Source organism: Tachypleus tridentatus, chromosome 13 (assembly GCF_004210375.1).
Source record: "Tachypleus tridentatus isolate NWPU-2018 chromosome 13, ASM421037v1, whole genome shotgun sequence".
NCBI classification, from domain to species: Eukaryota; Metazoa; Arthropoda; class Merostomata; order Xiphosura; family Limulidae; genus Tachypleus; species Tachypleus tridentatus.
Window position 1 is genome coordinate 18,541,290 of NC_134837.1, and position 63,296 is coordinate 18,604,585.

The following is a 63,296-nucleotide window of genomic DNA, read 5'->3' on the forward strand; positions in this document are numbered from 1 at the left end:
ATAATCATTCAGTGTTGTTTAGTTTCTTAATGTCTAATGTTTAAGCTTAGATCATTACCTAAATTTTAATTTTACAAACATACTGTATAATCATTCAGTGTTGTTTAGTTTCTTAATGTCTAATGTTTAAGCTTAAATCATTACCTAAATTTTAATTTTACAAACATACTGTATAATCATTCAGTGTTGTTTAGTTTCTTAATGTCTAATGTTTAAGCTTAGATCATTACCTAAATTTTAATTTTACAAACATACTGTATAATCATTCAGTGTTGTTTAGTTTCTTAATGTCTAATGTTTAAGCTTAGATCATTACCTAAATTTTAATTTTACAAACATACTGTATAATCATTCAGTGTTGTTTAGTTTCTTAATGTCTAATGTTTAAGCTTAGATCATTACCTAAATTTTAATTTTACAAACATACTGTATAATCATTCAGTGTTGTTTAGTTTCTTAATGTCTAATGTTTAAGCTTAGATCATTACCTAAATTTTAATTTTACAAACATACTGTATAATCATTCAGTGTTGTTTAGTTTCTTAATGTCTAATGTTTAAGCTTAGATCATTACCTAAATTTTAATTTTACAAACATACTGTATAATCATTCAGTGTTGTTTAGTTTCTTAATGTCTAATGTTTAAGCTTAGATCATTACCTAAATTTTAATTTTACAAACATACTGTATAATCATTCAGTGTTGTTTAGTTTCTTAATGTCTAATGTTTAAGTTTAGATCATTACCTAAATTTTAATTTTACAAACATACTGTATAATCATTCAGTGTTGTTTAGTTTCTTAATGTCTAATGTTTAAGCTTAGATCATTACCTAAATTTTAATTTTACAAACATACTGTATAATCATTCAGTGTTGTTTAGTTTCTTAATGCCTAATGTTTAAGCTTAGATCATTACCTAAATTTTAATTTTACAAACATACTGTATAATCATTCAGTGTTGTTTAGTTTCTTAATGTCTAATGTTTAATCTTAGATCATTACCTAAATTTTAATTTTACAAACATACTGTATAATCATTCAGTGTTGTTTATTTTCTTAATGTTTAATGTTTAAGTTTAGATCATTACCTAAATTTTAATTTTACAAACATACTGTATAATCATTCAGTGTTGCTTAGTTTCTTAATGTCTAATGTTTAAGCTTAGATCATTACCTAAATTTTAATTTTACAAACATGCTGTATAATCATTCAGTGTTGTTTAGTTTCTTAATGCCTAATGTTTAAGTTTAGATCATTACCTAAATTTTAATTTTACAAACATACTGTATAATCCTTGAGTGTTGTTTAGTTTCTTAATGTCTAATGTTTAAGCTTAGATCATTACCTAAATTTTAATTTTACAAACATACTGTATAATCATTCAGTGTTGTTTAGTTTCTTAATGTCTAATGTTTAAGCTTAGATCATTACCTAAATTTTAATTTTACAAACATACTGTATAATCATTCAGTGTTGTTTAGTTTCTTAATGTCTAATGTTTAAGCTTAGATCATTACCTAAATTTTAATTTTACAAACATACTGTATAATCATTCAGTGTTGTTTAGTTTCTTAATGTCTAATGTTTAAGCTTAGATCATTACCTAAATTTTAATTTTACAAACATACTGTATAATCATTCAGTGTTGTTTAGTTTCTTAATGTCTAATGTTTAAGCTTAGATCATTACCTAAATTTTAATTTTACAAACATACTGTATAATCATTCAGTGTTGTTTAGTTTCTTAATGTCTAATGTTTAAGTTTAGATCATTACCTAAATTTTAATTTTACAAACATACTGTATAATCATTCAGTGTTGTTTAGTTTCTTAATGTCTAATGTTTAAGCTTAGATCATTACCTAAATTTTAATTTTACAAACATACTGTATAATCATTCAGTGTTGTTTAGTTTCTTAATGTCTAATGTTTAAGCTTAGATCATTACCTAAATTTTAATTTTACAAACATACTGTATAATCATTCAGTGTTGTTTAGTTTCTTAATGTCTAATGTTTAAGCTTAGATCATTACCTAAATTTTAATTTTACAAACATACTGTATAATCATTCAGTGTTGTTTAGTTTCTTAATGTCTAATGTTTAAGCTTAGATCATTACCTAAATTTTAATTTTACAAACATACTGTATAATCATTCAGTGTTGTTTAGTTTCTTAATGTCTAATGTTTAAGCTTAGATCATTACCTAAATTTTAATTTTACAAACATACTGTATAATCATTCAGTGTTGTTTAGTTTCTTAATGTCTAATGTTTAAGCTTAGATCATTACCTAAATTTTAATTTTACAAACATACTGTATAATCATTCAGTGTTGTTTAGTTTCTTAATGTCTAATGTTTAAGTTTAGATCATTACCTAAATTTTAATTTTACAAACATACTGTATAATCATTCAGTGTTGTTTAGTTTCTTAATGTCTAATGTTTAAGCTTAGATCATTACCTAAATTTTAATTTTACAAACATACTGTATAATCATTCAGTGTTGTTTAGTTTCTTAATGTCTAATGTTTAAGCTTAGATCATTACCTAAATTTTAATTTTACAAACATACTGTATAATCATTCAGTGTTGTTTAGTTTCTTAATGTTTAATGTTTAAGCTTAGATCATTACCTTATTTTAATTTTACAAACATACTGTATAATCATTCAGTGTTATTTAGTTTCTTAATGTCTAATGTTTAAGCTTAGATCATTACCTAAATTTTAATTTTACAAACATACTGTATAATCATTCAGTGTTGTTTAGTTTCTTAATGTCTAATGTTTAAGTTTAGATCATTACCTAAATTTTAATTTTACAAACATACTGTATAATCATTCAGTGTTGTTTAGTTTCTTAATGTCTAATGTTTAAGTTTAGATCATTACCTAAATTTTAATTTTACAAACATACTTGTGCTGGAATGTTTGTTTGCTCTATTTCATTTATTCTTGCATCGTCTGTCGTTCATTTTATTATAAGTTCGCATTCATCTCATCAAAACTGTTTTTTTTTCGAAATTCTCGTAAATAATTTATACTTTATTTAAAACTGGCACTGTGTAAATGATTAGAATATTCCCGATTTTAAACAATAAGCACTGACTAAAGTTATTTGACATAAACTTAGGTTTTGTGATGTACAAATGTCAATGGAGAAAATTAATGTATCAATTTCATATATGTTTTAACAGTAAAAACCAACGATGCATTTCTTATTAAACATAAAACATGTCTCAAAAGTGAAAATCACAACGGCATATCTTATAAAACATAAAATATATCTTAAGAGTGAAAACCATAAGTGCGTCTTTTGCAAAACATAAAACACTTTAAAGATGAAATCAACACTTTTATATCTTGTACAACATAAAAAATATTTCAAAAATGAAAAGAACACTTTACTTCTAATAAAACATAAAAACTTTAAAATAAAAATAACACTTTTATCTCTTGTAAAGCATAAAACATCCTTTAAAACTGAAAACACTTGTGTCCCTATTAAAACATAAAACATACTTTAAAATAAAGACAACACTTCTATCTCTTGCATAACATAAGACATACTTTAAAAATGAAACCAACACCTGTATTCTTTGTAAAACATAAAATATACTTTAGAAATGAAAAACACTTTTGTATCTCTTGGAAAACATAAAACATTCTATAAAATTTAAACAACAATTCTATCTCTTGTGAAACATAAGACATACTTTAAAAATAAGAACCACTCTTATATCTATTGTAAAACATAAAACATACTTTGAAAATCAGAACAGCTGTATCCCTTTTTAAACATAAATCATTCTTTAAAAATGAAAAAAAACACTTTTATCTCTTGTAAGATATAAAATATATTTCAAAAATGAAACGAAACCTTGTATTTCTTGCAAAACGTAAAACATACATTAAAAATGAAATAAAACCTTGAATTTTTTATAAAACGTAAAACATACTTTAAAAATGAAAAAATTGTCTATTTTGTAAAACATAAAACATACTTTAAAAATAAAACCAACATTTGTATCTGTTCCAAAACGTAAAACATACATTGAAAATGAAAACGGCAGTTGTATCCCTATCAAAATATAAAATTTACTTTAAAATTAAAAACAGCAATCGTATCTCTTTAAAACATAATTTCATACTTTAAAAATGAAAACAACACTTGAATCTCTTGTAAAACAAAAAATATACTAAAAATGAAAACAAAACCTGTATCCTTTCTAAAACATAAGTCATTCTCTAGCAATGAAAAAAACACTAATATCACTTGTAAAACATAAAACATACTTTAAAAATAAAACCAACCCTTGTATCTCTTGAAAATCGTGAAAATACATAAAATAAAAATAACACGTGTATTTCTTGTAAAACATAAAACATACATTAAAATAACATAACACATATTATCTCTTGTAAAACATAAGATATACTTTTAAAATGAAAACAACCCTTGTATCTCTTGTAAAACATAAAACATACTTTACAAATGAAACAACATTTCTATCTCTTGTAAAACATAAGACATACTTTAAAAATAAAAATAAAACATTTATATCTCTTTAAAACACAAAACATTCCTTAAAACTTTAATACAACACTTGTATCTCTTGGAAAACATAAAACATACATTAAAAATGAAAATAAACCTTGTATCTCTTGTGATACTTTAAAAATGAAAAGAAAACTTGTCACTTATGTAAAACATAAAACATACTTTAAAAATGAAACCAACACTTAAATATCTTGCCAAACGTAAATCATACTATAAAAATTAAAACAACACCTGTATCCTTGGTTAAACATAAAATATATTTAATAAAGAAAACAAATCTTCTATCTCGTGGATGAATTTAAACATTCTTTAAAAATGAAAACAACACTTTTATTTCTTGTAACACATAAAACATACCTAAAAAAATAAAAACAACTCTTTTTATCCCAATCAAAATACAAAACTTACTTTAACAATGAAACCAATACTTGTATCTCTTGTAAAATATAAATCATACTTTGGAATTGAAAACAACACTTCTATCTTTTGTAAAACATAAGAGCATTTACAAAATAAAAGCAACACTTCTATCTCTTGTAAAAAGTAAAACATAGTTGAAAATGTATCTCATGTAAGACGTCAAAATACTTTAAAAATGAAAACAAACTTGTATCACTTGTAAAATATAAATCATACTTTAAAATGAAAACAACACTTATATCTCTTAGAAAATATAAAACATACTTTAAAGAAAAACCAACCCTTCTATCTCTTGAAAAAGGTAAAACATAGATTAGAAATGAAAACAAACTTTGTATCTCTTGTAAAACGTAAAGCACACTTTAACAATGAAAAGAAAATTTGACTCTTTTGTAAAACATAAAAGATTCTTTAAAAATGAAACCAACACTTGAATATCTTGAAAATCATGAAACATACTTTAAAAATGAAAACGACAATTTTATCTCTTGTAAAACATAAAACATACTTTGGAGTTGAAAACAAAATTTTACCTCTTCCAAAACATAAAACACACTTTACAAATGAAGAGAACACCTGTATCAGTTGTATCGCATAAAACATACTTGAAAATAAAAACAACACATATCTCTTGTAAATCGTAAAACATAATTGAAAAATTAAAACAACACAAGTATCTCTTGGAAGACATAAAAATACCTTAAAAATGAAAACAACATTTTTTTCTTATAAAACATAAAACCTACTTTAAAAATGAAAACAACACTTGTATCCCTATCAAAATATAAAACTTACTTTAAAAATGAAAACAGCACTTGCATCTCTTGGAACACATAAAACATTTTTTAAAAATTAAAACAATCTTTTAACTTCTTGTAAAACATTAAACATTCTTTAAAATGAAAACAACACTTCTAAATCTTGCATAACAGAAGACACACTCTACAAATGAAAACAACACCTGTATCACTTGTGAAACAAAAACCATACTTTAGAAATGAAAAAAAAACAGCTTCTATCTCTTGGAAAACATAAAACATACTTCATAAATTAAATCAACCATAGTACCTTTGGGAAAACGTAAAATATTCTTTAAAAATGAAAACAGTCCTTGTATTTCTTGTAAAACATAAAACATACTTTAGAAAAGAAAAAAACACACTAATAACTATAGGAAAATATAAAACATACTTTAAAAATTAAACCAACCATTGTGTATTTTGGAAACGTAAAATATTCTTTGAAAATGAAAACAACACATCTCTCTCTAGTGAAACATAAGATATACTTTAAAAATGAGAACAACACTTGTATCTCTTCCACAACATAAAACATACTTTGAAATAGAAAACAACACTTATATCTCTTGTAAAACATAAAATATACTTTAAAAATCAAAACAACTTTTCTATCTATTGTAAAACATGAAACAGGCCCGGCATGGCCTAGCGTGTTAAGGCGTGCGACTCGTAATATGTGGGTCGCGAGTTCGCATCCCCGTTGCGCCAAACATGCTCGCCTTTCCAGCCGTGGGGGCGTTATAATGTGACGGTCAATCCCACTATTCGTTGGTAAAAGAGTAGCCCAAGAGTTGGCGGTGGGTGGTGATGACTAGCTGCCTTCCCTCTAGTCTTACACTGCTAAATTAGGGACGGCTAGCACAGATAGCCCTCGAGTAGCTTTGTGCGAAATTCAAAACAAAACAAAAACATGAAACATAATTTAGAAATTAAAATAACACTTGTATCTGTTGAAAAACATAAACAACTAAAAATTAAACCATCCCTTGTATTTCTTGCAAAGCGTAAAACATACTTTAAAAATGAAAACAGCACCTCTGTCCCTTGTAAAACATAAAATAAACATTAAAAATGAAAACATTTGTACCTCTTGTAAAACGTAAAACATACTTTAAAAGTCAAAATAACACCTGTATATCTTGCAAAACATAAAACATACTTGAATAAAGAAAAAAAAATCTTCTATCTCTTGTACAAATTTAAACATTCTTAAAAAATGAAAACGACACTTTTATTTCTTATACATCATAAAACGTACTTTGAAAATGGAAACAATTCTTGTATCCCTATCAAAATATAAAAGTTACTATAAAAATGAAAACAGCACTTGTACTTTACAAATGAAAACAACATTTCGATCTCTTGTAAAATATAAGACATCCTTAAAAAATGAAAACAACACTTATATCTCTTGTAAAACATAAAACATACTTTAAAACTTAAAAAAACACTTCTATCTTTTCCAGAACATATCACATACTTTAAAAAGAAAACAACTCTTCTATTTCTTCTAGAACATAAAACTTACTTTTAAAATGAAAACAATACTTGAATCTCTTGTAAAACATACCTTGAAAATGAAAATAATACTTGTATCTCTTTTAAAACATAAAACACACTTTAAAACTGAAAAGAGCACTAGTATCTCTTGTAATACATTAATAATGCTTTAAAATGAAAACAACTACTCTATCCTTTGTAAAACATACTTTTGAAGTGAAAACATTTGTGTCCCTTGTAAAACATACTTAAAAAATGAAAACAACATTTGTATATCTTGTAAAATATTAAAAATACTTTAAAAAACAAAACACTTGTATTTATAGTAAAACTTAAAACATACGTTAAAAATGAAAACAACACTTGTATCTCTTGTAAAGTTTAAAACATACTTTAAAACTGAAGACACTTGTGTTCCTATTAAAGCATAAAACATACTTTAAATATAAAAACAATGCTATATCTCTTATAAAATATAAAACATACTTTATAAATGAAAGCAACATTTGTATCCTTTGTAATATATAAAACATACTTTAAAAATGGAAAAAAATTGTATCTCTTTTAAAACGTAAAACATACTTTAAAAATGAAAACAACCCTTGTACCCTTTGTATTACAGCATGTATTTCGTTGACAACCGCTCCGGAATCAAACACCTTAAACTGCATTCTGCAATATATGTTTGGCTAACCACTTACATAATTTGGCACCCTGGCCTCTATTCTATAACATATATTTTGCTGACCACTTACATAACCTTGCACCCTGACCTATGTTCAGCACTGTGTTTTTGACTTTTGACTTACAGATTTTAATACCCTGAACTGTGTTTCATAATGTGTTTTTACTGACAACGCACATATTTAGACACTATGATCTCTATGTTACATGTTTTTCACTGACCAATTACAAAATCAGAATCCCTGACTTATGTTTTCTTGCACTGATTGTTTTTGTGTTGTTTTTTTTTGCTGGCCACCGTTAAAAAATTTCAAAAATCCTGATCTCCGTTCTGCAGTGCCTTTAGCTGGCCATTGTTACAAGTAATAATATATTGAAACTTAGCTGTTAAAGTCGTGTCACATTTCGACATTTTCATTCTCCTGACTTAGTCGCTAAGAAAAGCAGCAGAACAATTTCTATATTTTATTTGCTGTTCATATAACTAGGTCAGTATCAAAATCACTACATTGCCGAATTCCGGTCTTCTGTAGAAGGTATAGTCACGTGGAAGAAAACGTATGCACTTCAACCTTTCATATAGACAACCGAGTTGACTGAATCAATACTGTTATCGTATAACGACTTACACTTATTTAATATGCACCTTCTTATTGTAAATGGAAAGCCACACAGGTTCGCTCACTCTACTTTCAAATTCTGCATAATAACTCATATTTAAATATATATTCTGTTAACAGACGTGTCATTAGTATGAAAAACAAACATTGAAGTGTTCACAACTTCATTCGTATGGTTTTAAAGCCTGCTTTTCGAGGGATCGGAACTTTCAACCATATAAATGAAATATCTCATTTAAGCTGTATTATTTCACCTTATAAAATTTCTGTAGCTTTGAAGCAAAAAAGTAAGGGTTAAGAATATAACCTTCACTTGAAGGATGTTACATGCATCACATCACCACAAACAAGGGAACATAACATCTTCTTTTAAAAGACATAACTAATTGTTGCAAACAATCGTTTATCGTAACTGACGATCCTCAGGTTAAGCCTAATGTTAGGCTTATCATAGAGAGTTGAAATATTTTTGTTTTATTCTAGTGAAACCACCTACGACACGATTAGAAATTTCACTATTTCTATTTTCGTTTTTTAACATGCACTAATTTAAATCTCTAGACAGGTACACTTTTCAGTGAGCTAAGTTTTCAAACACTACTTTTATGATATTCTCTTGAATAATATGTAAGTAGAGCTACACTTTCCGCTGCGTTAAAGTTCCAAAAGTTAGAGTTTTTATTTGGTATTAAATTAAACAGTGAAAACTTACGCATAATATTTGTATAGATTTAAATCTCCAGAAAGTTACAGATTTTATCGTATATTAAACGAAATGGGCCAGAAAAAAGACTAAACCTGATACTTTACAGAGATTTATATCTATAGAAAGCTATGCCTGTTATCATATGCTGAATTACATCTCTAGAAAACTACGCCTGTTATCTTATGCTGAATTAAATCTCCAGAAAGCTGAGCCTGTTATCTTATGTTGAATTAAATCTCCAGAACAGCTATGCCTGTTATTTTATTCTGAATTAAATCTCCAGAAAGCTATGCCTGTTATCTTATGTTGAATTAAATCTCCAGGAAGCTACGTCTTTTATTTTATGTTGAATTAAATAACCAGAAAGCTATCTATGCCTGTTACGTTGTATTCAACTCAGTTTCCAGAAATTACACCTATTACCTTGCAAAGAACTAAATCTACACATAGGGTTGGCTGTTACCTCATAGTTAAATAGACCTGAAGAAAGTCATGCCTATTACGAACTAAATCTCTAATAAGTTACTCTAATATTGAACTAAATCTTATCACCAAGTCCAGTAAATATCCCGAAATGTCGTATGGTGGAATTATTGTTGCAGTGAGCCAACGAGTAACACAAATAAAAAGAAAACGTTATAAACCTCTTACGGCTTTCAAAGTTACGAGCAAGATTCTATGAATAGGAAGTAGCTAACAGTAATGAACGTAGAGATTACACGTCACGAATTAGAAGTAACTCAACCTGTAAGTTTCATTGTTGCTAATAACAAGTTACAAAGTATTTCAATAATGGTATTTAACGGTTTGAATAGCATGTTATAAATAGCAAGTAACTATTTAGTGTTATAAATAACGCATTAAAAACTAAGAACTACGTCGTCGTACGACAAACAGATCATAAACTATGAAGTAATTCGTGATGATAAAGTCATTACTTTGAAGTAAGTTTCTCTAGTCCTTCAATGTTCCAAATATTACGTTGTAAACAACAAAACTAAGAAGTATCGGTAGCTACGAAGTGTCTTCCGTGTGGTCTTCAATGTTGTAAATAATGCATTAGAAACTCTGAAATAGTTCTTCTCGTATAATTCAATGCTAAAAATAACGTGTTAAAACCTACAAAGTCTATCTGAACTAAATTGGTTTTTATTGGCCAGTCTCTAGCGTGTAGTAAACAAATACATATGATATTTAATTTGTACTTTCAATCTCTGAATGAAGAACCTCGCCTAGCATCCTCGAATTTAACAAATAGACCAACAAATGTATCTCAGGACGGCTGGTGTGGGTATTAACACTTTTACCAGACTGAAGTAGAGAACAACGTTTCGACCTCCTAACGTCATTTTCGGGTTAACAAAGGTGACCTCTGGTTGTTCTCTGCTTTATTTTGGTAAAAGTGTTAATACCCATACAAGCCGTCCTGAAATACATTTTCACTTCAAATGGGCTGCTCGTCATCACATAATAGGCCTATATACAACCTCAAACAGAAAAACAGGCCTATAGTCAGTCAAGAAACTGACCATAAGTCTGATTATTTCGAGAATGACTCTCACCCTGTTTACTTTGAGTGCATCTATAATTCTTTTAATTTATTTTGAAAATAAATAAAGTCTTAACTTTCCAGTTTCACAAGCTACAAAAGCGTATTGTTCTTCATCAGGCAGTCAGTATATTAGTATACTATATAAGGATGGTTCAGATTGTTCAGCAAAATATTATTTTAAATATCTCATCGACAATTCATCAGAACCTTACAATACTGTATATTGTTTCCTTTTATAACAATATCCATGTAATGACTGAGTCACAAGTTCTGATAATGTCTGTAAATATCATAGCAAAAGTTTGGATTTCTGGATTTTTTTTCCAGTTCTTTCTTTATCACATGATAACTTAAAACCAAAAACAAACAACTGTGTCAACCAATTTCACTGAGGTGACATAGTTTCAAACGGAGGATCCGCTTTTATATGTATTATTAATAAATAGTAGTAATTTTTAAAAAACTCACAATTCTAGTTTAAACTATGCTATCATTACCCCTTGAAGTTAGCTTTTTCACAAACATCTGTTGTCCCTTTAGATAGTTTAAGGACAGGTGAAACAGGAATTAGTAGCCAATAATAGATAAGCAATAAATATTACGTTGCAACCTCATTGTATTTAGAACTTTGTTATAAATACAACCTTTCTATGTTTAATGAAACACTGCATTAAAACAACAAACAAACAAGTAAAGAAAACCTTTTGTAAAAAAGGAAGTAAATATATGGATGGCAGATTTCGGTTCTTTAAAAAGAGCGCAAAGGAGACAATAAAGATGGCAATTGAATTATCCCTACATAATAGCATAAGCAAGAAATAACATATAACAATATAATGTAATTATTTAATTGCTATTGAGTTTAATTTATCGTATTTTTAGCTTTTAACATACTACTAAACTGTGTGCTTGTTATGTGTGGATGATACAAACGTCTTCCCTACTATCTTGTTTAGATTGTTTTTTGAAGGATTGATGTTAGCCATCCATTCAATTACTTGATTTTTGAAAAGTGTTCTTCACGTGTTGTATAATACAACACCACCTACTGGATAGCTTTGCATATACGTCGGTGGTTTGAGTGGCATTACGTCACAGTGAGTTTGAAATAAACCTGCCCTTGCTGATTCTATGCAAGTTTCTAATGAGAAGAATGGTTTATGGTCGATATGCTGTTCCATTGTTATTACAAAGTGGAATATTTTTATGTGTGTGTATGTTTTCTTATAGCAAAGACATATTAGGCTCTCTGTTGAGTCTACCGAGGGGAATTGAACCCCTTATTTTAGCATTATAAATCTGTAGCCTTACCGCTACACCAGTGGTGGACAAGTGTAAGAATAGGTTCACCAAAAAGTAAGGAAACAAGGTAAGAATGAGTAAAATATGATAAAACTTTATTTGTAGAACCTCACAAGAGGGTGTTTATAACATCCGGTCCATGCCTACTTCGTTTATTATTTTATATCCTGTATATAATAAACGAGATGAACTGAACTTATAGAACTTCGTTTGTTTGTTTATTTATAATTAAGCACAATGCTACACAATAGGCTATCTCTGCTCTGTTCAACCTGTGGTGTGAGTCCGCAGACATACCGCTGTGTCACTGGTGGGCAGAGCTTAGTTATGCTTACTATACAATGACTGTAGTTTCTGTGTATCGAATTATTGGATATAATACATGTACTATAAAGTGTGTTTATACGACACCAAAAGAATCAGTTATTCATGTATACCCATAATTTGTATGTATATAAGAATCGGGTATTCATGTATACCCATAATTTGTATGTATATAAGAATCAGGTATTCATGTGTACCCATAATTTGTATGTATATAAGAATCAGGTATTCATGTGTACCCATAATTTGTATGTATATAAGAATCGGGTATTCATGTGTACCCATAATTTGTATGTATATAAGAATCAGGTATTCATGTGTACCCATAATTTGTATGTGTATAAGAATCAGGTATTCATGTGTACCCATAATTTGTATGTGTATAAGAATCAGGTATTCATGTGTACCCATAATTTTTATGTATATAAGAATCATGTATTCATGTGTACCCATAATTTGTATGTATATAAGAATCGGGTATTCATGTGTACCCATAATTTGTATGTATATAAGAATCAGGTATTCATGTGTACCCATAATTTGTATGTATATAAGAATCGGGTATTCATGTGTACCCATAATTTGTATGTATATAAGAATCAGGTATTCATGTGTACCCATAATTTGTATGTATATAAAAATCGGGTATTCATGTGTACCCATAATTTGTATGTATATAAAAATCGGGTATTCATGTGTACCCATAATTTGTATGTATATAAGAATCGGGTATTCATGTGTACCCATAATTTGTATGTATATAAGAATCAGGTATTCATGTGTACCCATAATTTGTATATATATAAGAATCGGGTATTCATGTGTACCCATAATTTGTATGTATATAAGAATCAGGTATTCATGTGTACCCATAATTTGTGTGTATATAAGAATCGGGTATTCATGTGTACCCATAATTTGTATGTATATAAGAATCAGGTATTCATGTGTACCCATAATTTGTATATATATAAGAATCGGGTATTCATGTGTACCCATAATTTGTATGTATATAAGAATCAGGTATTCATGTGTACCCATAATTTGTATGTATATAAGAATCGGGTATTCATGTGTACCCATAATTTGTATGTATATAAGAATCGGGTATTCATGTGTACCCATAATTTGTATGTATATATAAGAATCGGGTATTCATGCGTACCCATAATTTGTATGTATATATAAGAATCGGGTATTCATGTGTACCCATAATTTGTATGTATATAAGAATCGGGTATTCACGTGTACCCATAATTTGTATGTATATATAAGAATCGGGTATTCATGCGTACCCATAATTTGTATGTATATATAAGAATCGGGTATTCATGTGTACCCATAATTTGTATGTATTATCATTGTTCACAACTTGTCCTTCTTGTTTTTGTAGTTGCATAACAAGACGACAGGGTGTCGAACTTTAGAGATATAGGTGGATTAAAATAGATAAAAAACTCCTAAGAGATTTCTATGTACTGACGTCATGGATTTGTTACTGTCTAATCAAAATGGGGAAAATAGTAGGCATACTTTTGTATGTGCTCATAAAGTGTATGATGTCACAAACAGAGAAAAACTATACAAGCACTGAAGGATGTTGGATACGACCCCTTTTGAGGTTGTACAGAGACATTTTTATTACACTATGTCTATTCTTACCTTGTTTTCTCACTTTCTGTTGCACCTATTACTATACTTGCAACTTTATTAATATTTTTCCCACTTGTATATGCATTTTTTCATACAAGGTGTCGTGATCTCTTGCATCGGTCATTCACCCCTGCTGATATCTTCCATGTATATTATCAGTGTGGGAGTGCACCATAATGTCACTCTACGCATTAAGTGATTCATTAATACAAACCTTATTTAATGTACAATACGTCTTATAAATCCTTACAAAAAAATATAGCTTGTCTTCTAACCCAGATAGTGAAGTTTCTCTCTAGCCTCACCCTACGTTGGTGTGCCCCACACAACTCACAATTTCCAAATCTTGTCACACTACAACGCAGACCTAGAACACCACACCCCCTCCATCATTTTAACTTGACCACACCTACTCAGTACACGGAATAAGCAAATGAACGTATGAATTTTAAAATTGCGTCATTAATCAAGCTGACGTATGTCAAATAGCTTTTCTTTCTGGCAAACATTAAATAAACAAATATGAACTTGTCTGTGAGTTTTCTGTGTCGCGAGTAGCTTTTGAAATGTCGAAGAAAATCTTTACAAACTACACTAGAGCTGAAATTAACCAATATTTAACTATATATTGAAGAGTTAAGTGTTAATAATGCCTCCTTCATGCTAAGGCCCCGGCATGGCCAGGTGGTTAAGGCACTCGAATCATAACCTAAGGGTCGCGGGTTCGAATCCTCGTCACACCAAACATACTCACCCTTTCAGCCGTTGGGGAGTTACGATGTGACGGTCAATCCCATTTTTCGTTGGTAAAAGAGTAGTCCAAGAGTTGGCGGTGGGTGCTGTTGACTTAATGCCCTCTCTCTAGTCTTACACTGCTAAATTAGGGACGGCTAGCACAGATAGCCCTCGTGTAGCTTTGCGTGAAATTCAAAACAAAACAAACACAAACCTTCATGCTGGACATTGTGGCTAACGTGTCTCGATGGTTCCTAGCTCGACTGCTGTTACCAAAAAGTTGCTTCCGCAGTTTATAGGGTGATGGTGGTTGTATCATAAGATTATTATATTATAATTTCAGAATGTTGACTAAAGTCAGACACATTAGTCGGGCTTATGTCATGGTTTCGAGGGGGCTGTAGGTGACCCATAAATTGAAATGAAGAGTACAATAAGGTACCAAAAATGCGGGAAAATTGTATATGAAAATTTTGAGAAAAGCGTTATCATGGCTTGGTGATGAATTGTGAGAAGTTAACCAAATTAGATAAACATCATCCAACAAAATAAATGAAGTGTGAATGTGTAGTAACATGAAAATGTGTAAAAGAACTCCTTTTTTGCAAACGATGTGTGATCTACGTAAACTTGGAGAGTCTGATTAAATAACAGATATCAGGTGATAACAACTGTTATTAGAACTGACTTTCTTTCTCACTGTACAGAATTTCCGAACTGGAGTACTGTTCAGTAGCTTTTTCATGAGCTTCTGGAAGTTCAATATTGCCATACGAGTCATTTTCAACCTTTTATAAACACTCACATCAGGAAATTGCGCTAGAACCACGACCGTGAAGTGTCTTAGGGCGAAGCGGCATGTGTTATCGTTTCGCGAAAAATTGTCAGTATAATTAGTACACAGCTTCAGTGCTGACAGTTTAGTTACTTGAAAATCATTTATAGAGTTGCTAACGAAAAATACCATTAATGGAAAAAAAAAACCAACAAAAATAAAGATAAATATCTAGTTGTAAAGTTTGATATTACTTCTAAAACTACTAATTGTAACCTTGAGGAGTATTATATTAAAGTTTCTGAAGAAAAACTTTTACATATCATATACCTGACAGCAAGTAAGACGTTAAAGCTAAAATTGACAACAGCGACTATTAATAGAGCCTTCAGTGGCACAGCGGTATATCTGCGGACTCACACCACTAGAAACCGGGTTTCGATACGCGTGGTGGACAGAGCGCAGATCGCTCATTGTGTTTCTTTTTGCTCAATTCCAAACAAATAAAGAAAATATTAACGGAATCCACCTCGAAGAAAAGTCTAGTTATTAGCGGAATCCACTTCGAAGAAAAGTCTAGTTATTAGCGGTTTGTCTGGGTTGTAGTAGTCTCAGATCACTTAGTTATTAGCGGTTTGCCTAGGTTGTAGTAGTCTCAGATCACTTAGTTATTAGCGGTTTGTCTGGGTTGTAGTAGTCTCAGATCACTTAGTTATTAGCGGTTTGTCTGGGTTGTAGTAGTCTCAAAAAAACAAGATTTCAGTTTTCAAATACAGCGTCATAATTTATAAACATATATATCGATATAGAACGTAATGATTAGCAGTCAGTTATAGATTTCAATGCATTATAGATACGATTATTATTATTCATAACTTAGAGACTCTAATGTTATTATAGCACTAATCACTATATAACTAATCACAACATAGAAATTATAATGTCAGTACAGAAAATTAAGATTAAACTTAACCTGGAAACTCCAATGTTAATACAGAACATGAATATTAGTCTTAAAATAGAAACTCCAATGTTAATACAGGACGTGAAGATTAGTCTTAACACAGAAACTCTAATGTTAATACAGAACATGAAGATTAGTCTTAACACAGAAACTCCAACATTAATACAGGACGTGAAGATTAGTCTTAACATAGAAACTTCAATGTTAATATACAGAACGTGAAGATTAGTCTTAACATAGAAACTCTAATGTTAATACAGGACGTGAAGATTAGTCTTAACATAGAAACTCCAATGTTAATATACAGAACGTGAAGATTAGTCTTAACATAGAAACTCTAATGTTAATACAGAACATGAAGATTAGTCTTAACATAGAAACTCCAATGTTAATATACAGAACGTGAAGATTAGTCTTAACATAGAAACTCCAATGTTAATATACAGAACGTGAAGATTAGTCTTAACATAGAAACTCCAATGTTAATATACAGAACGTGAAGATTAGTCTTAACATAGAAACTCCAATGTTAATATACAGAACGTGAAGATTAGTTTTAACATAGAAACTCCAATGTTAATATACAGAACGTGAAGATTAGTCTTAACATAGAAACTCCAATGTTAATATACAGAACGTGAAGATTAGTCTTAACATAGAAACTCCAATGTTAATATACAGAACGTGAAGATTAGTTTTAACATAGAAACTCCAATGTTAATATACAGAACGTGAAGATTAGTCTTAACATAGAAACTCCAATGTTAATATACAGAACGTGAAGATTAGTCTTAACATAGAAACTCTAATGTTAATACAGAACATGAAGATTAGTCTTAACATAGAAACTCCAATGTTAATATACAGAACGTGAAGATTAGTCTTAACATAGAAACTCCAATGTTAATACAGGACGTGAAGATTAGTCTTAACATAGAAACTCCAATGTTAATACAGAACATGAAGATTAGTCTTAACATAGAAACTCCAATGTTAATATACAGAACGTGAAGATTAGTCTTAACATAGAAACTCCAATGTTAATACAGGACGTGAAGATTAGTCTTAACATAGAAACTCCAATGTTAATACAGAACATGAAGATTAGTCTTAACATAGAAACTCTAATGTTAATATACAGAACGTGAAGATTAGTCTTAACATAGAAACTCCAATGTTAATATACAGAACGTGAAGATTAGTCTTAACATAGAAACTCCAATGTTAATATACAGAACGTGAAGATTAGTCTTAACATAGAAACTCCAATGTTAATATACAGAACGTGAAGATTAGTTTTAACATAGAAACTCCAATGTTAATATACAGAACGTGAAGATTAGTTTTAACATAGAAACTCCAATGTTAATATACAGAACGTGAAGATTAGTCTTAACATAGAAACTCCAATGTTAATATACAGAACGTGAAGATTAGTTTTAACATAGAAACTCTAATGTTAATATACAGAACGTGAAGATTAGTCTTAACATAGAAACTCCAATGTTAATATACAGAACGTGAAGATTAGTCTTAACATAGAAACTCCAATGTTAATACAGGACGTGAAGATTAGTCTTAACATAGAAACTCCAATGTTAATACAGAACATGAAGATTAGTCTTAACATAGAAACTCCAATGTTAATATACAGAACGTGAAGATTAGTCTTAACATAGAAACTCCAATGTTAATACAGGACGTGAAGATTAGTCTTAACATAGAAACTCCAATGTTAATACAGAACATGAAGATTAGTCTTAACATAGAAACTCCAATGTTAATATACAGAACGTGAAGATTAGTCTTAACATAGAAACTCCAATGTTAATATACAGAACGTGAAGATTAGTCTTAACATAGAAACTCCAATGTTAGTATAGAACGAGCATATTCCTTATAATTTATAGAAACTCCAATGTTAATATACAGAACGTGAAGATTAGTCTTAACATAGAAACTCCAATGTTAGTATAGAACGAGCATATTCCTTATAATTTATAGAACCTATTGTTAATTTACAACAAAGGTAGTAGTCATAACCTGGAGATATTAATGTTAATATAAAAATGTACATATTATTTATAACTAATAGTTTCTAATTTTAGAAAAGAACGCAATTATTAATAATAGCCTAGAAAATCTAATTTTAATAGAGAACATACAGATCATTCATAGCCTAACAACTGCAATTAATTAAGAGAATAACGATTAGCCATAACCTAAAGATGTCGCTGCTAATATAGGGATTATTATGAGTCATATATTTGTCACCACTAAAATATTGGAAAGTTGAAGATGTAGAACAGAACACACTGTGAAACGAAATAGAATAAACTACTTTAGTCAATAGTTTTGACCAACTCAATTTTTGTTTAGTAAACAGCACATTTTTCCATTGAAAGTGTGAAGTGTTCTTATTGTTACATTCTGATATTATTCGAAACAAACCTTTTGAAAAGTTTACAACACGCAGAGTACAGTGAGCGTAAACAGGCTTTAATGAAATCAAACGAGGTGGGCCCGGCATGGCCAGGTGGTTAAGGCACTCGACTCGTAATCCAAAGGTTGCGGGTTCGAATCCCCGTCACACGAAACATACTTGGCTCGTCCTTTCAGCGGCGTGGGCGTTATAATGTGACAGTTAATCCCAATATTCGTTGGTAAAAGAGTAGCCCAAGAGTTGGCGGTGGGTAGTGATGACTAGCTGCCTTACTTCTAGTCTTACACTGCTAAATTAGGGACGGCTAGCGCAAATAGCCCTCGAGTAGCTTTGCGCGAAATTTAAGAACAAAACAAACAATCAGACGAGTTGTAATGAGAACAAACAACGGAAGTACAGACTGTAGTAAACCAAGCAAACTTTGATGAGAACAAATTGTCCATGGTGAAAGTAAACAAACTGTAGCGAGAACAAGCGGATTTTAAAGTCGTTGGATAAACTGCAGTGAGAAATGCAGGACACAAGAAAAACAAGTATACTTTTGTTAAAACAAAGAGTTTTTACTTGAAGTACATTGACTGTAATGAAAACAATTAAGCAGTGGTGAGTTGAAGCAGAATATAGTGACAGTAGACACACTGTAGTAAAAATAGCAGAGTGCAAAGTAAACATACACATTTTACTGAGAACAAATTGTCTTTAGTGAAAACAGATTGACTGTAATGAAAACAAACAATTTGTAATTAGTACAACTAACTTTAGTAACGATTAACACTTTGTAATGGAAACAGTAGAAAAACAGATGTTAATGAACGCAAAAATACTGTAGTGAAAAAAGCAGATTTTAGCGACATTAGACAAACAGTAGCCAAAACGTAAACAGATGTTGGTAAACGTAAAAAGACAAGTGAAAACAAGCAGACCGGTGAGAACAAAAGGACTTTAGGGGGGTATTGACAGGTTGCAATGAGGACTGGCATATAATACTAATAAGAAGTACAAGAGAAAGAATACGTTATTGAGAACAAGCAGAATGTAATGGACGTTGAATTTCGCGCAAAGCTGCACGAGATCTGTGCTAGCCGTCCCTAATTTAGCAATGTAAGACTAGAGGAAAGGCAGCTAGTCATCACCACCCACTGCCAAATCTTAGGCTACTCTTCTACCAACGAAGATTGACCGTCACATTATAACGCTCCCACCGCTGAAAGGGCAACCATGTTTGGTTTGACGAGGATTCGATCCTGCAACCTACGGATTACGAGTCGAGTGTTTTAACCATCTGGCCATGCCGAGCCAGACACATTGAACTACAAACAACCAATGTGTGATGATTGTAATAAATACAAAGAGAAAAACAAATTTTAAAACATGTATATAAGAAAGCCATGTTGGGCTATCTGCTGAGTTCACCGGCGAGAATCGAACTTTTTATTTAAGCGTTGTAAGTCTGTAAACTTACCGCTCTCACACCGGAGGGGGAGGCAACCTTAGAAAAATTAGATAGATGAGTCAAGTAGAGACTCATAGACCCGAAAATGGCCAGGTGGTTAAGACGCTCAACTCGTAATCTAAGGGTCGCGGCTTCGAATCTCCGTCACACCGAACATGCTTGCTCTTTTAGCTGTTGTGGCGTTATAATGTTACGGTCAATCCCACTATTCGTTGGTAAAAGAGTAACCCAAGAGTTGGCGGTGGGTGGAGATGACTAGCTGCCTACCCTCTAGTCTTACCCTGCTAAATTTGGGACGGCTAGCGCAGATAGCCCTCGTGCAGCTTTGCGCAAAATTCAAAACAAACAAACATTGTTTTTTTTTTAATTCTTGAGATGAAATTAAATTGAGCATGTACATTATTTCCAGTTAGGAGACGCAGTACCTTAGCTGTCATGATGTCTACAATATTATATACATTATAAATGCCATCACATATTTTTTTTAGCCAGTTCGTAACTTGATCGCGACAGTGAGCGCTAAAATTAAGACTGGGAAAGCCAGCGCTTAGTCTGATCGTGATATTAATTGCTCTGGATATAAAAGACTAGACTGTCAGTAAGTAAGTGGTCAAGAATTTGTGTGCATCAGATAATTTTAGTCTGGGATCATTTTCTAACATCTTACATCGAAGAATTGCGTTCAATCTAACGATCATTTTCTAACATCTTACATCGAAGAATTGCGTTCAATCTAACGATCATTTTCTAACATCTTACATCGAAGAATTGCGTTCAATCTAACAGAATCTTTCATGTGTGTGTTGTTGTTTTTTGTTTTTTTTTGCTCTTTTTCAGCCAAAGATGTTCTAGGGTTTCGAGCTACTCAGATGAATAAAACTGACCAAGCGATCGCGTGTTTCAACTTCACTGTTGGAAATCCAGAGAGAATGGAGTTTTATTCACCTCGTTTTCCTAAGAGATATCCAAATAACACAGAATGCATCAAGCAAATAGAAGGTGAGCTTCGAGTCAAAGAATATTTACCAAAACAGTATAAACACATATGAGCCAGTTTATACAGAAATACCTGTCTATTTGTACTAAACACGAAGACCAAAGGTAACTATGTTAGGGGTCAATATTGATCAGAGAGGTTGAAAATAAATACATCAGTTATTGATCGGGAAAGTCAAACATAAATATAGCGACAGTTAGTAGCGACTAATAAATTATTTTATAAAAATTTTGATAACTATCACTAACCAGAAAGAGCATGGATCTATAATGACAACCATCATTGAAGAGGAAGGGGTAAAGTTAATATACCAACGACACATTTTGGACAAGAAAGTCTAAAGTAAATACATCAGCGACAAATTCTGAACAGTAAGGTCTATATTAAATGTACTAGCGGCCAATATTGGACAGAAAGTTTTTACATAAATCCACTGACAACGATTGAGCTTGACCTTTGTTCTCTCATATAGAGGGCGCAGAACCTTAATTATCATGATATTCTGCAATATTAAGTGAATGATAAATGTAACCCCGTGATTTTTTAGCCAGTTCTTGACTTCGCCATGACAGCAACCATTCAAAGTATAATTTAATTATGCACTTTGTAACTTGATCATAACAACAATTGTCAAGGGTATGATCAGGGAAGTCTGTTCTTGATTTGATCGTGACAGTAATTATTCCCTTATAATCATCATATCATAAATTGTCAAGAATGTCATGGGGACAATATAGTACGACATTCACTTTTGATTTTTATTAAACATTAGTCAAAGGGTTGACGGTGCTTGCCAGCCTTCCTTCATGTATATCACTTCCAAATTAGGAATGGCTACTGCAGGTAGCCTTCGAGTAGGTTTGTGCAAAAATCAAAAACGCAAACAAAAAAGGAATTTAAATATCCAACAGGTAGTGAATACTACGAAAAGAAATGTGAGTAATGGCTGGACTCATACTATGTTTACAGGTAAATCTAACTTAATTTATTGTTTCACAAGTGCTGACCAAAAACACTTCAACGTGTTCAAATTTAAATCTAAATGAATAGTTAAAATTATCCGTGGAAAATTAAATTTTTTAAACTGTAGCATGCTACTATACCAAACGTTTTCTTTTATTACCTTTGAACAGTTTTAGTCATGAAGTTTGGAGTGTTGAAAAATTGGTAAAGTTTTCTGAATATGTTCTTAACATTACTTCAATACAACACCTAACACCTTCGTAGCTCCTCTACTTTGTACCAAACTTCTATCTAGCAGGTGTCAAAATGGAGACACAATGATGGTTGTAAAATTACTTATATTAAAATATTAGGTTAGCACCGGTTCTGTATTAGATTTCTTTTAGTTATTAGTGTGGAAATCTAAAACTCACCTCTCCGTCATTGCTTACCTATCAGACCTAGGCTCTATTTTATATTGGAGTAGATGTGTCTGGATTCTATAATAGCTGCGTAACACCCCAATGACAACCTTATATGGTGCAAGTAAATTTAGAACAAGCACGAGATCTGAAGATGCCTATGCTAACCAGGCCGTTCTCACGTGGTAGAAATTCTCTTATACAGGCAGGATACACGTGGGTAGACGTGCGAATATACACCTGTCGCTTGACCATTGTGGTCATCTTGACACCTTTAGGACAGAGAATCTTTATTACCATTTTCTTAAAAAGTTAATTCACACTTTTGATTCCATTTTCTGACCATTTGCAGTTTATTTGACCCTGTATTTACTGATCTTGACTTTGAGCACATAACATTAAACCTTTAGCCTTTCTGGTTATACTGTTTTCAACCAGCTGGTTGTGGATCATTCTTTTAAAGTTGCAAATTAAACCTTAATCGCTGCAACAAGTCATAGAGAGAGATTAAAAATTCAGAAACTCCAGACAACAAAATGATCCTCTTTTTGTGATTTATCAAACTTTTCAACTTGTATATTATGGGCAGATGGTAACAACCAAGATAGCTTGACAAAGTTAATTGTTCCAGAAAACAGAGTTACAGATTGTAAGATGATTGAATCATCAAACTATAGTCAGATTGAAGTACTTTCGCTGTGCAAGTGGTAAAAGAATAGACTACAACGTATGCCTTAATATTTTCATGGAACTTATTGCTGAAACAGTATATATATATATATGGGTAAGACATTAGACAGATCGTGAATTTATACCATTACCACTCGTACGTGGCAACAATTCCACAGTTTAGCTTAGTTTTTATTCCTTGAAAATCGTACAACAATACACAAAACCCCACATAATCCAAAGTAACAGTATTCGAGTGATTTCCATTTTTACTTTGATTAATATTTCTGCTAAAAATGTTTTTGTTTTTGTTTTGTGTTGCAGCTGAGCTCTGGTGTATATATGTATATTCATAATAAAGAACTCTATAGTTTTGTATATACTGTTTTAAGCTATTTATTTTAGTAAGATTTTAAGGTCTTTATTTTGTATATTCATTTCATGTCATAAGGTAGGTTTTTTTCTATTTTTATTTAAAAGGTTTCTTATTACTCTGATTTCTTGATTAATAATTCCCTTCTAAAGGGGACATTTATTTTTTATATCATTAGTAAGCTTTTCTTTATCTAAAGACACTTTTTCATAGTTTTCTGGAAATATACTAAAAGGTTCGTTTTTGTATTTGTTGTATTTTGTGGTTAAAGAGTGTTTTGCATTACATAAAACTATTATTAACTATCCCTCATAAAAATGGTATATCAGCCATGTTAGTTGTACTTTTATTTCTGTTGTGTTTTCAATTTCGTTTGTGCTTCTACAATGTTAATTGCATTGTTAACATTGCTATTACATTTTGACAAGAGCTTTTGTCCGATGAGTAAGTTTTTAAAGACTTTTAAACTTCAAACTAGAATCGACATAAATTTTAAAGAGAGATTGAAAATCTAGCCTTATTTGATTTTTCTTTAACTTATATCATTGTCACGCTATTAATTGTTCACGGAGGTGGATTAGCCATCAAAGACATCAAACGTCACCCATCGGAAAATATTACTGTGGTATGATATACGTTCTTCCCTGAGATAAGTTTTAAACACAGAAAAGTCATGAAAAGCGTTATTCATGACTGCACCTGTTTATAAAGTTATTTAAACGACGTTTCGAGTTGCGACAACAGATCTTGATCGGAGCTTGGTGCAAGAAGCTCAAAACTTTATCCAAAAAGTTTGTTGAATGGACACAGTACATTCAGAACGCCGCTCAAGAACGAACTATTTTACATATAACAACACTGGTCATTTCTCGTTGTAAATACGACGGTGCCTTGTTAGCCTTGCCTCCCGTAATAACTGATTAACTAACGGCCCTTAGTCACGTGAGTACGGCGAGAACTTAGAGAAAAAGAGTTGTTTCTGTTACTGTGCTTTCAACAGCTTTTATTTTGAGAAGCACAATCGCTGGGAAGCACTTGCATTATACGCGAAGAAATAATTAATTAATTAATAATTAATTTCTAGACAGATCTTCACTATTTCAGGTTTTATTATTTTCGAGTGTCGTCTTCTGGTGTTCAAAGATGGTCTTTGAATTTCACCCTTTTTATTTAAAGTGTTTTTATTTTCGCTTCCTAGTTTCAGCTTAACTTCATATTTGAATTGTTGAAAGCTCTCTGAAAGTATCAGAACAGTTCTTTGTTCTGCAATAAATCAATGCTTGGTTTTTACACCGTTTCGTTTTAGATAGTTAGCGGAAGTTTGGTTTACACCGTTTCGTTTTACATAGTTAGCGGAAGTTTGGTTTTACACCGTTTCGTTTTAGACAGTCGGCAGAAGTTTGGTTTTACACCGTTTCGTTTTAGACAATTAGCGGAAGTTTGGTTTACACCGTTTCGTTTTAGACAGTTAGCGGAGGTTTGGGTTTCACACCGTTTCGTTTTAGACAGTTAGCGGAAGTTTTGTTTTACACAGTTATCGGAAGTTTGGTTTTACACCGTTTCGTTTTAGGCAGTCAGCGGAAGTTATAGATACAGAGTCGTTATCCTGACATAGAGGTTTAAAGTGTTTAATTTAAAGTACATTTTGTTCCGTCTAAAGTTTAACTTCGAATACGATTGTTATGTTTAACGTTTTTATTTGTCGTTCACTTATACTTCGTAGTTTCGTTTTCGTTTGTTTTGAATTTCGCGCAAAGCTACTCGAGGGCTATTTTCGCTAGCGGTCCCTAATGTAGCAGTGTAAGGCTAGTGAGAAGGCAGCTAGTCATCACCACCCATCGCCAACTCTTAAGCTACTCTTTTACCAACGAATAGTGGGATTGACCGTCACATTATAACGCCCCGCGACTGAAAAGGTTAACATATTTGGTGTGACAGGGATTCGAACCCGCGACCTTCGGATTAGATACGAGTGCCTTAAACTCCTGACCATGTTAGGTCATACGGACAGAAATAAATCAACCATCTTTCTGTAATAAAGTGTTCTTTATTTTTGCAGACTCTAACCAGTTTCTCCCTGGAAAATAATGCAACTAATGATACCATATTTCTAAAGATTACCCAGTGGTTTAAGTTTATGCCTTGGTTTCAATCTGTTTTTGTTCAATATTTTTCATTTTTTAGCACATTGATTCCTTTCAAATTCTGCCGTAAGGAAAATAAAACACAAATTTATATATTTCTAACAAAATTGCCTTTATTAATTAATTGCATTTTACACATTTAAGAGAAAATGTGAAAACATAAGAATGAAAAACATTAAAAATTGGCTGACATTCTTATGTTTTTTCTCTCTCTTCATGATTTATTCTTGAAAATTGTCCCAAGGTGGCACAACGGTAAGTCTGCCGACTTACAACGCTAGAAACCAGGTTTTCTTACTCGCAGTTAGCAGAGTACAGATAGCTCATTGTGCAGCCTAGTACTTGATAGCAATATAACAATATTAAATATTAATTTTGGCCCGGCATGGCCAGGTGGTTAAGGCACTCGACTCGTAATGTAAGAGTCCCGGGTTCTAATCCCAATCACACCAAACATGCTCGCCCTTTTAGCTGTGGGGGTGTTATAATATGATAGTTAATCCCATTATTATTTGGTAAAAGAGTAGTCCAAGAGTTGGCGATGGGTGGTGATGACTAATTGCCTTCCCTCTATCTTACCCTGTTAAATTTGAGATGGCTAACGCAGATAGCCCTCGTGCAGCATTGTGCAAAATTCAATCCAAACCAAACATTAATTTCAGTCAAACTCTCACGACGTAGAGGGATTTTTTATGTTTCATTTACTATTTCGTTACTGGCAAAGCAGTTTAGATCAATGTAATGTTTTAATGGATCAGTACCCCAAAAGTTGTGAAGGATTTCAGTGATAATATAAATTTATGTAGCTTGAAGTTTAGACACTAACAACGAACTTATTAATTATGGAGCCATTTTTTTAACTCACAGAAATCTTTCTTTTGCTTTTAGCCTAAAGCTGAAACACATTTTACATCCAGTTGTATGTGGTATGACATAATTACTTAAAATGATACTTCATAATAATGCCAAACTCAATAATTCGTTAAACTTTGTCCTTTCTTCCTTCGGGAATAAATCTTTACCCATACAAAGATGACCAATCATCCAAAAATCCAAAACTTTTCAAGTTTCTGAATTCCGGACTAATGGCTTTTTTTCCCCCCCCTTTTCCACTTTATGTGATTTCCAAGACATTTTATAAGAAGAAATATTAATTTATGATTTTATTTTATATTTCATAACTAGCTCCTTATGGATATTACATAGAACTTGACTTTAGAGACAGCTTCCATCTCGAAGAGGCCAGCAACTGTGACTATGACTATTTAATAATCCGAGACGGTCCCTATGGATATTCTGATCTGCTTGGACGCTACTGCGGCGCCGCCTTTCCACCACTCACTCGATCTTCTGATAGCCATCTTTGGTTGAAGTTCTCATCTGATGATAGTATAGAATACAGCGGTTTTAGAGCTGTATATCAATTTATCTCGATAGAAAGTAAGTCATGGTGCTAGTGTTAGGCTTAGCTAGTTTAACCACGAAGAATGTCGTTTGATTGAAATTGTTTTTCTAAAATATTCCTCCGCTCTATGGATATAGACGGGAGAAAATCTCTTGAGAACAGTGAGCTTGTTTCCTGTAGTTTGGCTTAATGTTGTTGTTTTTTTATCTTTACAAAACAACCAGTAAGCTATGACATACTTCATTTTATTGGTCATTTCGGAAATTAACTTCAAATCTAATTCCCCGTGCGTTGAATAACACTCGGTTTGTACTTATGTCGCCATGCCTTTGAGACATCCTTATAACATCAACCTGAATGTTTGTAACGTATTGCAAAATACTGATCTACTGGGTGAACCAAAACATTTGATTTTACCAGATTATATAGTGATTACTATCGTTCAAAATTTGCATTTCGCCAGATTTGACATTTCATATGAGATCAGTGATTTTCAGTCTAAGAAATACTTTAAATGATTTAATATACGTTTTTATTTTCTTTCTGGAAACACGGAATGGAATTGCTAAGAATTCAGTGTCTCAATTCTACAATTAATAGCCATCCGAAATAATTACCTTTGCAGCGCTGTGATGGATTAGAATTAGTGGAGGAAAAATGTTATTATTAGTAAATAATTTAAAGAGGAATGTGGTTCGTTGTAATATCGTAGTTTTGAGTGACCTAAAGATATTTTACCATTTCAATAACTTTCCAAATGACTTTCTTTTACAGATTTTCACCGACCACCTGTAGAAGGTAAGTTACGCTTCGGAAATGAGTTTAGTTTCTTAACAAGATTGTTGCAAGATTAATATGTCTGTTTATGATATTCCATATAATCTTACTAAATGCTCTTATAGATGTAGTATTGTTTTATATCCACTGATACATTACAATAACAATGTTTTATCTGGTGTTTTCTACCAACTAAAATATATCTCGACATTTCCCCATACAAAAGAATAAGAGAAAAATAACTTACTTAAAGTTTGAAAATATTAATACAGATAATATCATACTAAACAAAAGAAACAAAAAGAGATTTAATTTATCTTTAAGGCCCAGCATGGCCAAGTGGTAAGAAAGCTCGACTCATAATCTCGGGGTCTCGAGTTTAAATCTCCGTCACACAAAACATGTTTGCCCTTTCAGCCATGGGGGCGTTATAATGTGTCGGTCAATCCCACTATTCATGGTAAAAGAGTAGCCCAAGAGTTGGCGATGGATGGTGATGACTAGTTGCCTTCCCTCTAGTGTTACACTGCTAAATTAGAGAGGGCTAGCGCAGATAGCTCTCGTGTAAGTTTACGTAAAATTCAGAAGCAAACAAACAAAAATTATCTTTATAGTCTCGGTAGTAGCGAGTTAGTATGTTTTCACATATTATAGAGGATCCAAACTTATTTTTCTAGTTTATAAAGATTCACACAACCAAATAATGTACCTGGTTTCTAATGGTTCACACAGTCACGTGTTTTGTCTAATTTGTAATGTTTAACACAGCGATCTGTTGATCTCAGTTGTAATGCTTCACATAGTCAAGTGTCCTAGCTGGTTTGTAATGCTTCACATAGTCGAGTGTCCTAGCTGGTTTGTAATGCTTCACATAGTTGAGTGTCCTAGCTGGTTTGTAATGCTTCACAAAGTCAAGTGTCCTAGCTGGTTTGTAATGCTTCACATAGTCGAGTGTCCTAGCTGGTTTGTAATGCTTCACATAGTCAAGTGTCATAGCTGGTTTGTAATGTTTCACATAGTCGAGTGTCCTAGCTGGTTTGTAATGCTTCACATAGTCGAGTGTCCTAGCTGGTTTGTAATACTTCACATAGTCGAGTGTCCTAGCTGATTTGTAATGCTTCACATAGTCGAGTGTCCTAGTTGGTTTGTAATGCTTCACACAGTCGAGTGTCCTAGCTGGTTTGTAATGCTTCACATAGTCAAGTGTCCTAGCTGGTTTGTAATGCTTCACACAGTCATGTACTGTATATGGTTTGTAACGTTTCACATAATTAAGTGTTGTACCTGTTTTCAATGCTTCACCCATTCAAGTGTTATACCTGTCTGGTGAAACGTCACAAAGTGAAGTGTTGCATCTAACTTATAAAAACTCACACAGTCAAGCGTTATAAGCATTTTAAGAACTGATACAATAAAATAACGTCTTAACGAAACGTGTTTACCTCATGCATTTAAGAATTTGTATGAAAAATATGCAACAGAAGTTTTACTCTAGTGAGAGCTTTAATCACAATCACATTAGAAGAGCTAGAGCTAAGCCTAACATCTAATCTAACACATGTTCTCAGTAAATAAAGTATATCACGATTTTGTGAAATGCATCAAGGAAATTCTGCTGAAGAGATTCTCTAAAATTCAGAGCGAGAACATTCGAAGGAACATTGTTTAATTCTCTTACACTGGTCATGTACCAAACTGAAATTATACAGTTAGTTTTCTCTTGTTTTGTTTTTTTCTCAGCTTCTGTTATCTATCTCTTACCTTGCCATTTAGCGGAAAATATAAGATTTCAATTATATTTCTATGGATTGACTTTGCTGTATTTAAGTGACAACTTCAAATTCGTCCTTCTATCTTCGTAACATATAGGTATTTATTTTCATAAGTAAATACAAATAAAAAACGTAGATGTATTCATTAATTACTTAACTCATTCTAAGGTGAGTGGTGACTTTTTTTGTTGTTGTTGTTGGACAAGTTTGTAATATTAAATCTTGTATTTCTCTTGACGTCAGGTGATATTTCTTTGTAAGTATGTCGTACAATTTGTTCAAAAAAGCCTCAATCGATCCTATTTATAAATCTTCGACTTGAAAGAAAATGTGTTTGGAATGCACCGGAATCCTAAGAAATTTATCAAAGTAAAATATATCAAATGATAAGAAATGATGCATGGATTGTTTTCCAACAAACTTTAGTAAAAAAAAATTAATATATTTAGTTTATAGGAATGTTATTACAGGAAAGAAAATAATAAAAAAAAGCAACTAGTTCGAATATGGAGACGAAAACAATGTATAGTTATAAAAATGTTTTGGAATAATTTAGATGAATTGGATGTAGAAAGATCCTGAAATAAAATATATGTTTTCAAAATTGTCTTGGGCGTTTTATTAAATTATATATTTTTTAATCTCACAGAGTGCATTTTCTACAAGAATGGATCAGATGGGTTCATCAGTAATCAAGACATAACTCCAAAAATGTTCAACTATTCTTTAAATTGGAATGTTTCTTTGGACTGTACGTGGATTATTGAAGTGTATCCAAAATGGAAGGTAAGTGTTTCTCTAAATTGTACCTAAGTCACTTACATGGTTCTAAGCTAGAAGCTAAAATTTTCTTTAGATTGAATTTTAGTCATTGAGATGTATCTAAACTGAGTAGTAAACGTTACTTTACATTCTATCTGATGTATTTACATCTATCTGAACTCGATGCTAAACGTTTGTTTACATTCCATCTGAGTGATTAAGGTGTATCTAAGTTGGAATCTTCATCACAAAGTATCCAAACAGGAATGTAAACGTCTCTTTACATTATACCTCGGTCGTTGAAATCTACTTCAACGGATTTAGTCTTATACATTTATTTTAATACCTATGTTTATTTCAATTTAATGCATGTGACGTATATTGCTGAACAAGTCACGCCTGTTCTCTAAATTTGTAAAGGATTATCGAGAGCAAGAATCAACAATATGTGGTCTACGAAAACACTAACGTGTCTTCGAACATTGTTGAACGTTCGAGAATCTCGCGTGAGTGGTATAAAAGCTAGCTGAGAGACAGTAATAGAATATTTTTTGGCTAGCTTCAGTCAGTACACTATATATATTAGCCTCAGTTAACACCTGTTAATTAAAACTGCAGAATTTTGAACATTAAAAGCATTCAACTTCAGTGAATTAACTTCGGACGTTGGTATTTTACAAGGACATTAAATATCTTCGCTAGTGAAAAGTAAGCCTTTAAGCGGTATGAGACCAGCCAAGAAAAGACAATGCAAACTTAAGCGAAATGTAACAATATCAACTCAGAACTAATTTGAACCTGGATCGTCGATAAAATATCCAGCTCTAGACCAGAAGACTTAGTATAGTTTGTAAGTTTGTAAAACTCTTATAAATACATTAATATTTATAATAAGTATTTGTAACAACCGTTGGTATAGATTGTATAGTTGATTGTACGTCAAAATACATTTGTGTTAAGAAAGAAAATTTCATATCAATCGTGTTGGCAAATATCATAAATATGACATATATTAACATTTAATTAACTTCTAAATTAAAATTTCCGGCTGTTTGAAATCGTAATACGGAACGCACGTAACATAATAAATCGATACTTGCCTGAGATTAATTACAATACGTAACAATATCCATACTTGATTAATATAAAGGATTCTCATCATTTGTACATCCGATATATTCAGTTGTACATGCATGTTAGGTAATTAAATATTGAAAGCAGCAAATGCTTATTTTAAAATTTATTAGATTACTAATACATAGGTAAGCACCATCACATTCAATGTCGTGATCAGTGTTAGTGATACATATAAAAACATTTGACGTATGTTGTTTTGATCAGTGATAATAGAATAGGTAAACACTTAAGGCATGTTGTTATGGCTACTGATGATAATAATTAAACACTTGGCCTACAATGATGTCATTATTTTTAATGGTAACTGAGCAATCTAATGTACGTCGTTTGAATCAGTCTTAATTGTATGAGTAAACAGTTTAATTAGCTAAACACGTGTCGTAACTGTTGATTTCATTTCCGATTAGTTTGATTGTTTTTTCTAAATATATATCATTATAATGATAGAGATTCTACAGATATATTTTCTCTTTTGAATTTATACAAAACACAACTCGTATTTCAGAACATTGATACACTAAAACCACAGTTTAAAAAACTGTTTCTTACTAGTTCAAGAAGAAATATTTAATTAAATAAGTAATGTATATAGCTGTTTTCTTATTGGTTCAGACAAGTTTGTTAAAGTGAATAATGTATAAGGCTAATTCCTTATTGGCTCAAATATAAGTTGATTTAACTGGGTAATATAACAAGACGTTTTTCTTTATTGGTTCAAAGATTTATTGAGTTAGGTGATATATAGCGCTGATTTTGTATTAATTTTTAAAAGTTTACTAAACGATGTGAAATAAAGAACAATATTCTTATTGGCTTAAGAAGGATTCATTAAACCAGATAATCTAAAGAATGTCTTTATTATTGATTCAAAGGAAATTTGTCACACTTTATTGGATTGGTCAACTTATCCATATAACTATTGATTTCTTGACAGTAAATTAGTAATATTAAAGTTTAATAATGTTATACCTGTTGGTTATAATATAAAAAAGCTGCTTCAATACTTTCTGTACTACGGTATTGTTTAGTCCAACCTTCTACAGTGTAGATCCATAATCCCAATGTCATGATATAATTTGCTGCAGTCTGCCTCATTCTAACTCTTATCCTATTGGATAGTTCAATCCAATTTGCCTCAGTTTATACCTACGTCCTCAACGACTGACATGTTGCGATATGTCCTCAGACTTGTCTATTGTGTAGTCAACCTGACGAATTGTAGATTTATAACCACAATCATTACCGTTGTATGAAAGTGTTTTCTTCAGCTTGCCGTATCTTAAATAAATATCTCCAATTATTTCTGTATTACTATAACATTTGATCCAGCCTACAGTAATTTTAAACGAATATCTATAGCCGATGTGCATTATTGTTTATTCCTACCAGCTGCAGGTTTGACGAATATTTCCCAAATCCTTACCGTATTAAGGTATTATTCAATTCTTGGAACCCAAAAGAAAGGTGAAACTACACTTCGTGAACGAGAATTATTTCTAAGTTTTTTTAAAATCTGTTATAGTAATATAACTGGAGGTTTGAGTGTCGGTGAGTTTGCTAGTCACGTGCTCCTTGAAATCATAATTGCCTTAATGCGAGTCTTCTTTGAAAGATGGCCCGGCATGGCCAGGTGGTTAAGGCACTCGACTCGTAATCCGAGGGTCGAGGGTTTGAATCTCCGTTTCACCAAACATGCTCGTTTTTTCAGCCGTAAAGACGTTGTAACGTTACGGTCAATCCCTATTTTCGTTGGTAAAAGAGTAGTCCAAGAGTTGGCCATGGGTGGTGATGACTAGCCGCCTTCCCTCTAGTCTTATACTGCTAAATTATGGATGGTTAACGCAGATAGCTCTCGTGTAGCTTTGTGGGAAATTCAAAACAAATCAAATCAATCATTGAAAGATCCGTCAGGTCACAACTGCCTTATAGTAAAAGTTGATATAATATTGTTTTATATCTGCTGGTAGAGGATGACAATATTCTTGATAGAACAGAACTTTAGTTGTGATATGAGGTACATTTGTCACTATGACAACCTGTCCTCTGGAAAAGAAAACAGTTTCACCTTCTTTTATTTCTTTCCTTGTAGATGTATCTGACCTTCCAAAATATCAACTTGCTCATCCAAACAACTGTGACCTTAACTACATCGACATTTACGGTGATAGCCTCAGCGTGGACGACAGGCTTGACAGATTTTGTGGAACGGCAACAGAACCGCAGCGGTCAGAAAAGAACATCTTGCACGTTCGATACTTTGCCCAATCACAAGCTTTGGATGGCATTTTCAGAATCCTTTATACTGGATTCAGAGAATCAGGTATGCTTTTGCTCATACTACGAGATTTTTAAAGATGGATTTAGTTCGTGGTTTGGCGGGTTTTAGTATAAATTCGAAATGTCACACTTCTTTGATGGCAAATTTAATTCTATTATATGTGATCAAAACTCGTTTCTACTCAAACTGACTACGTGAAAAATGTTATTTTGAAACGTATGGTAGTTTCTCTTTGGAGGCACCAGTTCAAAAATATTTAAAACTCTGCTATAGGATGCTATATCTCTGTTGATAATTGGTCGTTGTGATTAAAAATGCCAAGGATAGTCAAGCTGGCTGAATGTTTGGTTTTGATAACTAAGTTTCTAAGTTACAGTTACTAGAGAGTTGCATTATTTGTAAAGTTCATTTATTCGCTAGAACCTCCCGTTTATTTTTATTGGTCAGTTGATTCGTGTCGAGTTTCCGAACTGACATGCTAAATTTCGTGCCACGTGATTGATATCATACGGATAGCCCTTTGAGTAGTTTAGCACGTTATAATAAAAACATAATCATAAGTTTGATAAGTTTCAAAAATGAAGTGTTTTATTCTCCGTGGTGAACAATTTGTGTGTTTGTTTGTAATTAAGCACAAAACTATCCATTAGGATAACGTAATGTGTATTACTTCATATAAACTCTATTACAGGTTCTCTCTATAAGACTAGTTACAAACTCGTAAACAATAAACAAGAATACAAGTGAATTATTTTGCATATGAAACTTCCTATTTCCAGATATGAACAAGTTTATTAATTAGCTTTCGCCACAGTCTTCTGTTTTATAAATTCTCGAGCTCGAATTAGCCTTTAGGTGGAGCACAAGATTTTGGACCTGATGAGTGTGGTTCGAAATCCGTGCTAAACCACAAAATTTTCCATGTACTGTAATTTGTGGATGCATTATAAGAGTGACAGGCGCTCCCTTCTCATGGATGGTTGGTAGTAGGTCGTGAGTGGATCAAAATACAAAAACAATTATTCGCACTCTGTTGTATATATGACTTTCCCCACACACCAGAGGGCACATTTCTCTCAATAGTCTCTACATGAGAATTATTGCACCAAAGCTATTAATTTAAGTAAAGGAAGAACAGATGGCTTTTATTATTTACCAGCATGGGAGGACAATCACATTTGGTAAAGAGAGATACCACATAAGATTTCTATTTATGTCTTTTCCTTCCCGAGTTAAACCTTTCATTCCTGATGTACCTCCTTCTTCTCTTCCACCTGTTGCTCCTGATGTACCCCTTCTTCTCTTCCATCTGTTGCTCCTGATGTACCCCCTTTTTCTCCTCCACCTGTTGCTCCTGATGTACCCCTTCTTTCCCCATCTGTTGCTCCTGATGTACCCTCTTCTTCTCCCCATCTGTTGCTCCTGATGTACCCCTTTTTCTCCTCCACCTGTTGCTCTGATGTGCCCTTCTTTCCCCATCTGTTGCTCCTGATGTACCTCCCTTCTTCTCCCCATCTGTTGCTCCTGATGTACCCCTTCTTCTCCCCATCTGTAGCTCCTTATGTACCCCTTCTTTCCCCATCTGTTGCTCCTGATGTACCCCCTTCTTCTCCCCATCTGTTGCTTCTGATGTACCCCTTCTTCTCCCCATCTGTTACTCCTGATGTACCCCTTCTTCTCCCCATCTGTTGCTCCTGATGTACCCCTTCTTCTCCCCATCTGTTGCTCCTGATGTACCCCTTCTTCTCCCCATCTGTTGCTCCTTATGTACCCCCTTCTTCCCCCACCTGTTGCTCCTTATGTACCCCCTTCTTCTCCCCCATCTGTTGCTCAGCCTTAGATTTGATAAGGATTGAAGTTCAGGTTTCGAGTATTGAGGGGGTATGCAGCAGATAAATAGTTTAATAACACAACAAACCTTCCTGATACTTTGAGTAGCTGCATGATGAGTAGATAGAATGTATACTGTGGGAGATGTACAGTCTTCCTTTCTTCCTCAATTTTTATCAATGGTAGAGATGAAGTGCGGGCAAAAGGAATTAGTGATAAATTATTACATTTTCTTTAGTTTGTTTTTTGGAAGACAATTTCCAACCGAGAACAACATGAAGAAAATGTTCATAACAATATTCATGTTGTGTTGTTGATCAAATTCATTAATTGTGCAAAAGAATGTTCTTTATTTTGCTTTGATTAGACATTCCTTGGAATTCTTGATGACGAGAAACCCACTTGAATAAAAATGTATCTCAGAACGGCTGGTATGGGTGTTAACACATTTTACTGATAAGCAGAGAACAACGTTTAGACCTTTTTAGTTCATCTTCAGGTTAACTTCTTTGTTAATAACATATTAAGATAAGTCAAACGTATATAGAAATGCTTGTTACACTGTAAGTTATCACAGTTGTATTCAGAGATTTAAATAATTATCTCTTTTCCATCGAAGTCCACACAGGTTAGTTCATTTACTTTATAACACTATTGATAAGACAAATTATTGTTCCTGTTGTGTTATCACAATACAGTCTGTGATAATTATACTTATGTTACACTGTTAGTTATCACAGTTGTATCCAGAGCTTTAAATAATTGTCTATTTTTGTCAAAATCCATACATGCTGTTTTAATTGCTTTAGAACACTATTGACATGAGGAATTATTCTTCCTGGTCTGTTATTACAATACAGTTAGTTAAACTATTCGTAATAAAATTTTAACTCTATTATTCCCGTGTTTTTTTTAATTGTATAAGGATACTATTAATTATTATTTGTTAAGCCCAGTGGACTGAAACTAAAAACAAATACATTTTTTCTCTGCAGGTTCAACCAAAACTGATGTATAAACATAATCTGCAACATTTCTTTTCGCTGGTTTAACGTTGTAACAAAACAATTTAGTTCAGAATTTTTGGTTTTACTGCCTATAAAGATACTGGCGCCTGCAGAGCCTTTGAATTCAATAAACCAACGCATATGATAAATACAACATGACAGAAACGGAATACTTATTGCTTTCACTGGAGCAAAAAGTTAAAAATAAAGAGATTTATAGCCGTGTATTTGTAAATTCTATAAACCTTACTTTCCATGACGCTACATATATATATATTTAAGAGAATATTAATATGTCGCACTTTCCATTGCATTGTTCAATCTTTATGAAATTGAATTTGATAGCCTTAACTAATGACATATTGTGAAACTATAATTTAGCCCAGTGAGCTGATTATAGATATTGCTGCTTATGTTATAAAATGTGATAACAAAAGATGTCTAACATGTCCTGTTCTAAATACTTTTTACTCTATAACTTACACACATTTATTTTGTAAAATACAAAATGTAATTTATCTATTAACATGTCCTAAATGTAATGTGGAATATGTGGATCAAACTTCATCTATTAACATGTCCTAAATGTAATATGGAATATGTGGATCAAACTTCATCTATTAACATGTCCTAAATGTAATATGGAATATGTGGATCAAACTTCATCTATTAACATGACCTAAATGTAATATGGAATATGTGGATCAAACTTCATCTGTTAACATGTCCTAAATGTAATATGGAATATGTGGATCAAACTTCATCTATTAACATGTCCTAAATGTAATATGGAATATGTGGATCAAACTTCATCTATTAACATGTCCTAAATGTAATATGGAATATGTGGATCAAACTTCATCTATTAACATGACCTAAATGTAATATGGAATATGTGGATCAAACTTCATCTATTAACATGTCCTAAATGTAATATGGAATATGTGGATCAAACTTCATCTATTAACATGACCTAAATGTAATATGGAATATGTGGATCAAACTTCATCTATTAACATGACCTAAATGTAATATGGAATATGTGGATCAAACTTCATCTGTTAACATGTCCTAAATGTAATATGGAATATGTGGATCAAACATCATCTATTAACATGACCTAAATGTAATATGGAATATGTGGATCAAACTTCATCTATTAACATGTCCTAAATGTAATATGAAATATGTGGATCAAACTTCAAATCCATCGCATATACATATAAATTTTCATTGATCTCAAGTTAAAAACAAGTTAATGAGTTTCATAAAATTAGAACATTTTAGAATTCTCCCTTTTACCTCTATAAAGATAACTATATTATAAACTGTTAACGAAGACACTCAGATTTCAACTAGAGAATTTCTACATTTTGAAACTAAGAACATAATATTGTTATGGAGTAAACCAAGAGTTTAATAACTCTAATGCTTTAGAGTTTCAGTAATGACAACTGTATTGTTATTTTTTGTCTTTATATATAACCTTCTGATAAAAATAAGAAAACTAGAGGGAAAGAATATAACAAATTATAATGGATTGATTTTCAAAATTTTTGAAGTAATTTGGACAATATTTTTATTCTAGTATTAGTGTAGGTAAATTATTTTTTAAAAAGATGTATCAACTTAAGCTTCCCAAAATAAGAATATTAATTAATGTAATAAAAAATTTTAATTTTTGAAACGATCATACTTACAGGTGTTATGAAATATCGATTAAAAGTCAATGATTGATCAAGTTTTGAAAAAGAGAAATTGCAAATCAGATCTATGGTAATTAATTTTAGGCATAAATTATTCATTGACTTGCAGATTTCTAAAATAATTCATCAATCTATAACAATATTTTTCACTGAAAAGCTTAAAGTCTACAGTCAGTTATAAATACGAAGTTCTAATTGGTCCATTACTATATATTGTACAAGTTTTTTAACCAAGTTATAGGTAGATGAAGATAATAACTTCCCTTTTGAGTGTAAACATAGTTGATTTATTGACATTTTTCATAAATATATTGTTACTGGTAACTTTAGAAAAAGTTAAAATATCACATGAAATACTCAAAAGTTAATATAAATGCAGAATAACCACAAAATGTAATAAGAAAAATGTTATAAAATCTATTAGACACAATGTTGATGAATATATTTTAAAACTTAACTGTATTACATCTTATCCACCTAAATAGTTTCTGGAATGGAAGTTTTATGTACTTAAAAATATAAAAATTAAATTATCCTCTATAAAATTGAAGAAATACCATACAGATATACAGATTTATCGTTTTATCAGTTAAAAAAATAAAATTCAAGAATTACAATAAAAATATGTTATAGTTCCCATTGATAAGGCTAACTGTAATACTGGTATTATTTATAAAAAGTTTTATGCATTACTTATGATAAAAGAAATCAATAGTACACAAACATTTAAACTTATTAACCAATCTAAAGGTACACTAAGTAGTAATTTTGGCCCGGCATAGCCAAGTGTGTTAAGGCGTGCGACTCGTAATCTGAGGGTCGCAGGTTCGCATCCCCGTCACGCCAAACATGCTCGCCCTTTCAGCCGTGGGGGTGTATAATGTGACGGTCAATCCCACTATTTGTTGGTAAAAGAGTAGCCCAAGAGTTGGCGGTGGGTGGTGATGACTAGCTGCCTTCCCTCTAGTCTTACACTGCTAAATTAGGGACGGCTAGCACAGATAGCCCTCGAGTAGCTTTGTGCGAAATTCAAAAAATCAAAACAAAATTAGTAATTTCATTAACGCTTATAATAAACTCTATACTAAACGAAATGTTTATGTGGATTTACATTTTCTTTATGCAATTCCCAAACTCTATAAATATCCAATTAAATTTAGATCTATTTCTAATTCAATAAGAATAATTATTAAACAAATTATTTAATATTTTACTAGGTAATATAAAAAAAACATATGTGTTAATAATAGAAAACATAATTTTTGAATAATAAAAAATAATCAACCCATTTTAACATGTCTAAGAAATTGTGAACAAATAAATAATATTCACATATTTTAGTTCACCACATTGTGCATCACAACTTCATTAAAATATTAATTTTTTATAAATTCATTAATATAACAGTTCTGTTATCCTTTCATAAAAACTGGAAGAAAGAAAATGTAGCTTCAAAAACATGTAAGATATATTAAGTTTCTGTATTTACGACAATTATATATTTTTCAATAACAAGGTTTTTAAACAAGTAATACGTGTTCTAATGAACGCTAACTATTTTTAAACAAGTAATACGTGTTCTAATGAACGCTAAATATTCTACTTGTACAGCAAATTTGTATTTTTACTATTATGGGAATAGATTTATCGAAAATTGCACAAATTCAGATATTTTTACATGAATTTACAGACATACATATAAATGATTTAATTAGTAAAAATAACTCTGAAATAAATAATGTTATTAACACTATTTATCCAGTAGAATTAAAAATTAAAAGTACTTCTATATCTAATACGGAAGCACATTATTTAGATTTAGAAATTAAAATAATTAATAAGGATATCAATGAATATATTTTACCTTTCCAATTTATGGTTTACCTTCTTTCAATAGTAATGTATCATACCCTTCTGTTATAAACATAAAAACTACGCAGTTATTCAGATATTGTAAAATTTGTAATAAATTACAATATTTTGTCAGTAACGTTGAAATACTGATACAAAAATTAATAGTTAATGGATTTAATAAAGAAACCTTAACTAAAATTATTAAACTATTGTATAACAAACATAATAATGTATTAAACAAATATATAGAAATAAAAATTAAAGAACTTTTACAAGAAATGTCTGATAACTATTTTAAATTGTGAATAAGGTTATTTAACAACTTGCCAATACTTTATATATATATATATATGTGTGTGTGTGTGTGTGGATATACACCTTACCGCATATAAAGGCTTGTTTAGAGCATGATAGTTACAGTAGATGGTGGCTGGAAGTTATATTAGTTAATTTAGATAACTGGATGTGACCCTTTATACTAGATAGTTCTTTCACTGAGCTACCAATTAGTGTCTCGCTACCAAAATGGAAGAGGTAAGTTTATTTAACTTACTTACCCACAAAATACCTTATTTTTATTTTTCAGAAACTTTGTTTCCTTCTTCTTCTTTACTTTGGAGACCTGTCACCTTCCCACAACTGTCTGCAGGCACTGAAAGGTGATACAGGTGTGGAACGTTGCGGGCTTGAGCACCCACATCTAGCTCTCCTAATTTCTATTTCTATATCTATTATTTTATTTTTATTTCTATTGCTATTTCTTTATTTTATATCTTTGTGTGAGACTGACGAATGGAGGTTAAGACTGATAGACTGTGTGTCCCCACTGCAATGTGGGTCCTTCTTTAACATTCACCTCCAAAACCTAGGGTACATTTTATATTCCACATTATAGCTTGTACCCTCGGATCCTTTCAATTGGTGCAGCATTTTTAATTTTATTTTTGTGTAGGCTTGTTTTAGTTATAACAACTATTATATACATTTCTTATCTACAAGTCATTGTTGTTACTGTTTTTAAACTTCGGACTTTCAACATACTAATCCGACTTTAGTCACGTGTTAAATTCTGTCAGAAATGTCAGTTGTTGTAGCTTGACGATCGAGAAATTGATCAATTTGCACTGTATCATTGCTGTGGTCAGCTACAAGAAACGTGTATTATAATACACAAAGGCACGTTCAAATCGGATTTGCTTTAACTTTTGAAGAAAACAGTTCCTTCTTACTGAGAAGGACTCAAGACTCGCTATTATTTTTGTATACCTGCTGACTGCACGTTAACGTTTACTATTTTGTATACCTGCTGACTGCACGTGCAACAGTAACGTTTACTATTTTGTAATCCTGCTGACTGCACGTGTCACAGTAGCGTTTACATCCCCATCTTTTATTTCCTTTGTCCGCAGAAGTTCTACTTTGACAATTACTTGTGTAATAATTCAGTTTCTTTCCTTCAATAAATAAGACGTTTTGATTTAAACACCTCCATTGTTCCTTTTATTACATCTGCAACAAATCTCTGCTCGTGTCCTTCATATGTTAGGTCAGCGAACCTATCTTTCTTGCGAAGATCGAGTGAGTGAGTAATAGCTTCTTCCTTAATATACCATAACTATGATACGCAAAACCTTATAACAATTATTCGTTGTAAGGACGATTCATTATAAAGTCCGTATGGGTTATCGCGCAATTTATTTTTACATCGTCTTTTACTATCTAATAAACATCTAACAAACGTATAACAAAAACTCATGAAGTCTTAAATACAAGACAAATAGCTTGGAAGTATTGTGTTTACTCCATTATCGTTGAAATATAGGTCAATGTGTCTAGTTACATGTGAAAAACAGTAAATAAATCATAAAATAACTCCGACAAACCAGCATGAAAGTGAATATTTTTTTAACTAAATAGATTCATAAATGTAGTGGCCTCAGTTAACATGATTATATTTCAAAATAACATTTCTCACTTTAAAACACTTATTTCTAAAAGACTTTCTGTTCTATTAGGTTATTGCAGTCAACAACAATAGAAATATTTAGACGCTTTTGATCTAATTATGTAAATCTCACCTCATTTAATCAGAGCACATTCAGTCACTATCTGTTTAATCTGTCAGTTCTGGTAATAAGTACTGTTAATAATAACGCTCAGATCAGCAATATCCATGCATCTAACATCCTCAAATATGGCGCATCTGATGATCAGTATTTATATTTCAAAAGATTCAACATGGACAACGTGGTCAAGCTAATCAATGAATTACTTTCTTGTTCAAACGTCCACAATGTTGACTGTCAAGAACCTCGCCATTATTGACCACAAACAAAAATCCACCATTGTTAGTGACGGCCTACAATACGATATAAATCTGACAATAAATTATTGATCATATATCAGAACTGTAATCACCAAAGTTTGTTAACTAATATTCATAACCACTATCTGGCTGACCCCAATTTGTTGTCCATAACTAGTGGCGTCGTGCCCATTAGAGAACGAATCTACCAAATGTTTTGTTTGTTTTTTTGAATTTCGCACAAAGCTACTCTAGGGCTATCTGTGCTAGCCGTCCCTAATTTAGCAGTGTAAGGCTAGAGGGAAGGCAGCTAGTCATCACCACCCACCGCCAACTCTTGGGCTACTCTTTTACCAACAAATAGTTGGATTGACAGTCACATTATAACGCCCCCACGGCTGAAAGGGCGAGCATCTTTGGTGCGACGGGGATGCGAACCCGCCACCCTCGGATTACGAGTCGCACGCCTTAACACGCTTGGCCATGCCAGGCTCCTACCAAATGCTATCCATACACTGTTTTAATGATCCAAACTGCCATTATTGGAAACCAATAAATTAATCAAATTAACATTGTATATCTGACAATATGAAAAGTAAAACAAAAAATCCCACTTGTTGTTTGTATTATTATTATTAATTCACAACTAATAGCAAAGAAAAAACATTTAGCTGTATGACGTCACTGTCCACTACCCAGTTAATCGACATATATTATACACAGTTCAGTTTATCCAAGCTTTTTATCCACAGTCTAGCTGGTCAACATTTCCTATGAATTCTGTGATACAACAGTCTTAATATAACCTCACTTTAGAAAAGTTTACTTTTTTAATAACGTTTATTCGTCTTAAACTCATATCATTGCTGAAAAAGATCTACCTGGCCAACTCACTATGACAACCTACTTGAAAACAAAACAATACAAAAGTTACATACCCATTTTAATTGTGAGTCTCTTTTGGTTGGTTGTTTTTCTTTATTTCGCGCAAAGCTACATGAGAACTATCTGCGCAAGCAGTCCCTAATTTAGCAGTGTAAGGCTAGAAGGAAGGCAACTAGTCATCACCAACCACCGCCAGCTCTAGGGTACTCTTTTACCAACGAATAATAAGATTGACCGTCACATTATAACACCCCCACGGCTGAAAGTGTGAGCATCTTTGGAGCGACAGGGATTCGAACCCACGACTTTTAGAACAATTCATTAAGTTACCGAAAATGTTCACCCAGTCATTAAATAAATTAAATACAAGTTTTACAACACTATCCGTAGATATGGATGCTCACTTACAGTCACAACACACTACAAAATCACTGACGCTGACAACTTCTCTCATTTACCGAGAGTACCATTCTTTGAATCCCTAAGACATAAAGAACGTCATTTCTAAACGTTAATTTTGTGCTCTGAGAACCTAGACCTTGACCCAATGGTTACCCTGAGGGCAGGAGGTTTGAAGCAACGTGAACACTTGCACTGGTGCTCGAACCGACGCTAGTCTTTGTTTGTTTTTGAATTTCGCACAAAGCTAGTCGAGGGCTATCTGTGCTAGCCGTCCCTAATTTAGCAGCGTAAGACTAGAGGGAAGGCAGCTAGTCATCACCACTCACCGCCAACTCTTCAGCTACTCTTTTACCAACGAATAGTGGGATTGACCGTCACATTATAACGCCCCCACGGCTGAAAGGGCGAGCATGTTTGGTGTCACGAGGATTCGAACCCGCGACCCTCAGATTACGAGAAAGCGTCCTAATCATCTGGTCATGGTGCTGGGCCTCTAGTGTATGAGATGTCGCAAGCTATGTATTGGATAAGTAGTCTGTAAACTCGGTGATCGATTTTGTGTACATCTTAGATCTTGTTGTGAAGGTTTCACTGACTTACTTGTTTCCAAGCAGCTTAGTCCTTCCGACCGATATGACGTTACCGACATGAAAGTCTTTGTCACGAAAACTAAAGAGCCCTGAACACCGCATCATCTTCCAACCAACCACAAAGTTTCTTCAAGTAATTAATAACAGTTTACTTTATTTTTTATTTTTGTCAAACAAATTCTTTTTTTTTCTAGATTTGATTATTTAATAATTACTTATATGTTCTTTTTTATTTTCTTTCAACAATGCTTTTGATCTTGTATTTAGGTTAAAATGGGAGAAAAAATGACGAAGAATGTCCAAGAGTCTCAAGCTCACGCTAGATGTCACTTTGTTCGTACGTCTGGAAAATTTAAGAAAAAATACTCGATATTTGAAACAATACCCTAACTCTTTCGGTGTTTTAAAAGTGTTTAACTTGACCGAGTTTCTTCGCTCACTAAATTTAGCTTCAAAAATTCTGCAGAAAAAATATATTGATGTTAACATTTTGGCATTATTGTTATTATTAATTATTATTATTTAGGAAAAACAAATGTTCAAAATTTTACACAAAGTGGCTAAAATATAAAGAAGCTTTATAATAGTAAGCATTTTACCTGCGCTTCGCTGAAATGCCCAAAGAACCCATCACAATTTACAGAGATTCCAATGTATTGGTCAAGCTTCTCCATTAATCCCAGTTTCTTCTATAGCTATTCCAGAGGACTTGGTACACAAAAGAAAAACCGTTAAGATATATGCTTGTGATACTTGAGTGTGTAAGGCTAAGTCTGGTCAGGCTAACTTGTGATTGGGATAACAACACAGTTTTTTTTTTAAAATGGCGCCCCAGGATCCCAAGGAAAGAAACAGGAATACAAATCGCATCCCAAATTTGTGTTCAGCAATCCCACAAACCTATGCCTATTTTTTAGCGCCCCCGATACAACATAAAAATCATAAATAAAGGTATCGCTCTACGCCATATAGTGAAAGACATCCTCAAGCCACTCTGAATCTACCTACCAAATGTGGTTCTCCTAAATTCAATCTGTTGAAGAGTTTGCGAAGAAATAAATTCACAAACACAAATTAATATAAAGTGGTGTCGATCGTTTAATCTCAAAAAGTAATAAACATATATAAGATAACGAGTGTTATTTATGATATCCAGATATCTTGTACTAAACTTCTCAATAACGTACTATATGAATTTGTATCTATTCATCCTTTTTGTTTTCAAAAGTGTAGTGTAAGTTACCGAACTTTTTTCAACCTCATGTTCCACTTGGTCTGCTTTACTTTTGTTTAGGGAATTGTTACTTAATTAACTGTAGTTTATTTTCGTTTATCTTCGGTGGTTCAGTCGAAGTTTATTCCAAGATTCCAATAAACTCGTTTCTCCTGTTTGTCTCCTTCAGTTTCAATGTTCCACCTGCTCCTCTTACTCTTCTGTTATTCCTTAGTGGAACAGCGGTAAGCCTTTGGATTTACAATGCTTAAATCAGGGGTTTCATTCCCCTCAGTAGACACAGCATATAATCCGGTATGACTATGTAAAATCAGGGGTTTCATTCCCCTCAGTAGACACAGCATATAATCGGTATGACTATGTAAAATCAGGGGTTTCATTTCCCTCAGTAGACACAGCATATAATCCGGTATGACTATGTAATATCAGGGGTTTCATTCCCCTCAGTAGACACAGCATATAATCCGGTATGACTATGTAATATCAGGGGTTTCATTCCCCTCAGTAGACACAGCATATAATCCGGTATGACTATGTAATATCAGGGTTTCATTCCCCTCAGTAGACACAGCATATAATCCGGTATGACTATGTAATATCAGGGATTTCAATCCCCTCAGTAGACACAGCATATAATCCGGTATGACTATGTAAAATCAGGGGTTTCATTCCCCTCAGTAGACACAGCATATAATCGGTATGACTATGTAATATCAGGGTTTCATTCCCCTCAGTAGACACAGCATATAATCGGTATGACTATGTAATATCAGGGTTTCATTCCCTCAGTAGACACAGCATATAATCCGGTATGACTATGTAATATCAGGGTTTCATTCCCTCAGTAGACACAGCATATAATCCGGTATGACTATGTAATATCAGGGATTTTTTCTGTTATACAGGGTATGACTATGTTATCAGGGTTTCATTCCCTCAGTAGACACAGCACATAATCCGGTATGACTATGTAATATCAGGGTTTCATTCCCCTCAGTAGACACAGCATATAATCATGACTATGTAATATCAGGGATTTCAATCCCCTCAGTAGACACAGCATATAATCCGGTATGACTATGTAAAATCAGGGTTTCATTCCCCTCAGTAGACACAGCATATAATCTGTTTGACCGTGTATATCAGGGTTTCATTCCCTTAGTAGACACAGCATATCGTTGTACTGGTTCATCTGTTCTAGAAATGTTTCTTTCTTTTACTCCGTTACATCGTTTCGTCTCCAAGTTACTATCACTCTTTTTCTGTTATACAGGTTCATGTTGTTCACCAAGCTACTATTACTGTTTTCCGTTACATCGTTTCGTCTCCAAGTTACTATCACTCTTTTTCTGTTATACAGGTTCATGTTGTTCACCAAGCTACTATTACTGTTTTCCGTTACATCGTTTCGTCTCCAAGTTACTATCACTCTTTTTCTGTTATACAGGTTCATGTTGTTCACCAAGCTACTATTACTGTTTTCCGTTACATCGTTTCGTCTCCAAGTTACTATCACTCTTTTTCTGTTATACAGGTTCATGTTGTTCACCAAATTACTATCAGTATTATCCATCACACAGGTTCATGTTGTTCTTCAAGTTGTTATCACTGTTATCTATTACACAAGTTCATGTTGTTCTCCAAGCTACTATTACTGTTTTCCGTTACACAGGTTCATGTCGTTATCCAAGCTACTATCACTATTATCCGTTAAAGAGGTTCATGTTATTCTCCAAGTTATTATCACTATTATCCGTTATAGAGGTTCATGTTGTTCTCCAAGTTATTATCACTATTATCTGTTAGAGAGGTTCATGTTATTCTCCAAGCTATTATCACTATTATCCGTTATAGAGGTTCATGTTATTCTCCAAGTTATTATCACTATTATCCATTAGAGAGGTTCATGCTATTTTCCAAGTTATTATCCGTTAGAGAGGTTCATGTTGTTCTCCAAGTTATTATCACTATTATCCGTTAGAGAGGTTCATGTTATTCTCCAAGTTATTATCCGTTAGAGAGGTTCATGTTATTCTTCAAGTTATTATCCGTTAGAGAAGTTCATGTTATTCTCCAAGTTATTATCACTATTATCCATTAGAGAGTTTCATGTTGTTCTCCAACTTATCCTTCCTCCATTATTCTAATAAAAACAATAATGTGTTAAGAGTTTGATAAAGTTTTTTATTCACATTTATTTTCAAAGTTTGTAGAATGACTAAAACTATTTACGCCCCGAGACAATTAGAAATCTTTAATTACTTTGTTTCGGTTAATAAGTTCGTTGCGTGATTAGTTGAAACGTTTTATTCCAGACAAAGGAAAGTTTCTTTATATCGTCAGAACTACTTTAGTCAGTATTTACTTACTGTTCCTAATTGCGAGTCACATTAAATGTTTTACCTTAATTTTGAGTAGAAGTCTGTCCTGATAGTTTCCAAGTTTTCAATCATTCAGCAAGATATAATCTTTTTATGTCCTCTAGTAAGTGTCAGTGCATCAGTGGTATTTATCATTAAAAAATGTATGTTTAAAAATTGCGTTATAATTAAACAGACGTTAAAGTCAAGAGATAAAATTCGTTGATGTTTAACAGTGTATTAATTATTTGTCAAAATGTATCATACCTTATACAAATTCTTCGTACGTAAAACTTCTAAGAAGAAAGAAAATTAAAGTTTAGTATTCAGATTTTTTGTGAGCTCTAATATTATTTATCCCAGAGATCACTCAGTTTATGTTTCACAGATACTAGAAGTTTGCATCGCAAAGCTGGCATTTCGTTATATCAGCAGTAGTTTAATTTATGGGATGGACAACAGCTCATTCGGAGCGTAAAATGGTTAATGTTTCAGCCACCAGAGAGCGCTGTTCAGTTATCACATATTTCGAGATCGAAAACTTACTAACGCTTACACTGACTTTAAAATAAAGCTTAAACTTACATAGGCAGATATTATTTGTTTTGTTTTCTTTATTTTCAGCTGTGGACACACTAAAACATCTTCATAAAGCAACTTTATAAGTGGTTAAATAATCCTGAATAAATAAAGTTTCACCTGGAAGCTGAAACTGAGCGAGATTCAAACCCATGATTTTAATTTTAGTTAACTAAGCTATTGTGCCTCGAGTATACTACTGGTACATTTTCATTATATTGGACAGAAGACGGCAGAATTTCTAACACTTCTTATGTCTTGCCGCATCGAATACAGCATAAAGGTCTGGAAATACAGAATTATAATCCTTTGTAATATTCTAATTAATAACACCGGGATCAGAATAGCATATTCGTGCGGCGGCGTTTCACGTACTTTGTATTTGACTCGTCAAACACGCCTTGAATAACATCCGAGTGTTTCGCAGCGGCATCTTTCACGTGATACTGATTAGCCGGGTGAAAACGCCTTGAAATACCGCCGGAGGGCGCGGTAGCTGGGACCGCGAGAAACAATAATGCAGATAGAGAGATTGGATGAATCACAGTGACTTGATCTGACATTTTTGTTTCTTCACTTGTCCTTTATCTGTTCCATTGGATGTCTTGTATTATGTGTCCAAACTGAATGGTGTCTATTTGTTATTAATTTGACATTTCCTAGGCTTAGTGTTCAATGATGTCGAATTGATTTTAACACGAAGAAGATATGACTGAATAAACAAATCACGCTGTTATTATTATATCAATTTGTTTATAGGTTCTTTCACGTGTTGATAAGGAGTTATAGTATTTTTAATGAAAGCTGCTTGAAGCCAGTTAGGAATACAATGTTACATAAATTAGCAGACTTGTAAAGACCGTGTTTAACAGGTTCGTAAGGCCGCCATGATCCTCACCCTGCATCTGGTTTTCAAAGATATATCTAAAAATGATTACTTTGGAGTATAATTATTAAATATTGTTGATCCGTTTTGAAGACATTACAGAATAGATACCTTGCGTGTTAACATTATTAATGATTTGAGGCATATTTTTATCACGGTTTAAAAAAAGTGTATCAGGATAAAACACGTCGCTCATATTTAGATCAGTAACATTCCAAACTAAAGAGTAGCTTTACTATAGCGAAGATATATTGACGTGGCTGCAGTTCTCTGTTCAGTGCTGTTTATATTTGAACACTTTTGACACGATATGGGTAACAGTTAAGCTTTTTCTTGCAGAAAAATGTGACGAAACCAAAGAGTTTGACTGTGGAGACGGCACGTGTGTAGCCAAAGCTCTTAAGTGCAATGGACATTTCAATTGCAAATACCGGTACGACGAAGAGGACACCATATGTTCAGTTGGTAAGTAGAGGACGCCATAGGTTCTGTCAGTAAGTAGGAGAAACCATAGGTTCAGTTGGTAAGTAGGGGACACCATAGGTTCAGAGTCAGTAAGTAGGAGAAACCATAGGTTCAGTTGGTAAGTAGAGGACGCCATAGGTTCAGTGGGTAAGTAGGAGACACCATAGGTTCAGTTAGTAAGTAGGGAGACACCATAGGTTCAGTGGGTAAGTGGGAGACACCATAGGTTCAGTTGGTAAGTAGGAGACACCATAGGTTCAGTTAGTAAGTGAAAGGCATCATGGTGTGTCGAGTAATCCACGTGTGCTCTGTTATACTAGACGATTATTTGTACTCTACTTGTAAGTAGAAGAAACCGTGTGTTCTGTTTAAAACTAGAGAACTCCCTGTGTTCAGTTCGCAAGCGGCATATGCTCAGATGATAATAAAGGATAACCTTTTTTTCAGTTGGTAAATGGAGGAAACCACATGTTATGTTAATAACTGTAAACAACCTATCCTTATATGGTACGTGCAGAAAAACGTATGTTCAGGTACAAAGTGGAGGACAAATGTAATCAGATAAATATGGAAGATACAAATATTGAGTTAGTAAGTGGAGAACAATATGCAGCTATGGAATACACTCATCCTCCTTAACAGTCCCGTTAGTAGAATAATAATCGTAATATTACACACTCGCCATTAGCAATCCCACTAAGGGTATTTAGTAGACAGTTACCGACAATTCCAAAGCTCATTAAGGTTTGTGAACAATAAAAACGCTATTTATGGTAGTCGTTGAAAGACCGGGGAATTGTGTATATCTGGCTAAGTTTTAATGTATTTCCCAATTTAAACGTTATTCGAGTTACGTTCGTGATTTGAATATATTCTGCAAAAAAATCTGTCACAGGGTTCAAACCTCAAATTTAAGCGTTATAAGACCTCAAGCCTACCCCTTAACCATTGAAGGACTTTCTATTCCAGCTAGTTTAGATCTTAGCATATTTCATCTAACAAAAGGTTTCAGTGTCTGAGCTCACAAGTTTTATCACCCTCACCAAATTTATTCATAACATTTTAAAAGCAGTGCTTTGGGTAAGTGATGAAAGATGGCTGCTGAAAAAATGTTTACAGATGAGCTCTCATGCTCAATATTTCACACTTCTTTTAGAAGCACGTACAGAATTTCTACTACTGAACCACTGAAATCGCTATGGTTGCATGCTTTTGAGAGTTTCTCAGCAATGCTCCTTTATTCTGCGCGTGTTTGTTCTGTAAATCCTTATTACGCTGAGAAGGTTTTCATAGCACTATAAGCTCCGTGTTTCAAGGATTAGATTTGCACTTGTGTAGTTTCTAACGTTGCTCCATGCTGCTAAAAAGCTCATGGATAATAATCCGTAAATAAACTTACTAATAATATTATCCGGCATCCTCTTTACTGTCGTTGATTGGTTATTCTCTTTCCATAGTTTAACTTCAGATCTTCGAACAGCCTCGCATAAAACCGATAGAGAAATTGTACTCATATTCCGCTGAATATTAAAGCATTTATCGCAAACGATGTTTTTTTTTCTTTTGTTTCTCCAAATTTCTAGGCCGTTTTCTTTTTTACGGTAACTGGTGAGTTGTGAAATGAAATGTTATCTACTTTGCTTAAATACTTCAGTTTTATTATGCGCAGTTTCTTAATTACGTATACTGTGATTCTGAAATTGTTTAGTATTGCTTTTAACTATTATTCATAGCACAATTAAAATCAGTTCGATTTTAAATATATGTTTAACGACAAACAGATGAAGTCTTTAATGAAAGTGTTGCTATTTCAGATGAAAGTGTAGGGGTTCTATTTCAGATGAAAGTGTAGGGGTTCTATTTCAGATGGAAGTGTAGGGGTTCTATTTCAGATGAAAGTGTAGGGTTCTATTTCAGATGAAAGTGTAGGGGTTCTATTTCAAATGAAAGTGTAGGGGTTCTATTTCAGATGAAAGTGTAGGGGTTCTATTTCAAATGAAAGTGTAGGGGTTCTATTTCAAATGAAAGTGTAGGGGTTCTATTTCAAATGAAAGTGTAGGTGTTCCTTTAACTTTCCAGGGTCCACGGCAAGTGTGGTTCTATCTTCGGAACATATGATCATCATTCTGGTGGTTTTCTTCGCTCTAGTGTTCGGTATGTGTCTGTCTATCTCAATATCCTGTTACAACAAGATAAAAGAAAGAAAGGAGCAAGAGCGGGAATATCGGCTGCGCCGCTCTAAGGAGGTGTCGATGGAGGCAGACCTGGACCACAAAGTTGCCAGCGTGGAAAAGAACTTAGGGACATTTAGGAAACCCCCAAATACCAAGACAGCAACGGGATCTCGAAATAGCGACGATACAGAACCCGAAGAAGAAGACGAAGATGGGTGTTACGTACCCGAGATAGATCTGACTGTATTTGATAAGTTTCCAAACGGTGGTTCTTCAGTGACAAGAGCAAATGACAACTGTCCAATATCTCCGCCCACTAGACAAGAAACAATTACAATTGTATCTGATAGCAGCCAACACCATCCTTACTGTAGTTATCACAGATTCAGTGAGAGTCCTCCGCTCCCTCCTCCACCCCCGCCCCCTCTACCCCCTCACCTTCGCAGGAGAGAAGAACCCCACTGTTCAGACAACCTTGTCCTTTTCGACAATCAGTGTCCTAAACATAACAGATCAGCCTTACTTCGAGTTCATCAAGACGAGGACCTTGAAGAAGACACGGAGCTCACAGAAGCAATGGTTGAGTTGTATCCAAACAGTCCAGGAGGTTGTCGTCAGAAATATGATCACCAAACATGAAACGGTTTGGATATTGTTAACCATCCCTGGCTGAGCTTTACGGTTACAGTGCAAGGTTGTTTAACTCCCGTGACGCAATGAAAGCGGATAATATACATGTTAGCAAGTAGGTCTTCTCCAGTTGATTTGGAACTTCTGTTTAATTTGCACCACAGTACATCATCAACTTGCAGCTCTGTTAACTCAATTTTTGTCATCTTAACGATATGGGCATCAAGTAACCTTTCAACTTCTTGATGTTTGTGACAGTTAGTGCATAGAAGAAAAAAAAAAGATTTGCGCTAATTATAGTTTCCTTTTTGTAAGTAATCCATATGTGTTGCTCAAAGAACATGCCCAATGTTCGTGTTTGTCCATCAGAGAAACGTCTTATCGTGCCGATCTGAAACAAAAGAAATAGATATTTGTCCTTGCTCAACATCCTCCATGCCATAAGTAATGGAGGCAATCATTATCTGAACAGATGCTGCTCTTGTTTGTAATTTATCAACTGTTTACTAGATCAACATAAAACGTGTGGATATGGTTCTGTTGTGTTACAAAAGTAGGGATGTTAACCCCCTTATTAGGTACCGTTTGTTTATAACTGTAATCCGCTTCTATGCTTATCGAAAAAAAAAAAAAACAGAAAAGGTACGAATGCATCTAAACTTCCAAATTTTCCCATTTCCTTTGTTGGTACTATGTAGTCATTTAACGTGAGCAGTAACCTGAATAAGTTGAACACGTGCCTTTAAAACGCGACATTCTTTTTCCATCTTATGTTAAAAACCCTTGTTAAGTATTGTATACAATGTCATTTCGAGAATATTAAAAATATGTGACTTAGGTCTAGTATGAACTTTCCATCGAACACACAGAAGCTCTTATTTATAATTTTGAACCTGTGAGGTTCTGTACTGTACTAGCAAGGAAAGTAAATGAAGTTCTGGTTTCGAGTACGTTTTATAAACCTCTCTATTTAATCAATAAATTAGGTTTTTCTTTCTTTTTTTATGTAGGTTTCTCTTGAGTTTTAAAAGTACGGAATACAGTCTAACACACAGAACATAACATATTTTTTTACTTATCTTGTATCCCCGTCGCGCCAAACATGCTCGCCCTTTCAGTCGTGGGGGCGTTATAATGTTACGGTCAATCCCACTATTCGTTGGTAAAAGAGTAGCCCAAGAGTTGGCGGTGGGTGGTGATGACTAGCTGCCTTCCCTCCAGTTTTACACTACTAAATTATGGACAACTAGCACAGATAGCCCTCGAGTAGCTTTGAGCGAAATTCAAAAACAAAAACAAACAAACTTACCTTGTACCCATACTTTACCGGTTGCTAACAGTGTAATTAACTTCATATGTAGTTATGATCCAAATTCATAATTATCGGGAAACCTACAAGAGTGGTAGATATATATTTAAGCTCCTCTTTTTGTTCCTCCTCTTTACTACTTGTTTTTAAGGTAAACGATAATATAAATATATTCCATATTGCAAACTATCCCAAGTAAGCCATCATTATGATTCATTACCTTTGTTCATTCTTTATTCTAGAACAGACATAAGCCTAGTTTTAATTTCAGGTTGGCCTATAGAACGTTAAACTGTTTGTAAAAATAGCAACCTGTACATTTCCATATGTACTTATAGATAACTTTATAAATTCTAATATTACAACCACCCCTCCATTAATTATTATCATAAATGAACGGAGTCCAAGGCACTGCTACTCACTGTACACCGTTAAAAGAAATGTATATATATATATATACACTCACTTTGTAACATGTACTTTTATCTGTGTTATATATATACATAAAACACTCACTTCCTAAGAAGTATGTGCATATGCTTAATACATTAACTCCATATGATACGTCTATATTATATATACAAATTTATTCTCAACTCGTTAACCTTTTAAGATGTATACAAATCTACTGAGCGGTCATAAAATAATGCTTAAGTTATTAGTATCTTTAAAATTACATTATGTTTATAAAGCGCCTAACTGAACCAAATTAGGTAAAAGTTACAATATTTAAACCTATGTATCCTCTATCGTAAGAGAAATGGGTAGAATAGGTAGACTTTTGAGTAGGTTCAGTGTTAACGTAGAAATAATTAATTGTTTGAGCCTACAAAGCACTTAAGTAACTCTGTAGAATCTACATTTCAACATAATTGAACGTTAGAATAAATCTATAAAGGCAGTTAAACACTTGGCTAAAGACTACACAGTCGTTAAAACAGTAAGATAAATATCAAGAAGTAGTAAAGCACTATTATCAGGACTACTGAGTCAACAAAACACTAGTATGAGGACTACAGAGACGGTAAAACATGAGCATGAGAACTACAGAGACGGTAAAACACTACTATGAGGACAATATAGTCAGTAAAACACTAGTATGAGGACTATATAGCCAGTGAAACACTGGTATGAGGACTATAGAGTCAGTAAAACACAAGTATGAGGAAGATAGAGTCAGTAGAACATTAGTATGAGGACTATATAGTCAGTAAAACACTGGCATGACGACTATAGACTCAGTAGAACACTAGTATGAGGACTATAGAGTGAGTGAAACACTATTATGATGACTATACAGTCAGTGAAACACTAGCATGAGGACTATAGAGTGAGTGAAACACTATTATGATGACTATACAGTCAGTGAAACACTAGTATGAGGACTATAGATTGAGTGAAACACTATTATGATGACTATACAGTCAGTGAAACACTAGTATGAGGACTATAGAGTGAGTGAAACACTATTATGATGACTATACAGTCAGTGAAACACTAGTATGAGGACTATAGAGTGAGTGAAACACTATTATGATGACTATACAGTCAGTGAAACACTAGTATGAGGACTATAGAGTGAGTGAAACACTATTATGATGACTATACAGTCAGTGAAACACTAGCATGAGGACTATATAGTCAGTGAAACACTAGCATGAGGACTATATAGTCAGTGAAACACTAGTATGAGGACTCTATTTTCAGTAAAACACTAATGCAAGAGCTATAGAGTCAGTAACACACTAGTATGAGGACTCTATTTTCAGTAAAACACTAATGCAAGAGCTATAGAGTCAGTGAAACACTAATGCAAGGGCTATAGAGTCAGTGAAACACTAGTATGAGAACTACAGAGTCAGTTAAACACCAGTATGAGGACTATAGAGCTAGTGAAACACTAGTATGAGGACTAGAGAGTTAGTGTAACACTAAGATAGGAACTTTTTACTTCACCTAGTTCCAAGCTAGAACTTACTTCTTATTGTAAATCAGTTTCAAACTTATTGGTTCATATATCTTACCTATGAAAGAGTAAGATTTGAAACATAACTTCTCATGACCAGCTAGTTTCAAGTTTCTTTATTATATATCTTACCAAGAAACTAGAAAGGAAACAATACTTACTTCACATAGTCAGCTAGTTTCAAGTTTCTTTATTATATATCTTACCAAGAAACTAGAAGGGAAACAACACTTACTTCACATAGTCAGCTAGTTTCAAGTTTCTTTATTATATATCTTACCAAGAAACTAGAAGGGAAACAACACTTACTTCACATAGTCAGCTAGTTTCAAGTTTCTTTACTATATATCTTACCAAGAAACTAGAAAGGAAACAATACTTACTTCACATAGTCAGCTAGTTTCAAGTTTCTTTATTATATATCTTACCAAGAAACTAGAAGGGAAACAACACTTACTTCACATAGTCAGCTAGTTTCAAGTTTCTTTATTATATATCTTACCAAGAAACTAGAAGGGAAACAACACTTACTTCACATAGTCAGCTTGTTTCAAGTTTCTTTATTATATATCTTACCAAGAAACTAGAAGGGAAACAACACTTACTTCACATAGTCAGCTAGTTTCAAGTTTCTTTATTATATATCTTACCAAGAAACTAGAAGGAAACAACACTTACTTCACATAGTCAGCTAGTTTCAAGTTTCTTTATTATATATCTTACCAAGAAACTAGAAGGGAAACAACACTTACTTCACATAGTCAGCTAGTTTCAAGTTTCTTTATTATATATCTTACCAAGAAACTAGAAGGAAACAACACTTACTTCACATAGTCAGCTAGTTTCAAGTTTCTTTATTATATATCTTACCAAGAAACTAGAAGGGAAACAACACTTACTTCACATAGTCAGCTAGTTTCAAGTTTCTTTATTATATATCTTACCAAGAAACTAGAAGGGAAACAACACTTACTTCACATAGTCAGCTAGTTTCAAGTTTCTTTATTATATATCTTACCAAGAAACTAGAAGGGAAACAACACTTATTTCACATAGTCAGCTAGTTTCAAGTTTCTTTATTATATATCTTACCAAGAAACTAGAAGGGAAACAACACTTACTTCACATAGTCAGCTAGTTTCAAGTTTCTTTTAAATTTCTCACTTTAATTCTAAAACAAATACAAGGTAACCTGGAACCTGAATATTCCTCTGACACGCTTAACGTGAGGATATTTATTTTGCTGTGTGAAATGATTCCATGACGTAAGGATATTCGTTGGGGTCGTGTGAAGTTATTCTGAGAACATGTTTGGTAATTGGGTGCTCACTCGTTTTAAGCAAACTTATTCCAAATCTATCTTCGTCATCAAGAGGTGCTGAATGTAAACATTACAATGAGATATCTCAAACCAAAATATTTTGACATTATTTGAACCTAATCCACTGAAATGTCTGAGATTAGGATATTCACAGACGTTTTGTAAAACTGTTCTAACGATATGCCTTATATCAAGATTATCCCTAGCGTTATGTCAAGCAAGATATAATGATGCCTTGATATCAGAATAATCACCAGTAATGTGTGAACCTATTTCGCTAAGATTTCTCGCATGAAGATAGTCAGTCGTGCTGAGTAGATCTGTTCGACTGATATGCATGATATCAGTGAACGCCATATGTTCTGTAAAGATATTCCATTAATATATCTGTAACAATTATATTTATTCCGTGTATTCTGTGAAGATATTCCACTAAAATGATTAATATCATTTTATTCATCAGTGTTCTGTGATCCAATGCCAGGCATGGATATATTCACTCGGAATATCTAAATCTATTCTACTAAACAAACCTGTTGTTCTACGAAACTGTTTCTCTCAAGTGCCTGATACCAAGATATTCACTGAAGTCACGTGAAGCTAACCTTTCCTCGACCGCAGTTCCTACAGATTTACGACTTTAATTTTTAATTTTCTTCTGAAACGTATAAGACATTTCATACTATGTAATGGATTCAACTTCAATTGAATAATTTAGTTTATTTTGCAAGCAGACTGTTACTTTGAGTAATTAGTTGTACGTAATATCAAAAGTCACCGTTTGCATTTGCTCTGATGGCGCCAACTATACTATCTATGACTAGCTGTCATTAATAAACGTATACACAGTTATACAATATAATTTAATTTTCCCTATCGCATTGGCATGGCCAAGTGGCTAAGGCACTCGATTTATAATCCGAGGGTCGTGGGTTTGAATCCCCTATCACACAAAACATGGTCGTCCTTTCAAGCGTGAGGGCATAATAATATGATGAGGATCGTGGGTTCGAATCCCTATCACACAAAACATGGTCGTCCTTTCAACCGTGAGGGCATAATAATATGATGGTTAATCCCCCTATTCTTTTGGTAAAAGAGTAGCCCAAGAACTGGTGATGACTAGTTGCCTTCCTTTCAATTTTACATTGCTAAATTAAGGACACCTAGCGCAGATAATCCTGGTGTAGCTATGCGCGAAATTAAAAAAAACAAAACAATGTATTACATTACCACAAAGATAGAACGCTCTCCTTTTCAAAATTTCCTCTTTAAAAAAGAATCGAACCATGAGTTCGCAGAAACCAAGGGTTTTTCAGGACATGAAATTTAAGTAAAACATATTTTCTTTGTATATTTTGTTGCAAAACTGCAAAATAACTTATTGTTTGTTTGTTTGTTTGTTTGTTTTTAATTTTTCGCAAAACTAGGGCTATCTGCGCTATCGGTACTTAATTTAGTAGTGTAAGATTAGAGGGAAGGTAGCTAGTCATCACCACCCACCGCCAATTCATGGACTATTCTTTTACCAACGAATAGTGGGATTGAGTGAAATATTTGAAAATAATAGGAGGCTCATATTCGTATCTAAACACCACTGAAGGGTTAGAAAGTGCAAATAGGTATAGAAGGTATGAACTTTGTACGCAACACCAACTGAAGGGTTAGAAAGTGCAAATAGGTGTAGAAGGTATGAACATTATACGTAAATACAATCGAATGGCTAGCAAGTGTAAAAAAGTGGCGAGAAATGCGAGTTGTTTCTTTAACGTAACTGAGGTTTCAAAAGTGAAGTAGGGTGTAAATAGATGCGAGCATTGTATTTAAAGACCATCAAACTGAACATTTCGCAAGGTGTAGAGATATGCAATCATTTTGTCTAAATACCATCAAACTGAACGTTTCGAAAAGTGCAGAAATATGCAATAATTTTGTCTAAATACCATTAAACTGAAGAATTGGAAAGGTGTAGAGATATGCAATAATTTTGTCTAAACACCATCAAACTGAACATTTCGCAAGGTGTAGAGATATGCAATCATTTTGTCTAAATACCATCAAACTGAACGTTTCGAAAAGTGTAGAAATATGCAATAATTTTGTCTAAATACCATCAAACTGAAGAGTTGGAAAGTGTAGAAAGGTGTCGAGATATACAATAATTTTGTCTAAAGACCATAAAACTAAACATTTCGAAAGGTGTAGAGATATACGATAATTTTGTCTAAATACCATCAAACTGAACGTTTCGAAAAGTGCAGAAATATGCAATAATTTTGTCTAAATACCATCAAACTGAAGAGTTGGAAAGGTGTCAAAATATACGATAATTTTGTCTTTTGGAAAGTGTAAAAAGATTTGTGTTTAAATACAACTAAAGATTTAGAAATTGTAGGGTTGTGCGAATTCTGTCTTAACACAACTTAAAAGTTGGAATGTGTTGTAAGTTGTTTAAATGTAAACAAACCATCAAAAATAACATTTTAGTTTAATTCTCAAAGCTATGAAAACAAACACTTATCAACAATAACAAAATACTAACTTAGATCATTCCAGCCGAATTATTAGAACACCCCCGTGTGAAGTTTCCATATAAGTCGTAAATTGTGTCCAAAGAATGAGTTAAATAAGTTACCACCTTCAATTACTGAATTTTTTTCATCGAGTCCCCCAACTTAATCAGCTGTCTATTGGCATTAAATTATTTCCTTCTATATTGTCAAAGATCCTTTCTCTTCAATACGTTTCTCTGTATAGCGGAGACTACTCAAGTATTCAGTGTGAAATATCGTACAGAACATAATCTACAATTCTACTGAGACTGCACCTTACCGTTTTCATGATACATTGTTCGAGACACTTGCGGAACAGCGCCAGCTGGGTGTTGCTCTGTACAGGAAAATTAGCGTTTGCGTATTGTGCTGTTTTTATCGGGTGATAAAATGTTCTGTACCATTTTGATAAAACCACCAAAAGATCTGAATGTTGTAAGTATTCTATATAAAAGCTGGCGTTTATTTCTAAAACTCTGTATGGCTTTGAAATAAATATCGGCTAGAAATGTGGTGGTTTATGAAACTTGTAAGCCTCATAAACTTCTATGAATAACTATATTACTCATATCACTTATGCGTTTCCAGTTCTGAAACGTGATTTTAGTGTGTGAAGTACTGTTTTACTGTGTGAAATAAGTGCCCGATATTTAAAGTATTCATTTTTTTCATTGGTCAACTGTGTTTTTAATTTTAATTGTTTGTTTGTTTTAGAATTTCGCATAAAGCTACACGAGGGATATCTGCATTAGCCGTACCTAATTTAGCAGTGGAAGACTAGAGGGAAGGCAGCTAGTCATCACCACCCACCGTCAACTCTTGGGCCACTTTTTTTACCAACGAATAGTGGGACTGACTGTCACATTATAACGCCCTCACGGCTGAAAGGAAGAGCATGTTTGGTGTGACTGGGATTCGAATCCGCGACCCTCGGATTTTTGAGACGAGCGCCTTAACCACCTGGCCATGCCCGGGCCTTTTAATTTTGAATCTCTCTCACATCTCAACTTCTAAGTTCGTGTATCAAAGTTTCAGATTTTACACATCTTTAGGTCTAAGTTAATCATCTGTTGATTCAGATCTTAGGAATTTTTAGATCTTGGTTTGTGAACCTGTAACACAAATCCATTACATCTTTACCACTCCCCTCCCCAGTGGCACAGCGGGTATACTTGCGGACTCACACTACTAAAAAACTGGGTTTCGCCACCTGTGTTGGGCAGAGCACAGACAGCCCATGATGTAGTTTTATGTTTAATTCCAAACAAACAAAATTACATCTTCATGTGTGTATGCTGAACTATTTGGTTCAGTATTAAAGTCAAAACACATTTCTACAACATATGCAACATTTAATCGAACCATTCTTTACTAAGAATTAATTAATATCAACTAATTAATTAATTGTTATCAACTAATTAATTAATTAATTAGTATACACTCTTCTATTAAAAAGAAGAAGTTCGGAAAGTGAATTTTGTTTTAGACCTGGATACTGGACAGTAAACACATTGAATTTTGTTTTAGACCTGGATACTGGACAGTAAACACATTGAATTTTGTTTTAGACCTGGATACTGGACAGTAAACACATTAAATGAAGTTAAACCAAAGAATGAAGTGAAGTAAATATAGCTGATCTCTAAATTGTGTGTTCAATAAATAACCGAATGACACAAAAAGATAGACGATTGCTCCCAGGTGCCGTGCATTAATTTATTTAAATAAACAGTTTTACTACTGCTTGCTGACCAATCATATGTGTGTGTGTGTTTTCTTTCAGCAAAGCCACATTGAGCTGTCTGCTGAGTCCACCAAAATGATCGAATTTCAGATTTTAGTGTTGTAAATCCGAAGACTGACCACAGTACCAGCGGGGGACTGACCAGTCATAAGTTGGCAGCTAACTTGATTTGTGATACTGACCAATCAGAAGTTGGCAGCAAACTTGATTTGTGATACTGACCAATCATAAGTTGGCAGCAAACTTGATTTGTGATAGTTCTTTTTTACACGTGATTTTCTGGTTGGTGACTCAACAAGAATAGCTTGTGGTCACCTTAGTCTAACAAGCCAGTAAGAGTACAGATATAATCTAAACTACCTACTACTAGAGAAACTGGAAAAAGGTCAGTCAGTTCGTGAGAGATCAGTTTTTGAATAGGCTTTGAAATGAAAATCGAATATCAATTTGATTAGTAGCCAATAAGTTGAATTATGTTTTAACATTTGACCTGGTCAAAACTTAGCTAGGAAACTTAATAAAACCATGTTCCAGCATGAGTAAAAACCACAATAATACAAGAAATAGAATAATAATAACCAGCTTTATAGAATAAAGTCTCACCCTGCTAAATTAGGTACGGCTAGCGCAGATAGCCTTCCTGTTGCTTTGCGGGAAATTAATTAAACAAACAAACAATATTAGCAGAAAGTTTAACAGATAACACCAAAACAATTAAACCAGCAGACAAAGGTAACCAATGTAACCATGGGCAAATGGATATGCAACATTTATTTCTAAACTTTTTAGTTCAGTGGTTCCCAAACTCTTGATAAGCAATGTTTCAAGCCTCACCCCTAACCTATAACTTTAGCATTGTGATTAAAAAACAGTGCCGAAGTAAACACAACATCATGTCCTTTCAGCTTACTGTATCATTTAATTAATTCACCATAATTTTATCGACTTATTGTTTATTTATAATTCAAATTAATTAAACAACTTTGTTTTCGACCCATTTTTTTTGGCACCTTCCCCCCCCCCCAAAAAAAAAGAGTTTAACAACTATTAAGGGGGTTAGCGGCTCCCACTTTTAGAAACAATGAAATATAGGTCTAATCCAAAAATGACCAAGCGTGTTAAGGCGTGCGACTCGTAATATGCGGGTCGCGAGTTCGCATCCTCGTCGCACCAAACATGCTCGCCCTTTCAGCCATGGGGGCGTTATAATGTCACGGTCAATCCCACTATTCATTGGTAAAAGAGTAGCCCAAGAGTTGGCGGTGGGTATATCATGTTAAGAGCACAACCCGTATTTTATTTTATTTTTTAAATGACAGGGGTA

The 63,296-nt window shown here is 33.0% G+C and overlaps 2 protein-coding genes across 2 annotated transcripts in view; both read left to right on the forward strand.

Moving 5' to 3' along the window:
- LOC143240803 (neuropilin and tolloid-like protein 2) overlaps nt 1-31,391 on the forward strand; it is a 446,248-nt gene extending 414,857 nt beyond the window's left edge. The window contains exons 4-8 of the mRNA XM_076483897.1: nt 21,333-21,494; nt 27,228-27,482; nt 28,222-28,245; nt 30,646-30,782; nt 31,377-31,391. Coding sequence (XP_076340012.1) covers nt 21,333-21,494; nt 27,228-27,482; nt 28,222-28,245; nt 30,646-30,782; nt 31,377-31,391 — 593 coding nt within the window. The remainder of the gene's footprint in view (nt 1-21,332; nt 21,495-27,227; nt 27,483-28,221; nt 28,246-30,645; nt 30,783-31,376) is intronic.
- A 2,532-nt stretch (nt 31,392-33,923) lies between these two features.
- Nucleotides 33,924-54,040, forward strand: LOC143240809 (uncharacterized). Its single transcript, XM_076483910.1, has 3 exons — nt 33,924-34,215; nt 50,151-50,276; nt 52,356-54,040. Exons 1-3 carry the CDS (start codon nt 33,924-33,926, stop codon nt 53,087-53,089), a joined length of 1,152 nt encoding a protein of 383 aa, XP_076340025.1. The 3' UTR covers nt 53,090-54,040.
- Nucleotides 54,041-63,296: the final 9,256 nt, after the last annotated feature.

Excerpts from the sequence above, each read along its gene's own strand:
- LOC143240809 (XM_076483910.1), top strand. The coding sequence starts at position 33,924 with ATGACAACCTGTCCTCTGGAAAAGAAAACAGTTTCACCTTCTTTTATT. Across the intron at positions 34,216-50,150 it reads TACTGGATTCAGAGAATCAG|AAAAATGTGACGAAACCAAA; the intron begins GTATGCTTTTGC and ends TTTTTCTTGCAG. Across the intron at positions 50,277-52,355 it reads GGACACCATATGTTCAGTTG|GGTCCACGGCAAGTGTGGTT; the intron begins GTAAGTAGAGGA and ends TTAACTTTCCAG.